This window comes from Thamnophis elegans, chromosome 4 (assembly GCF_009769535.1).
Source record: "Thamnophis elegans isolate rThaEle1 chromosome 4, rThaEle1.pri, whole genome shotgun sequence".
NCBI classification, from domain to species: domain Eukaryota; kingdom Metazoa; phylum Chordata; class Lepidosauria; order Squamata; family Colubridae; genus Thamnophis; species Thamnophis elegans.
The window spans coordinates 76,477,741-76,549,829 of record NC_045544.1 but is presented as its reverse complement, the minus strand read 5'-3'; the positions used below and the strand labels follow the sequence as shown (position 1 = coordinate 76,549,829).

The following is a 72,089-nucleotide window of genomic DNA, read 5'->3' as shown; positions in this document are numbered from 1 at the left end:
TATGGAACATTCTCCCTCCTGAAATCAGGACGGCCTTGACTCTGCTGGCTTTTTATAAGTGGTTAAAGATCTGGCTCTGTGGTCAGACCTGGGGCCCCTGGTAGTCCAGAGCCCTATTTCTCAGTTAGATTAGTGATCATGGTGTCTTGATGTATTTTTAGATACTGTATACTCTAAATTATTGGTTTTTTTAAAAAAATAGTAATAATAATAATTTTGTTCACTATCCAGAGTCACTAGTTGAGACAATACATAGTGTATTTGTGTGTGTGTGTGTGTGTGTGTGTGTGTGTGTGTGTGTGTGTGTGTGTGTGTATGCAAAGTTCTCTAAATTCTACAGACGAGGATTCACTTCCTTCCATGTACACCATCTCAAGTAACACTGGAGCCCAGGACAGAATTAAAGCTATCTTTGTTAGGATACTTAATGGGATATTTATCTCTTTTCATTCTCACTTTCTAAAGTTCTAGCAGCAAAGATCATAGCAACATACTGCTTTTATTCTTAGCCAAGAATATTTTGGGAGCTTTCAAATAAGATTCTGACTTCAAAACAAAATCAGAGATTGCTATGCATGCAAAACAACAGCCACTAACAATAGTGACAGAAAACTTTTTTAAAAAAAAAAAAACCTGGAAATAAAGAGGACACACTTCTTACAATTTGTGAAAGCTGTCTGAAAGAGCATTCCTGTAATTTTGTTGCTTTGGAACACTAACAATTTTTTCAGTGGGGATAGTGAATAAAGTAAGGAACACATATCATAGAACCAGTCATATCACAGCTAAGAGAGATTAATTGAGGAAGAATTATGTTACAAATACATCTGGGAAGCATGATGATCTCCATCTCAAATACAGTGGAGCTGAATAACAGGTGGAAGTATAGGCAATTAATTCACTGATCATTACTAATTGTATGAAAGTTAAAATCTGGACTAAATGTATTAGTTAGATAGGTCACAAAACACCTTAACACAACTGCTGAAGATAACAAATTAGTTAAACAGAAATGATGTAAGTAATAAAACTAAAGATCTCTCTCTATGCCAAAATCACTCTATCCCTTTTGTGGTTTAGAGTAACTTCCTTTAAGATTTCGGCCTCTGTCAAATGGATACCCATTAAGAATAAAAAACTGATCTTGGGGAAGTTATTCTTCTAAATGTCTATGGAGATTCTCAGTCATGTAGGTCATGGTTGTCACAAAGCTGATTTTTCAAGAGGCAACTGGACTTTCTGTTTTTTTCTTTAAAGACATTTTGCTTCTCATCCAAAAAGCTTCTTCAACTCTGACTGGATCCATTCCCCACCATCTTTTGTTGGGAACAATAGTTTGTCTCAGACCTCACTCCCCTGATTTTGGAAACCTTAACCCGTGGACTTCAACTAGTGTTTCAGCCTTTGGATTTGCATTCCTTGCTTTGTGTATTCTGGATCTGGATTTTGCAACCCCTGTGGACTTCATCTTTCTTCCTGTTTGGTGGCTTGGTTCTGCTGACTATTGGACTCAGCTGGTGGGACTGTGTTATGTTGACTGTGGGTGGCTGTTTTGTGGGGGAGAGTGGAATGGAGGTTTACCAACACCCCTGGAGGGCAGTCTGTTGTGATTTAGCAGGACAGGACTGGAGACTAAAACATATAAAGATCGGTTGCTGGAATTGGGTATGTCTAGTTTAATGAAAAGAAGGAGTAGGGGGTGACATGATAGCAGTGTTACACTATCTCAGGGGTTGCCACAAAAAAAGAGAGAGGCAAGCTATTCTCCAAAGCACCTGAAGGCAGGACAAGAAACAATGGGTGGAAACTAATCAAGGAGAGAAGCGACCTAGAACTAAGAAGAAATTTCCTGACAGAATTGTGCACATTGTGAATGCTCCAAACTGGAAGTTTTTAAGAGTAGATTGGACAACAATTTGTCTGGAATGGTATAGGGTTTGAGCAGGGGATTGGACTAGAAGACCTCAAAGGTCCCTTCCAACTCTATTATTCTATTCTAAATGCTTTGAAGGCAGTGCAATAAAAGTGTTTATTGGTTTCTTCAGAACAGATCATCTGTATGTCACTCAGAGTTGCAACAGAGTCAGGCTGTCTTATAAGTATAATAAAGAAACAAGTCAATTACTTGATTATGATTGGTTGGGCTTCAGGAGACTTTCACATTTAAGTGAAATGAATTTGAATCCTCAAATGCTGGTGGAAGATTTTAAAATATGCAGGTTTCAGTGGCCTTGCATTAAAACTTTTTTCTAGAACAAACTTCATTAAATTGGACACAAAGAAAACTGATTTTATTTAAAATCTTTTTAAAAGGCTTATAAAACAACTATTTATGTAGCCACTACACAAATATACAATATTTTGGCAACTATAGCTCATTAGAAGTAAACAAATAATATTATTAGCTATTAATTTTTCTACTATTTCTTTGCTTGAATTAAATCATCATTTCAACTTCAATAAAATAAAATGTAACATTATCAAATGCTTATTTTATCAGAAATTGCTTCCAGGTTGTTATTCAAGAGCAATGTTACTATTATATAAATAATTAAGATGAACAAGATTGGATCAAAAGCACCAGAAACCAGCTATAAATCAGCTAAAAACTGTTCCTGCATCTAAGGCTGAACAACCATAACAAAACTAATTCTAAATTTTCTAATATTGGTAATAAAAAAAAGTATTTCAGTTAGGAATGTCTATTAACTTAGAAGAGACTGATTCTTCTCTAATGAATGAAGAATATCATAAATTGCATTAATAAATATATAAACAATCTAAAATATTAATCATCAAATACATTTAATGTAGTAAGCATTCAGCCACTTGTTTTTCTGTAACCTGCGAAACAGGTTATAATTCTTTTTATTATGAACAGAGAATTAAGAGAGAGAGAAAGTGATTCTAATATGTATAGGAATACATAAAAGAAACCTTCAAAAATATCATTCTTTATTAAGATGGATGCTGTTAATAATACAGACACTAGAGGGAAACTCAAGATTGTCATATACTTTGGAGAAATGCCCATTTGCGAAAGTACCACTTTTAAACTCATCCAGCATTTCTCTGCAACCACTTTAATTTTGGCTTTGTTTAGATTTTCACTAAAATGTATACAAGAGACCCACACCAAAAAAAAGTCCAACTCCCTGAGTGGACAAGAGTCTAAGCTTTGGACACACTTTCCTGCTCCAACTTCTCAAGTTGTATACAGACACATCCCAAGCTCAAATTACTAATGAACTACAATTGCAATGAATTGGCCCAACTACGTAAGCATCAATGTCATGCTACAGATCAGCACTGATATTGTTGTTCTAATCTGCCCTTTTAAAAGAAAACTTTCTCAAGCATTTTTTTCTTTGCTATGATCAGTGAGCTTGGGGGTAAAACAACAAAGCAACAATTTTCATATTACTGCATGTAAGAAAGTAGCACCAGAATTCTCCACTGACTTACAGCAACGCCACATCAGATGCTCATAGATCTACCAGTGCTTTATACGTCTACACTGTTGTTGTGATAATAGGCAGCCATGAAAATGACTCGTTTGTTATTACTGTTTATTCGGTCATTTATTTAACAACATGTATAACCCACCCCAATCCCAAAGGACCACTGGATGGCTCGCTTCACTCAAGTTTTGAAAGCTCCCCAATTAAGCATTTTATTTGCAGGGTCTACTGAGATTTTAGTTCTGGATGAAGATTCTTCCTCTGGACACTGTTGTGTTAATAAAAGGCCAGTTTAGATAAGAGGCTCAGATTGAAACCATAAGTGATATAAGATGTCAGGGTGGGGGGATTGCACAATGTGCTATGATGTCACATCATACATGGTTTGAATTATATATTAAAAGAGAGAGGAGAGAAAGATACTGAGCAGCTGTTCTAAGCACTGCCCAACAGCAATACTGTTCCACCCAGCTATTACCTATTTAGGTCATAGGGGACCAGAGAACTTCCTGAAATGATATGCTGTTGTACCAAGCTAAGAGGGGCAAAGGAACTGAATGGCTAAAATTACATAACACCCAACAGTAGCAAAGGCATATCAAGGATACCTCTAGACCATAACTCTGAGTCTCTGAGCTCTGTCCAACTAAGACAGACTGGTTTCATCTTTCCACACCAGCATCTATCTCTATCTAATGTAGATTAAAATTCAGACTAATCAGTGTCAAATGCTGATTCAAAGCATGTACGTAAACCAAATATCAAATGCCAGAGCTAGAAAGGAAAATAGAAATGAGAATTAAGCAGATAGACAGTTAAATAAATTGTGGTGGAACAACTTCTGAGAATGACTATGTCTAAGCAATCAATTGCTTTTTCTTCTCTTGTTGCACCAACAATTTCTCAAATATCTTCTGATGGTACTTTTGGGAGAAATTAAATCCACCTGATGAAAAGGCCTGTAGTCTCTCAAATAGTAGAAAATCAAGGGGTTCTATAGATCACAGCAGATTTCACCTTTTAACCACAGTTTTCTGAGATATGGTAATAACCCTCAGTATCAACAAACATTTGTTGAGAAATAAGTAATTCAGAGTAAAGAGTACACAGATTGATTACAAATGAAGTAAACTGTCCTGGTTGATATAACTGTCAACATGAACCTTCACCTAAAATTTCTAACTCAACCAGCTTGAATCTTTATTGAAATCTCACATCCACCCATTAAGATTTTGTAAGATCAAAAACATCATTTCCCTTCTAATTTTCTTTTTACTCAGAGCTTTACCCTCTGAGAGGTCACCAAAAAGTCACCTGCTCTGTCCAATTTACAAGAATCCAAAAGATATTGAGGAATTAACACTGGATCTCTTCCAAGCTTACAAGTCAGGCTGGGAACCCGAAATCAAACTATTTAGAGCTGCCAAAGCGGGAAGTTAGAGGATAATAAGAAATCAGGAAAGGCAGCAATTATTAATGCAACTCATAATGTTCAATGATTTCTGAAAATTGAACAAAAAAGACTAACTGGTCCAGAGTTCACTGCTGCATTATTTTTTATGGCACCAACTTGTTTGCCTGAAAAGTGCTGGCCCCGTTATTAAACATGGCAAATAAAAAATGGATCTTTCAAAATAGACTGAAAACATTTTTCCTCCTGCAGATTAAAGAATGGGGAGTTAAAGTCACACATCTATTCCGAATGGGAAAAGGAAAAAAGAGGGGGGAAATTGGCTATACTGGAGATGAACAAAGACCTCCTACACAGCACAAAGGCCTGAACAGAAGATTAAAACCATCTGGCTAGAAATGTCATAGGACAGCCCTGCAGAAAATCCTTATTGTGGTCCTTTGCTGTTAGAATATGTGTTGAGTTTCTCACACTGGTGCTGGAAGTAAATGAAACGATGAGCAAGAACAGAGCATTTTCTCTAGAGTGTTATCCATCTGACAAAATCCCCAATAACTGCAAAATATATCAAACAAAATATAAGAAAAAACGCTGAGATTTATTCTGTACTTCATATGCATATTATTTCAAATATTACCTAGTTTCTGAAACTGAGGATAGATCTGCACTTTCTGCTTGGCTATCACCATTCCTCCTTGCCATGTGCAGAAACATATGACATTGCCTCCTCTCACTCCCAACCCATTGGAAATGCTTTTCATATCCACTCTTCTAGGTTCAATTCAAAAACTTCTCCAGCACATCCTAATAGCCACCCTATCTGCAACTGTGTCTGCCCTTTAAGATAGGCCAAATCAGAAAATCTTGGTTCTCTGTAGTAGGGTTGCCCAACCGCTAGACCACAGACCACTACTGGGCCGTGAGATATTCAAAACAGAACCATGGAAGGGGCAGGGGGGGAGTGGAGGGCATGTGTGCCCTCTGATCACGTAAATGGGGCTGCAATCATGCACACCAGTGGTGGGTTCCTACTGGTTTGGCTGAACCGGTAGTGGTATGGCAGCCTGGGTCACTAAAACCGAGAGTGACCCAGGCCTGCCCCACCCCTAAACTGGTTCCCTGGTGGCGCGCAGACAACCAAACCAGCAGTAAAGCTGGCTGGAACCCACCCTTGATGCACACATATGTCTTCCATTCACATGAATGAAGTTGCATGCATGCACGTGTGCTTGCTGGCCACTCAAGTGGAACCATCCCCTCCCCCCCACAGTCTGCAAAGCTTGGGGAATTCTGCTCTATAGATCCTGTTTCTTTATTGCTTTAACTACTGCTGCACTGAACCTACCGACGATACCGAAAGAGGGAAAAAGAAAGTTTTGTGTTAATATCAAAGAAGATAATGTAGAAAGTGGGCTCAGTAGGCTGAAAGCATCCATGCTTATGAACTTTCTTTTTGAAAACAGAAGAAATACATGGAAATTAGTGAGGAGGCAACAATCCCTAAAAGGAAAAGACAGTAGTAGTAGACCACTGCACACAGGACCGAAGGCATGTCTTTTCTACATGGACAGAAAGAACAAGAAGTAATGGATTTACCAACCAGGTGAAATTTTAACTGCAAGCCTAGTTCCCTTGCTATCCACTGCAACATAAACTGAGATTTCCAAATCTGGCTTAAGAAATTGCCTGAGCATCATGGAAAGCAAGTAGCTTAAGCTTTCCCTGAGTCCAAAATGCAGACAATGATACTAGCACTACAGAGTACTATCTGAACTTGCAATGCCCAGGTGAAATGTGGATCCCTAATCACAAAATGGAAAATACTACATATCCCAAACTGGTCAAACAACAACTAGCTAATAAATGAAGCGTCCCTGGACAACTTACAATATATATCATAAGGAGACATGTATATATAACAGTAATTGGAAGGGACTTGGAGGCCTACTAGTCCAGCTTCCTGCTGAAGCAGATCATATATCTTTCTGGACAAATACCTGTCCAGTGTCTTCTTAAAAACCTCCAGTGATGGAGTATTCACAACTTCTGAAGGCAAGCCATTCCACTGATTAATTGTTCTATCAGGAAATTTCTCTTTAGTTTCTACACTGGATCCCTCTTTGATACGTTTCCAATCATTACTTCTTGTCTGACCCTCAGTTGCTTTGGAGAACAGGTCAACCTCTCTTCACTGTAGCAGCCTCTCAAATATAGACAGACTGCTACAGTGGTGGGTTTCAAAGAAAATTAGAACCTCTTCTGTAGGTGTGGCCTGCTTTGTAAGAGTGGCTTGCCCCCCATGTGACTGGGTGGGAGTGGCTTGGAAGCCATGTGACCGAGTAGAAGTGGCTTAGCAGTCATGTGACTGGGTGGGCATGGGCAACTTGTAAAATGTAGTGAAACTCACTTAACAATGCTCTTGCTTAGCAACCAAAATGTTGGCTCAGGAACTCTGGCATTGAAGTGTGCAAGTCTTAAAGCTGTCAAGTTATAAGACCCTTGCACCCCTAACCCTTTAGAAAAAACCCCAGGGATGTTCAAACTTGACAGCTTTAAGACTTTAAGGTTTAGATAGGACTCTTAGAGGCGGGTAAGGCGATTGGTGAGCCAGCCAATCAGTGAGTAGTGGGCGGGACAAGCGTGGTGTGGACAGGTGGGGGGAGGGAGCTGTAACTGGTTCTAAACGGCACGGTAGATTTGTGGAACCTCTTCTATAGAACAGGTTAGAACTGGCAGGAACTTACCCCTGGACTGCTATCAAGTCACCCTCTTCATTAGACTAGATAAATCCAGTTCCTGCAACCATTCATTGTATTCTTCATCCTCCAGTTTCCTAATCATCTTTGTTGCTCTTCTCTTAGCTTTTTCTAGAATCTCACCTTCTTTTTTGCATCTTGGTGACCAAAACCAGATGCAAGTTTTCAAGTATGGTCTTACCAAGGCATTATAAAGTGGTACCGACACTTCATGTGATAAAAATAAATTTAACTTGGTGGGCGGGGCTGACGTCGCTACAACACGACATGCAATCTTGGAGCTCCAGGATTGCTGTTGATATCTCTGCTGCTGGACAGTCCTTTTGGACCTAAACTGCCCCGTAGAGATTGTGATAGAGAAGGGCACATCCTGCTGATCTCAGGGACATCTTCAGGAAAAGCTCTTTTTTCTGGCAAAAGAGAAGCAGCCATTGAAGCTGCAGAAGGTTGGGACAGCCCCTGAATGGAAGAAAAGCAGTAGAGAGTGTGTGTCAAAATGGTGAGATAAATTTTACTATTAGAGAAGAGAACACCCAAAAAGACTTAGAGTAAAATTAAAATTGAAGACAGAAGAGAGCAAGCGGTGAATTAAGCCTGAATTAAACTTAGAGTGTATCTTTTTTTTAAAAAATGCTTTTTTTAATGGATGGAACTTTTACAAATGCTTCTTACTTTTTAAATTGGATTGGTTTCTTTTTTCCCTCTTCTTCTATTTTTCCTCTTTTTTATATTTGTGAATTATGATCTTTTCTTTTCTTTTTACAATGCTCGGCTGGATTGTTTGTTTTCAAGCACTTTTTTTCCTTAAGCTTGAAATTTAAAGAGAGGGGTAGAGGCAGAGGAAAAAGAAGCAACACTGCCATCTAGAGACTGGAGGCTTGGAAACATTGTATTTTTTTATTTCCTTTGAACATCTGACTCATAGCTAATACTTCAAGGCTCCTGATTTTGTTTATTGAAAGGGATAGTGGGAAGAGTATGGATTGTTGATGCAGGTGCTCTTCTAGAGTACTTTCAATAGCTGGACTGGAGTGAAGAGAAAACCTTGACTTGAAATATTATAGTGAACTTGTTTGAAACTTAACAAAAAAGCTTTGGATATTTTAGTGGCAGTGTTTATAATCTGGAAGAATGGTGCAACATGAAGAAAAAGAATTAACATTGCAAATGATTATGTTTGAAATTTAAAAACTATAAATAAGTACAAAAAACATTGAAAAGAGGATGGAGAACATAGAACAAAAAACAAAAAAAGGGGGAAGAGTTGAGAATATTTATGAAATGATGATGAAATTTGAGGATAGAGTTCAAAAAATTGAAGAAAAATATGAACAAAGTGATAATAAAATTGTTGATATTGACAGCAAATCAAGCATGGTTGGAAACGACAGGAGTGGAATATTGAAAGGAGAGATTAACGAACTGGAACCCTATCCCAAACCTCAAAACATGGTAGAAGAAAAGGGAGAAAATTTGGTAGAAATAATGAGATATTCTGGCAGAAGCACTGGTGATAACTAAAGGCAAGTGGATGGAAGGAACAGATGGAGGGTTTCGAGTCTATACAAGATGCGCAAGGAACAATAAGGTGCCAAGATAAGTCCACATAAAACTTATCAAGAAAACAATCAGAATACAAATACCACAAATGGCAAGAGATATAGGACTGCACTACTACTGGAATGATACAGGATGAAGAAATGAAATGTTAGAATAAAAATTAAGTTAAACTTAGTTAAATTTAGAATATTATGTATAAAATAAAGTAATAATATAGCTAAATAAATGATTAATAATGATAATATGGCATATATATACACTAGATTGATAATATGAAATTTTATATAAATTGTAAGTGAGAATTCTGGAGAGGATGTTTAAAAGCTTTGTTATGAAAGATAAACAATTCTATATAGAATAGAATACAAAGATGTAATACTATTGGATGATTTTAGGATGATATAAATGCCATAATATAAATTTATCATAAATCTAGAATATTTTACATAAAATGGATGTAATAATAGCTATAGTCAAATGAATGTTTAATAACCATAACGATTATATACATATATATTAGAATGATGATATGAGTCTTTATATAAATTGCAAGTGAAGACTATTGTGAGAAAGCATAAAAGTTTTGTAACCAATCAACACACTGTAAATCATTGGAGAAGGATTTTTATTTTGTGTGTGTTTATGTCTGTATGTTTTATGTTTGTCTAAAAATAAAAACTTTTTTATAATATAAAAAAATTAACTTAAAGACCTCTTGCTTTTCATGTGGCAGCTTATAGCCCACTGAGCATGCTTCATTCCCAAATCTTTTTTATGGCTACTGGAGCGCCTAGAATATTTTATTAAATATTGGCAGTCTCCTCACCCCCTGCATGCACATCCAATAAGAAACAAATGGTACATTGTGTGCACACACAAAAATCAGATTATGCAACAAAATGTTTGGTCCTGTCCCTTCCAATTTACTTCACTGTGTCATCATTACACTCTTGGAGGTTGATTTAAAAAAAAACAGGAGCAAAAATCACTGTTCACAATTATTTTTGCTTCGTGTCTGTCCTGTTACAATTAAGATTTGGTAAAGAAAAAGGAAATTGCATGATTTTCAGTCTTTAAATCTGTACTAACATTTTTTTTCCTTTCTGAGTGTATACTTGAGCAGAAATCAATCATTTTAAACACGAACTTGGTTGCAAACTTCAATTATTTTCCCCAATGGAGCTGACTTGTTTAGTCTGAAAGAACCCTAATAAAATTATGATAACTAATTTACTATGAAAAATGATCAAATCCAGTGGAAAAAGCCGGGAACCCTGAAAATATAAACATGTTTTCAAGTGTATCTTCTCCACTTTGTCATCCTGGAACCTATTCTCCTGTTTCTTTATCCAGTATATCATCATTCACTGTTATTTGTATTTTTCCACTATTAATATTCATTGTGTGCTCTTTAGTTACTCTTCTAAATCAAACTGGCAGCAAACATTTTCTGTTACACATTCTAAATATATAATCAGGGTCACTTTTCTAACATTCTTTCTGTGTGAAACTATGCACATTAAATCAGTCTACAAACATTGTCTGTCCCTTTCTTTTTCTTAGCAGAGAAAGATAATATCTAGAAGGAAAATTTCAAGGTAGCTCTGCCTTTTTGTGCAGTGCATTCCTTAATTAGCATCCTCTTGGAATTCCAAGATCTGGGGAGAAATAAGGGAATAGCACATTGCCAAGAAGGTTGAACTTTCAAAATTTCTTAGACCAGTGAGTTTTTGATGCAAACCATGGAGTCTTTGCAGTCATTGTACTTGTATTTTTGTAACATACCAATGTGCTACAAATTGCACTCACAATTGCTGGAGGTCCAGGAGCTTCACCAAGGAATTTGGGGGCTTCTTTTCCTACTAACATGTCCTGTGCTATCAAAAGCCAAGAAGCATTTTTGTCCAGCAGGAACAGGGTGAGCACAAGCATCTTTATGTGTCCATCTTTTATTTCCATAGCCAAGATCAAAGGAGGAATGTTTTGTTCTCCTTTCTTTATCTTGGTGCCTTCACTATATTCCAGACATTTTCTCTCCCTTCTGATTTTCAAACTCATCCCCTGCACTTTCTAGACACATCTTAACTTCAGTTTCCATACCATTTGTTCTTGTCACTCTTTTTCCTTCTCTGGAAGAGTTTGAATTGGGCAGCCTTATAAATCCAATAAATAAATATATGTGCTATACTATACAGTACCAGAAGGGGTAAATTTCCAGTTGTAATTGGTTATGAGCTAACTGTAGAGCATTAAGTTTCTTTCATGTTATGCTTTATTTTTCTTTAAACTTTATTGCTAAATTGCTAAATAGAAAAAAAGATTCACTTTATCTAAATTATTGGTGGTACTTTTATTTTATTTATAATTGATCTAAAATCAAGAAAACAGAGAAAACAAGGATCCCCTTCTGCCTCTAAGCAGGAATATTTGCTGGAGTGGGAGGCTCTTTTCCTGTTTTAAAAGGATTAAAGAGGAAAAAAAGGAATATGAAAAAAGTCAAACTTAATTGTTTATTACAAATATTCCCATAATATAAAAGTGTTTAGAACAACAAGATAAAACCCTTGGATGTATTATTTCAATTAGAAATTTCTGGATTTGAATCAGAAATATGATACCTTAGTCTAAATAGTGGGATATTTTAAAAGTTTAGCTAATTTGGTGAAACTAGCACTAGCACTTAGATTTATATACTGCTTTACAGCTCTCTCTAAGCCGTTTACAGAGTCAGCATATTGCCCCCAACCATCTGGGTTCTCATTTTACCCACCTGGGAAGGATGGAAGGCTGAGTCAACTTGAGCTGCTGAGTACCGAACTGCCAAATTGTAGGCAGCCGGCTGTCAGCAGAAGTAGCCTGCAGTACTGCATTCTAACCACTGCGCCACCATGAACTGTTGATACACATGATTCTCAGGTTGAATAAGCTCCAGAGCAGTTTTTAAATAATGCAAGCTGAAGTGATCTGACTACGGGATATCTATCACCAAAATAGTTTTTAAACTACAATGCTTAACTAAATTAGTTAAGACAGTTTTTATCATTAGGACTTGTTTTTCTCTGGTATCCAACTAAAACCTTTTCAGGTATCCAACTAAAATAATTCTACCCTGTGCTATGACATCACAGGGTCGTGAAAAGCTATGAAAAGCTATGACAGCTTTTCAGATATTTTATATAATTGATTTTATTTTTAATTCTTTTGTTAAATGCCAATAGATTTCCATAATCTAGATCAAAATAAGGGAATCTGTGATCTTTCAAGTATTGGATTTCCATCAAACCTAGTCAATGTATCGCTTTTTGTCACAAAGAATAAAGCTTCAAGCTATAGCTGACTATAATTGTAATAGTCATTGCTCCCATTCCAAAGCTCCTTAACAAAAATAAAAACTGGTTTCCTGAACATTCATATTACAAAAACATTTTTTTTTCTCAGCAAAACAAGATTAGAACTCTCCTGGAAAGCCTTGAAAAAAAATATTAGGATATGGCATGTTTTGTATCCCGTTTCCAAAATGTTGAGTCATGGAATTTCTCCAGGATTCATCTTAAGGTTCCTATTTTAAGAAAAACAGGAGTTTTCACTGGCTCAATACCCTCAAGTCACGACTGATGGCGATAACTGTAGAAAACTGCACACATTTTTCTTCCTTCCAATGTACAAGGAATAATTCAAGCATTCTCTTTCTTCTCTTCTTCAGGGGAAGATTAAAGATATAATCTTTCCAAATTCAGAACTAGGAAAGGGGGATCTGAATACAATAAGCTTACATTTTAAAGGGCTTTTTGCTCAAGTTGGCATAGAGTTTTTACCCTGAGGACTAAATTACTTATACTTAACAATCAAAGAAAATCCACTCCAATCAGATAAGGAAAAATAAATAAAGTTTCAGGCTCTCTCCTGGTTCCAATTTGCTACAAGAACAGTTAATTTGCATTCAATTAAGTGTAATTCTATGCACAATCCCTTTTAATTATATCACCATTAAGAGGAAAGTGTAACAACAACCATGAAAAATGTATTAAACTAGGCTCATAAGTAGCTACTTGCCTTGTCAACAGTGGTGGAAATGAATTGTTGTCATACTGTAATACAAACTAATCTCTGCCATGAGTCAATTGCAAGATGATACTTGTGACTTCAAGCAACAGTGGTTTTACATAAGAGAAAACAAACTTTCTAAAGTGTAAAGAAAAAGGATGGGCCTAAGGGAAAATTTCCAATGGACCATTCAACTATGCTGGGCGGAATGTGCTGAACACCTGAAGAATAACACATTTTACCTCTGCTAAGATGATAAAAGGCAGGCTTATGCACACTTACCTGCAGAAATAAACAAGAGACACATTGAGACACACCTGTTAGTCCCCTAGATTGAAGGCAATCTGAGGTATCCAACATGGAGCAATGTTAATAGCTGAGCAAAGGAGCATGAGATAGCTCTCCCAGAGCTTCATCTGCAGGAAAACTAGATTTACTGGAAACACGAGATATTAACCCAGCTCTCTAACAGGAATTAAATCTAGATGAGAGTTGCTGCCTTACTATTCCCCATCTTTATTCAAATAATGGGTACATCTTGCTTCATTATCCAAATAATAAAAAAAACAGTATCATCACTGTTGTTCTATTGGTGATGGTGAGAGCTACTCATAAGCAAAACCAGTAATATTTCCCTTCCGGGACTTAATTTTAGACGAGAGGGCAGACCTGGCATGTATTACTGAAACCTGGCTGGGCCCGGAGGGAGGAGTCCCCCTCGTAGAGATGTGCCCAGAAGGATTTCAGGTGCTTCATCAGCCGAGAGCCCAGGGAAGGGGTGGGGGTGTGGCTATTGTTATCCGGGAGTCTTTAGCACCTCGTAGGATCCCTGCTCCGGAGCTTGTCGGGTGTGAGTCTCTGCTGGTAAAGTTGGACCTCAAGGGTCAAGTGGGTTTGCTGTTAACGTACCTGCCTCCCAACAGCGTTGCAGCAGCCCTCCCCTCGCTCCTCGAGTCGGTAGCCGAGCTAGCAATTGAGTTCCCCAGACTTATGGTCTTGGGAGATTTCAATTTGCCTTCGCTCGGTGAACACTCTGATGGGGCGTAGGAGTTCATGGCTTCCATGACAGCCATGGGCTTGACCCAGGTAATTCGGGGCCCAACCCACTCAGCGGGTCACATGCTCGACCTCGTATTCCTCTCGGAGCAGTGGACTTGTGATCTTGGTCTGAGGGGTAATGAGATCATACCCCTGTCGTGGTCAGACCACTGCCTACTGAGGCTTGACTTCCGGAGACCAAACCCCCACTGTAGGGAGGAGGAACCGACCAGGTGGTTCCGCCCCAGGCAACTTATGGACCCCTTGAGGTTCCAGACGGAGCTTGGGGTTATTCCCGATACTCTCGCCCACAATCCGGTGGAGACTCTGGTTGCTGCCTGGCACTCGGCAGCATCGGAGTCCCTTGACCGGATTGCGCCACTACGGCCGCTCCGAGGTGGTGGATCCCGGAGGCCTCCTTGGTTTACCGAGGAACTCCGGGAGATGAAACGCCGGAGGAGACGCCTAGAGCACCTATGGAGGTCCGATAAATCCGAATCGAACCGAGCACTCTTAACAACTTGCACCAAGGAATACATCAGGGCTCTTAGGACAACAAAAAGATCGTATATTGCCACCTTGGTTGCGTCCGCTGAGTCTCGTCCAGCCGCCCTGTTCAGGATAACCCGTTCCCTCCTAAATAGGAGGGATACGGGGGACCCCTTGCAGGGTAGGGCTGAAGATTATGTCCAGTTCTTAGCGGACAAAGTTGCTCGGTTTCAATCGGATTTGGACTCCACCCCTGCAGATCCAGCCGAGGCACAAGAGGATAATTCGACAGACCATCGCTGGGTTGAGTTTCAGGATGTTGCCCCCAGGGATGTGGACAAGGCCATGAGAGCTGTGAGTGCCTCCACCTGTGTACTGGACCCGTGTCCCTCCTGGCTGGTTGCCAACAGCGGAGAGGTGACACGGAGCTGGATCCAGGCGGTTGTCACCGCCTCCCTTCGGGAGGGGCTCTTCCCCTCCGCACTTAAAGCGGCGGTGGTGAGACCCCTCCTGAAGAAACCATCTTTGGATCCAGCCGTTCTTAACAATTATCGTCCAGTCTCCAACCTCCCCTTTGTTGGGAAGGTTGTTGAGAAGGTGGTGGCCTCCCAGCTTCAGCGGTCCTTGGAGGAAGCAAGTTACCTTGACCCATTCCAGTCCGGCTTCAGGCCTGGTTACAGCACAGAAACCACTTTGGTTGCATTGACCGATGATCTCTGGAGAGCCAGGGATGGAGGCCATGCCTCCATCTTGGTTCTCTTTGACCTCTTGGCGGCTTTCGATACCATCGACCATGGTATCCTTCTGCGACGACTGCGGGAGGTGGGGGTGGGAGGCACTGTTTTGCAGTGGTTCTCCTCCTACCTCTCGGACAGGTCGCAGTCGGTGTTGATTGGGGGGCAGAGATCGACCCCTAGGCCCCTAACATATGGGGTGCCGCAGGGGTCAGTCCTGTCCCCCCTACTATTTAACATCTACATGAAACCGTTGGGCGAGATCATTCGGAGGCACGGGATAAGATACCACCAATACGCGGACGATACGCAGTTGTATTTGTCCGCCCCGTGCCAACTCAGTGAAGCGGTGGACGTGATGAACCGGGGTCTTGAAGCCGTTAGGGACTGGATGAGGACTAACAAGCTTGTACTCAACCCGGAGAAGACTGAGTGGCTGTTGTGTTTCCCTCCCAATAATTTGGCTAGTGTTCCATCACTCAGGCTGGGGGGGCAAATATTATACCCCTCAGACAGGGTTCGCAACTTGGGAGTCCTCCTGGACCCACAGCTGACCTTCGATCACCATCTGTCGGCTGTGACCAGGGGGGCATTTGCCCAGGTTCGCCTGGTGCGCCAGTTGCGACCCTACCTGAACCGGGAGGCTCTCACAACAGTCACTCGTGCCCTTGTGACCTCTAGGCTGGAATACTGCAACGTGCTCTACATGGGGCTGCCCTTGAAGAGCATCCGGCGACTTCAGCTAGTCCAGAATGCGGCCGCGCGAGTGATTGTGGGTGCTCCTCGGTTCGCCCACATAACACCTATCCTCCGCGAGCTGCGCTGGCTACCTGTTGATCTCCGGGTGCGCTTCAAGGTGCTACTTACCACCCATAAAGCCCTTCATGGTAGTGGATCTGGGTACTTGAGAGACCGCCTCCTGCCAATTACCTCCTCACGACCGATTAGATCACACAGATTAGGCCTCCTCCGAGTTCCATCTGCCAGCCAGTGCCGACTGGCAACTACGCGGAGGAGAGCCTTTTCAGTAGTAGCTCCGACCCTTTGGAACGACCTCCCCATGGAGATTCGTACCCTCACCACCCTCCAGACCTTCCGCACAGCCCTTAAGATCTGGCTATCCCGCCAGGCCTGGGGTTAAAGATTGGGATCCGTCCCCACCCGAATGATGAATGAATGTTGCTTCTATTTTTAATTGTGTATTGTCTGTATATGTCATTACGTGTATCCCCTCCCTATAGGTTGTAAGCCGCCCTGAGTCCCCTCAGGGAAAAGGGCGGCCTATAAATAAAAGCAATCTAATCTAATCTAATCTATATTGTCTGTGTGACATGCTTTTCTTTTCTCTTTCCATTACTCTAAAAGGAATTACCTCTCCCTTCTTTACTGAATTACACATGAAGCTAAACTGTTTGCTCAGCTTGAATATTTATGATTAGGTACTGCATATAGAAATTCTCCCATATAGAAATCTAATGGTGTGCTTGTTTCCAAAAACTCCATCTATTCCAGTTTACCAGGAAAAGAGTTATATTTTGATATGAATTCCTAGAACACTGACTTTGTCATTTGGGCAGGTAAAATTTTAAGCTGTTTATATGAAGAGATACTCCTTTGGTTCAAACTCTAAACAGGAATCTTCAGAAATTACATTTCTAGGCTGCAGATGCATCTATCCTGATACAGTTGGAAAACTAAGGCCAAGAGTCAAAATCATTGTTAAAGAATTGTAGATAGATGGAGTAAAACCCATCCTCTGTATATATATTTCCAAATTGTCCAAATTGTTTCTGATCAAATATATTTTTAAAACATTACAAAAGGTGGTTTTCAAAAAGCAAATAGGGATAGATGTCCAGGTATTCAACTTGTTATCTAAATTTTTATGCTATTAGAATTGCAAAAATCCAGACTAGACTATTAGACTATTAAAGTTGCTGAGGCTGAATATATTGATCTAAAGCATCTTTTGGTTACAGATCACTTGACAGTGAAACACCAAGTAATTCTTCTTGCCAGTCTTGCCCCCACACATCATGCTAATATCCCTTAACATACTCCGCAAGCATTTCAGAGTTGGGATAGTCCTGAAGCTGTGCCTTGGGTTATCCAAAAATGGCAGACATGTGTCTAACCATTTCTGTGCTGGTGGGCTGGGCAACCACTATCTGTGCTGGAGGGCTATGCAACAAAGCAGGAAGGCCTCAGAGGGAGCATCAACTGAGATCCCTCTTTTCATAGACTGCTATGGAGATTAAGAACAAGATAATTAGTTAAGCAGCTGGAGAGGGAAGTCAGCATCACAAGGACCTGCCCTAGAAAAACCATTAGCAAACTGTTTTAGGGGGATGTGTGAATGAGCTCTTAAGTAGTATTTTTAGCATTTCCTAGGGTTACCAAATGTCCAGCAAAGGGAAATATGTCTTCCTTTTTTACCTTGTGTCCAGTATTGCCTGGCTTTTGGAGTACTGGGGGGCGGGGGGTTGACTGTTTTCCAACAAGTTATTCAAACTTTCATGTTATTGTGATTCTGTAAATTGTTTTCTTTCTCTCATCCATTGATAAGATTCAACAGTCTAGATTTGGTTATTTCCTGATTCTAGCAATCAGGTTTGATTCAGTCATTTCAAATCTCTGATCATTGAAGTCTGTAGATCACAATTGGTCGTGTTTCTATAGTAAAATTTGAAAACTGCATTGCTGATTGTATAGTATTACTAACGCGTTCTTGAAAATACTGGACAGATTTGTTGGGAAAATATCACCATTGAAAAAAAATTGCAATTTTTTCAAAGCTGGAAATAGTAATTTCACACACATGTAGGCCTAAGTACATTTTTTTGCAGTTTTTGTGATGAATTCCAAAAAAGTTTGCATTCTCCTTTGCCTGTCTAAATATCTGCTAACTGGCTTTTTCCTATCCCTCCTCAAAATTGTGTGGGAAAATAAAATTAGCGATGTTAAGAATTAAAACCGTTGATGCTTAACAAACAGCAGCATCTGGGTGTTTAAACTTGAGATCGTATTTACAAAATATGAAATCCACGCAGAAAAATCCACAAAATCCACGTGGGAAGTAAAATCCAAAAGCTGCCCCATCCTTCCTTCCAATGAGGGAAAGGGGGCTTCCTAACCCCATTGTTAGAGCAAACGCATTTCATGGATGAGATCCTGGTCTGTCGTATCGGAAAAGGCTAAACTTCCACAAACGTATTTCAAACCCCCAAAGAAAGCTTCCCGCCGGGTTTCTATGGAGATCCCCAGGTCATGGTTGTCCCAAAGGTGCTTTTTTCAAAAGGCAACTGGACTTTCTTTGTTTTTGCCTGAAGACATTTCGCTTCTCATCCAAGAAGCTGATGAGAAACATCTTCAAAGAGAAACAAAGTCCAGTTGCCTCTAAGAGAGGGGGGGGGACTTTAAGGCAGGGGTCCCCAAACTTGGCAACTTTAAGGCTTGTAGACTTCAATTCCCAGAATTCTCCAGCCAGCTGGCTAGAGAATTCTGGGAGTTGAAGTCCACAAGTCTTAAAGTCGCCAAATTTGAAGACCTTTGCTTTAAGGCTTCCCGCCGGTGTGAGCGAAACACCAGCCACGCTTTTCTACCCGGGAGAGTTCCGGGGGGGGGGGGGGGGCGGAGTCGGATACCGCCTTTGTCCAATCGGATAGGACTCTGAAAACGGAAGAGGAAGCGCCTCCGTACTTTAAAGATGGCGGCTCCCGTGGGGCTTCTCTCTCGGTTTACACCGCTTCTGCCTCGCTTGTTGGGGAACGCTTGGACCCGCCCTCCCTTTCGCGGACTCCGGCAGGGTGAGTGCTGATGTTTCCTTTCTACACGTAAAATGCTTCAAAACCAACGTCCGGGGTGCAGCGCTGGCCGAGGACGGAAGGGTTGAGCATCCGGGCGCCTTCCTCCAAGGTGAGGATGCCTGGCAGCCGCTGAAACAAAAGTGCAGTTTTTACGGTCTTAGAGCCCTTGGGTGGATTGGTCGATGCGCGTACTAGTAATCCCTGGGATGCACGGCTAATGCAAGGTAGAAAGCCAAGACTACCCTACCAAGTGCACAAATCTGTAAAATTCCTATGCCTGTACAGCTATTGGGGTTATCTTCACCATCTTTTTTCTTTTTCCTTCTCCTCCGGGGTCTGTATAGTCGGAGAATTCACCCTGTTGTAGCAAATGCATTTGAAACTACAGGTAGTCCTCTACTTACAACAGTTTGTTTAGTGACCATTCAAAGTTTCAGCAATGTTTAAACTTAACCGTTGCGGCATCCCCATGGTTACCTGATCAAAATTCAGATGTTTGGCAGTTGACTCATATTTATGACAATTGCAGTGTTCCAAGATCATAACATTGGCTCTGACAAGCAGAGTCAATGGGGAAACCAATTCACTTAACAACCTGTGTTACTTACTTAACAACTGTGACAAGAAAAGTTGTAATATGAGGCAAATCTCACTTAACAGATGTTTCACTTAGCAACAGAAATTTTGGGCTCAATTGTCATAAATCGAGAACTACCTGTAATTAAAATGTTCAGGTGTAAACATAGATGCAAATAATAGAGACAGTGCAATGGATTGGCCCTTGTGGATGATGATTGGGGGCGGGCAGCGCGTATAAGTTGGGGAAAGCTGCCATGGTAAGAATGTGGAATTAATAGTCTTTAAATAGTATCAAATGTCTAGATCAGTGTTAATTCAGATGTGGTGCTAGAATTCATTGGGTCCATTAAAAGGATCCAAGATTTTCTTAAGGGAGGGAGATTGTTTAATAGTAGACCATACGTTTGTTTGTTTGTATGTGTGTGTATATACAGAGAAAAAGAGAGAGAGAGAGAGAGAGGGAGGGGGAGAGAGAGAGAGAGAGAGAGAGAATCCCTGCTTCTCCAGATTAAGGCTAAAAAAAACATTTACTGCAACCCAGAAAACTGCTACCATTGAAAGACACACTGGGGTTCATGATCTGACTCAGCATAAGGATGTGCTTGTCCCATTTTCTTGTCCTACATATTTTCCATTGATTTAATATGTTTCATTTATTCCTATTAAGCATAGTGGGGTTTTTTGTGTTTTTTCTTTCCATATTATGATGTTGCACTGCACAACTTTAGCTTTTCGGTGTAAGAATGCAGTAAGTCTGTAATCTATGCAGGAATCCTGATATCATTGATTGCTGTGGAGCAGGGGTGGGTAATTAATTTTCCCAAGGGGCCACATGTGAAATTGAGGCAATTGTGGGGAGCCCCTGATGCTGCCTCACTCTCCACTGATGCCCTGCCACCAATGCCCCCCCCCCTGCCAATTACACCAACAGTGTGGGCTGGACAGGGACAGCCAAAGTACTCGATGTGACTTGCAGGCCATAAAATGCCCAGGTTTGCTCTAAAGGCTGGGGTTTTTTTAAGCTGCATCTCACATGTGAGATTTTATTTATTTTGTTCCATAGCTAAAGGGATTTGATTCATTTTCAAATTCTATCTTTTTCATGGCAGCTTCTCCCGTATCACATTGATTCGTTCCACTTTGATTTCTAGAGAGTTCCCCTGCAAATAGTAAGAGCCTTAGGCCTGTTATCTTTGCTTCTGTCATGTCCACATGTTTCATATATTCTCTTTGGCTGTTTCTCCCATTTTTATTGTGTTGTTTTGTTTTGATTGAGGATCTCATTAAGTCTAATTAACAATAATGTACCCGTGTCCCACTTCTTCTCAACCCATTTAATCCTCCTTTGTTTTACCATTGAATTCTCATTCATGCTTTTTATGTGATCAAAACCGTCTTAATGAACTTACTGCAGTATTCATTTTCTACCCAATCTGTTCTTTATCATACCGTCTCCTAAGCATTCTATTCTCCCTAGAGTCAGTATGTGTGTTTTCCCAACATACCAGCCTCTCAATTTCATATAACCAAGTGGGCAGGAGTTCACTCTTATATGCAGACATTTTTGTATCTTTTAACAGTGCTACTTTACAACAGCATTTTCACATCTTGAAATTACTCCATCTCTCCCCCTCCCCCGATTTTTAGTAAACTTTCTGCTACATCTTCTTGTTCACAGAATCTAGCTGACACTACTCACATCACAAAGTGTAATTGCTGAGTTCATAATAAAACCTACACTAGTTTGGGTAATGAAATGTCTGCAAGAAAACAATCAAGTTCAGGGAGCATCAAAGACCCTCAGTCAGTATAGTCTGTGGACAAAATGTACAGAGAAAAGAATCTGTTAGGGGAAACAATTGAACCCATCCTAGCTGAAAACAAGGGCAAGAAGAAATCCTTGCCATCAGCACATAAGGAAAACACTGGATACAGGAGAAGTTTCACCGTTCCCCTTTACTCCAGAATGCATGGCTTTAATTCTTTTCAACCGTGAAAGAGGTGGCCACCAACACTTGGGGCGGAGAGGGAGGTGGCCACCAACAGTTGGGGCAGAGAGGGAGATTTTTCAAAGAAACATTCCTGAAATTGAGCTGTTACCTTTTCTAAAGGAGACAGGAATACACACTCTGGGTACTTGAAACAATTAGACAAGAGCAGAAAAAGGCACACATAAAATGGATTATACTTAACCACCCAGCTTTTCATGTATTTAACTTCAGGATTTGAAATTCATTCATTGACTAGGGCAAAATAAATAACTTCCCATTTTTGTAGGTGATTAAATAACCATTTCTGAATTATGCAGCTATTAATGATTATTAATATTTTTTCACAATTTGTGAATATGCATCATAAAAGAAGAATCCTTTATAGTATGAAAAGTGCTGAACTATTAGGAAGTATTCTCTGAGATGTCAAAAAAGAGGATAAATTTTGCTGACCCCACAGCCATAATGATAAGAAGCTTTGACAAGAGACTGTACCTTGTGATGACTCTTCCATCACTTGTGTCATAGACACTTTTCAGCTTGTTTATTTCTCTCTGTTCCCCAGAATATCAAGTTGTTCCACTTAGTAAAGGATCATCCCCACATTCCCCAGAATGGCAAGCTATTTAGAAGATTACATGCTACCTATTATTTTCACCCTGAAAATACTTGGTAGGCTAATTGGTTCAGGTTATTTTCACATAATTATTGCTGATGATTACTGTATGTATAATGTTTCAGTAATCTGGAAAATAGGCAGACTTTCTTCCCTTTCATATATATTGAATTTGTTTTAGTTGCCCACTCTGGAGTGGAGTAATATTGGAAAACATATTTGGAGTATTGGATTTCATATTAACTTCTTCAAATATCATTTCATTTTCTAATACTATATTTATTACTAGATCACAGCAATTTTAAAATATTCTTCATCACCCCAGTTTTTTTACTGTATTTAAATATATCTAATATTTTCTTCACATTTTTGTGTTTGCAGTTGTAGAAACTACTGAAGGGAACGTCACAACGGTAAGCGTGCTGTATTTTCTGATTTGCAAATATTAACTTTTATAAACCATCAACTTTCAACTGAAAAATGGAACAGTAACCTTCAATGAATAATAAATATGCATTTAAATCTTGATATGGTTATGAACAAAGCTTACCTAACTCCTTATTTTAACCTTCTGAATATGTCCTCAGAACTTGTTATTATAATTCCTTGTTACTTCAGTAAAAACCACAGTTTTTTACAGGATAGGAATGTCTGCAAGTCTGAATAAAGATTATGAACTTCTAGGACCCTCTTTGTTTCTACTGAAACAGTATTGCTGTTGATTGAATGTACTCACAGGAAAAATAATACTCTGTGATGTTAAGAACATAACACAGATAACATTAAATGTGCTTTGCAAATGTTTATTTTTATTTCTCTTCTGGTTTATTACTGTAATCTGAAAATGTTTGCCTGGATAGTTTGCTTCTTTTCTTGGTGTCATAAATGTCAAGTTGAAAACAAAGGCAAAAAGAAAATTCTTTTGTGAGAAAAGTGCATTGCTTTCCCATCCAGCACTTAGCATCGTTTTGTGAAAACACTTGTGGTGAAGTCATGGTCATACACTTTAATTTTCAGGACCTTTCCAAAGTAATTATGCTTCATATGGAGTTGTTTAATAAAGGCTTTTGCTGTCTAAATTGCAATACAATTTTTTGGGCCAAGTGACACTAACATTCATCACTGGACATTTTTAAGAAGAGATTGAATAGTCACTTGTCTGAAATGGTATAGGGTCTCCTGCTTAAGCAGGGGGCCGGACTAGAAGACTCCTTCCAGTTCTATTCTGATTAATTGATTCATTTGAATATAGTTCTTGTGTACTAATAACCACATTAAATCAATTTGAGGCTTTAACCAATAACTCATTTTATTTACCCACTTTATGAATAAGTCATTTCGAGGTGACAGCCTTGTCTATGTATGTGTGGATTACAATTCCTATAACTCTATTTCTTTTTTTTTTTAATTAACAGTAGTAAATAATGTTCAAGAATGGTTTGCTGGTATCAAAAAAAGGTCAAGAACAAAATTTAAAGCACTTTCAGAAGACGAGTTTTATTTATCGAAATACCCTATTGGACCGAAGATAAAATAAAAATAAGGGATCTTAAACCCAACTTCTGCCTTTAAATCTTCCCCAGAAAATGATTAAATATCTTTTGCAGCAGATTTCCAAGTCAAATACTTCGTGATTATGTCCATGATAATTTGCAAATATGTCCTGAGACCTTCTTTTAGAATACGAATAGGAACCTAGTTGACAGAAAATGCCTTTTGTCAATTAAACTTTTTGTTAAAATACTACCTCAAAGAACATGTTATGAATTCCCATAACTTTAGATATTTTAAAATTAGTGGAGCAGCTTTGGGAAATGTGCAACATTCTAGTAATTCAAGAAGCAATTATGAGATAAGTTAGAGCATGATTAGGTGGGACTGTGGGCTCTATTGCTTTGAAGAGGAGTTAATTAACTAGACAGAATGTGTCTCCTTTCTAAGACAGGATCACTAGTATCTGTTTCTAGTATTCCAGAACAAAGTGATACTTGCAAACTGCTACTTAAAATTCAAAGTATTTTTTTCCCTTTTTTCAAGTTCATTCTCTGAAATGTAAGTTGGTAACAGCTAAGTCTAATTATCCTTTTCTGCAGTTCAATGTATTGATGTTGTATGTGCTGAATAAATTAATGTAGAAAATCAAACAGCAGTTTTTGAAACTTGGACTCAAAATTTCCCTCATCAGTTTGCTCTTAATATCTTAGATCGAAGGCAAAATGATAGACAATGTGGAAATCCCAAGCCCTCCAAATCCTTCTGGTAACTGTCCTATTTGTCGCTGGAACTTAAAACACAAGTACGATTATATGGTGAGTTTTTATTCTAATACTTGCTAAAATATAGCCATGCTGACATCCTCCTGCTGAAGATAAAGTTATATATATATAGCGAAATCCAGTTATTTCTAGATCATTCTCATAATTGTATGTCTGGTATTGTCTAATGAAATAATCAACTGTCTTAGAGGTCAACTCTTCTTTGCACAAAATGTCAGGATTGCTGAGAAGCAAAATTACATGTGTAGACTTTGTTACTGCTAAATTACATGCCAGCAAAACCTAATGCCTAGAACATTGTTTTTAGTTGAAAATAATAATTTACATTCTTAGAGGCATCACACAAAAGGAAAAGAAAAGAAAAACTAAATTAGCAAGCAAAATGCCAGCTTTTTTGTAATCATGGTAGTTGGCAGGAATTTTTCAGAGGGAGAGAATTGCAGTAAAGGATATGTTCATAATGTGTATATGTAGTATTCGCAATGTTAATATACCTCTAACTGTACTGTCCACACATCAGCATGTATAAGTTAAACTCTCTACTCAAGTTTGCTGGCAAAATGATCTCTTTCATAAATATAGTAACATGATATGACAGGAAAAGGTTTGCATCTTCTAGAATGGGAATCTAGGACATTTATAAAGTTATTTACATTAACTGACTTCCAACATCTTAAAACTGAAATCTACCCCAATCTTACCTAGAAAGACCAAGGAATAATAGTTTTTTAAATTTCTTCTTGGAACATTGCTGAACAATTATGTACGTAGCAGAATTAAAATCTGTTGATTGTTGGAGCTCCATTTATTTTCACATTGCTAACCAGCAATGTTGTTGAATGTAATATGACTTGTGCATGTTTTGGATTTCATACTGAACAAGCATTCTTGGAACTATATAATTTATTTCATGAAATCATTGATTTTGTGACTGATTACACATTTAAGAAAATGAAGTCCTAATTAGGATTGGAGGTGTACTATTTCCAGCAATTTTTGGTGAGTGGGCAATAAGGTTTCCAAGATAAATAAAAAGAAAGTAGTATTATAGGTCTACCCTTCTATTTTCCAGTGAATAAATCTTGGATCTAGACAATCTAGATCTTTCCAGCTGTAGTTAAAATTCTCAAGAGTAAAATACCATAAACTGTTGAAGACCCATATTAATCATGGACTGGATGAAGAAAAAGAAATTGACACTTAATCCAAACTAGACAGCTGTGTCCCTGGCTGATTAAAAGGCAGTTCAGGGAAAGTTACTAAATAGTTTTAGCAACATTGTTTAAGGAAGGCTGAATACAAATCTTTTTTTTTTTCAAATGTGCAGTGTCACTTTATTTAGTTTATAATCCATCCCATGATTCTGCAGCCTCAGTATCACAAAAAAAGATAACTGGATATTTTGGCAATGCAACTCTTTACAGTGCATGGGGAAGCATAGTTTCCAAGCAGCCAAGCATCAAGCTTTCCTAACAGCGAGTCTTATTCCAAAAGAGGAGAGATTATGCCCATCAAATAGGAGGAAAGAGAATTTGCAGCCATGCTTTTAACTCCACACAAATGTTATATCAGAAATCCTTCATTTTTATAATAGATAGTTGCTGCCCCAAACAACTTTGCAACATTTGTCCCCCCCCCCCCAGCCAAGTATATTGCACTTTTAAAAAAATAGCAAACTAGGCGACTGGCATAAAACATCAGATTGCAAAATAAAACTTGACTTCAAAATATTATAAATGGTCACACACACACCAGTTTTGAAATCCTGAATTTTTGAACAGTTATGGGCAGAAAACATTTCTTGCAAGACTCTCTTTCTCTGGGGCGCTGTTCACCTAGCACTGGAGATTTGAATACTTTGAAGTAAGTATTCCATAGCTATTTGTGTCAGCTTTTTAACGGAATACATACCTCCTCCATAATAGTTGTTGGATCATTGGAAATTCTTATGAAGGTGCTTTAATGCAAGGACAGGGAACATGTGATTTTCTGGCATAATCTAGCCTGCACATGAACAAGGAGAACCGCTTCTATTCCAGCTGCTTTCTCCTTCCTCCTTTGGCGAATGTGAGTGAGACCCTGCCCATGGGGCCCTTGAAACAGAGCTTCTGAAGTGATTTTTGAAGACCAAGTGATTTTTCCATTCAGAACCTGGCCCTGAACTCATTCTCTGCTTTGTCCTGCAATTAAAACCTCACCATCTTCTTCTTTTTTCCCTAAGTAACAGCACACCAGGAGACTTTAGACCATTTGAAAAGTTTATGGCTTTGAAAGAATTAAAAGGAGTTCATTATTTTTTGAAGATAAAAAAGAACTTTTGTTTTTATTGGAGTTTTTTAAGTTTAATAATATCCTAGTTACTTAATTATGTTTAGAAGGTTTTTTTTTTAAGATGGCTTGGTTTGAAACAGAGGTGGTTAGAATTGCCAAAAGATCACTACAATAAGCAGCAGCTCTTGTGCAACCCAAAATAATAGCATGGGATGAGAAGAGTGTGCTGGTTGTACAAACAAATCCCGAAGGTCGTTTAGTCAAATTATTAGCACTTGTCAGGAATCCAGGTGGCCTTGGGTATTGGTCCTGCCCACAATTGCAGCCAGATTTCTGCTTCCAGAGAATACATTGTTCATGATGGATTTTGTTTACCTAGCAGCAGAAATCAAATACTCTGTCCAGATGAAGGCAAAACTGTTATTTCCTCTTCTCTTGCTTGGAACACGATTAGTCTGACCATGAGTAAATGTCATCTCACTTTGGCAGTGGAGAATGGAGACTGGACTCCAGGCTTTGCGAGTTCCAAATTAATTCAATCCAAGTTGTTTTCATCAGATCCTACAGATTACAGGGGTGGGAATCTGGGTTCAGCCTCTCCCAGGAGCTGCCCAGTGATTAAAGTCAAGCTGTAGTTGCAGTCTTGGCTGCCCATTAGCACACAGTGTTAATTTCATGGAACATGACGGCAATGCTAATATCTGCCAGAATACTTTTTTTTCTTTTAACTCTTTTGCACTTGTTTCTCTGTTACCCTAAAACACTGTATCTTTGCATTGCCTTGTAGCATTTCTCTAAGTGAGAAATATTACATTGTTGGACTGGAGTCTGTGTACTAAAATGTTAAAAAGATTAAAAACTAACAAACTAATATAGAATAAAGGTAAGGGGGGGGGGGAGAAAGACAAAGCCAAAAGTGCAAAAGAAAGATGTATAAAAAAGCAGCTTCTGATTTTTTTTTACCACAGTTCTAAATATAAATGTGCATTTTACTTATACATACTCTATGGTTACCACATAGTAGTCTTTTTTGTAAACTGGTTTTTTCATTGAAATCCTAAATTCACTTGTTTGTGTTTTACGCACAAAGTTTATAAGAGTTTCTAGTCAATAATAAATAAGTATGGCTTCTCTCTGATCAAAGGGATCAGTTTGACCCTTTCAGCAAATTCCATCACCTTCACCATCCATTCCTCTATTGTGGGTGGTGTCCAACATTTCCTCCTTTTGCATATAATAATCTTTCTGCAGTTATCATGTACAAAGGACTTGAGGCTTCAGCTGAACCCTGGTAAGATAAAATGGCTGTGAGTTTAAGGAGCCTCAGGATCTGTATGTTTAGCAACCTTAGTTCTGGATGGGCTTTGCATTACCCCAGACAAGCTGTGTGTACGCAAGCTGGGCGTTCTCCTAATGTGATCCATGTGTACTATACATTTCAAATATTAGTTCATCTGAGGCAAAAAGGAGAGATTTAGCATTGCTCAAAGGTTATTTTTGGCTGAGTAAACTAATCTGGCCTGTGATTAGTTTACATTATTAATAATTCTCCTTGTAATTCTTCTAAATTGTGGCTGCTTGATTCCAAACTCAGTAATCATGACAAATAAGTAGGTAATAGATACATTTCCAGAACAGGTATCTGCTATGTTTGAATTTTATACTTCTTAGATACAGTGGAGAACAATCTTAGAACAGTATAGAGCGACGTTTTCATGTTAATGTGTTTTTTTAACTTTAGTATTAGATTACTCCATGTCTTGTCTTAGTTCTGTATAAATTTGTAATAGTAATTTAGTAACTTTAAATATTCTAGTTATACTTTCACCCAAGAACATCTAGAAATGCTTCTTGTGGCTTGCTTTGACTTACAATCATTGCCTGAGAACATTAGTTGAATGCCCAGGAATGCATTCCAAGACAGGTTGCAGTGTTGTATGCCTTCTCTTTCTGAAGAAAAACCTAGTGTAAAATCATATTTTTATTAGTTGGGAAAAATTAAAAGTATCTAGAAAATTAGAGCATTCTCAAGTTATTTTTTTTAATCAATTTTATCTCTATAAAGTTAAAACCTAAAAAGAAACAAAACACAAAGATATGTACACCATCAAAAAAAATAGGCAAAACAAAAGGTGTTAACAGAGGAAGAGAATGAAGATCACATAAAGTGTTGATACCACTTTATAATGCCTTGGTAAGGCCACACTTGGAATAGTGCATTCCGTTTTGGTCGCCACGACGTAAAAAAGATGTGGGACTGGAGGTTAAAACATGAAGAACAGTTTCAGGAACTGGGTATATCTAGTTTAATGAAAAGGAATAGAGGTGACATGATAGCAGTGTTCCAATATCTCAGGTTGCCACAAAGAAGAGGGAATCCATCTGTTCTTCAAAGGACAAGGAGCAATAGATGGAAACTAATCAAGGAGAGAAGCAACCTAGAACGAAGGAGAAATGTCCTGATGAATTAATCAGTGGAACAATTTGCCTCCAGAAGTTATAACTGTTCTAACACTGAAAGTTTTTAAGACAACCATTGGACAACCAATTGTCTGAAATGGTATAGGGTTTCCTGCTTAAGTAGGGGGTTGGACTAGAAGACCTCCAAGTTCCCTTCCAACTCAGTTATTCTGTTATAACAAGTGCTTAAAAATTAAGTGAAAAAATACATCAAAAAAAATAAAATATAGAGTATGTCATTACAATAGTAAACAATTATAAGTCTACATATAATTATCTAATGCAAACAGGCAAATGTATTCATTTTTAATGCACTTAGATAATGATCGTCCTTTTTGCTGAATTTTGTATAAATGAGTCTCATATTTTATTTATCCATACAAAATCTACATCTGTAGGCAATCTACTCATAAATAGCAAGGGTAAGCAGATCTTCAATCCTTTGAATAAATTGGTCGTATACTGTATTTATATTTCTAATGTTGCAATATCCATCTTTTAGCTGTTGTAAGGGCATGGAGAATCCATTTACGATATGCAGTTATCAAATTCTAGGCATGCAACTAGGCATGCAATTCAAGAGAATGTTATTAATCTAAAAATAATACAGTGAAAACTAAAGGTCTTGCTCATAGTAATACCCTTTAACTTTTGGCCATTCATGGCTTCATGTATCACCCTTTGCATTTCTAAGCACCATCAGGGAATAATTTACAAAATATTTGGTAGTGATGCACATGTGGTTTATGCAGAAACATTCAGATGGCTAATTTCATAATGCTTTTCGGAAGCTTTTGCGTCCCCATTACGTGCGAGCTTAACTGATAATGGTACTTCTGGATTTGTTTGTTTTGCTTCCTTAGGACGTCCTACTGCTAAGTCAGTTCATAACCTCTACAGGAGGGATGATATCTCGTAAGATCACGGGCCTTTGTGACGAAGAGCACAGAAAGATTGCAATGTGCGTGGAAATGGCTCACCGAGCAGGTAACTACTTTCAATTTCCTTGTTTCTCTTTTGTGTGTATAAGAACCAGCTGGGGAATAATGAATCCTAGTTTCTCTAAAACATCATTTTCAATGATATTTACTAACCATGCTTGCGCTGCTTGCAAACATCCCCGCAGCAAGTTTCAGGTTTACTGTTTACAGTTAAACTGTGATAGAACTTTGTAGTCTTTGTTGTGCTTTATGATACATTTAGCAATCCATAGCAAGATACATCAGCAAATGGGTTAACCCTGTGCAAAAGATCCCATTAATCCTGTTAGCTCCAGTGTTACAAAGCAAACTCAGGCAGAGCAGTTTCTGCTCTGATCTCTTTGGTCTTATTTCATTGTACAAAATATAAGGAAGCAAAAAGTTAGGGACTAAAGGTCAGCAATGTTTTAGGAATCAAGGTATGGAACTAAAAGTCAGCATAAAATATAATATTTTAATAATAAATGGAAGCTACAAATCTGGTGGATTGTAGCATGTATACCAAGATTCTGTGTAAAATCAAAGTGCTACAATGGGATCAACCTACTATCCCATATGATTTTAGACACTTTAAATAATCATTTGCAGCTGATTCGTATGCTTCGAAAATAAACAAGATAACAAGATTTCCATTTATTGGAGATGAATGGATAACTGTATTTGAGTTCGTAACATAACTTATATACTAGGATTGGATGCGTATTTAGGAAATTGCTTAATTTTTCTCCCTTTCTGTCTCTCCTCCCACCCCGACACTCCCCTTTTTAGGTTTGCTGCCAGATCATAAACCTAAACGTCCTGAAGGTTTTGTTTCCAAACCTAAGCTCAACAGGTCAGGTGCTCTTTGACTACTAAGTGGGTGAGGGAGGGGAAATTTTTAGAATCCTTAGAAGCAGGCCGAAATCAACAGTTCAGGTAGTCCTCAACCTATGATCACAGTCGAGCCCAAAATTTCCATCACTAAGCAAGGCAGTTGTTAGAGAAGAATTGCCCCATTCTACAACCTTTCTTGCCACCTTTGCTAAATGAATCATGGCAGTTGTTGAGTGGGACATTCAGTAATTAAACAAATTTGGCTTCCCCCATTGACTTTGCCTGTTGGAAACCAGGGGAAGATTATAAATGGTAGTCATGTGACTCCAGGGCAGTGCAAGTGTCATAAATATATGCCAGTTGCAAGCGTACAAAATTTGATCACCTGATCATGGGGATACTGCCATGGTCGTAAGTGTGAAAACCAAGTCATAAGTCACTTTTTTCAGTGCCATTGTTCCTTCAAATAGTTGCTAAATAAATGGTTGTAAGTTGAGGACTACCTGTATAGTTTCCGAAAAATATTAGTTAAATAAAAAAGGATCCAATGGGAGTACTAAAAATTGATAAAATAAAATGGGGGAATAAGATAATATGTGATTCAGATCCCAGTGGGATGTTCTTTCCAGTAGTATTTGAGCCTAAAGGGGTGAAGACAACAAATAGATCCATGATCCAGTTTGTGGACTATAACATCCCTCTAATTCAGGGGTGTCACATTCGTGGCCTATGGGCCAGATGCGTCACCTGCTGGCCACGCCCACCCCCATGCTAGTGAAGGGAGGAAAGTTGTGATACGTCACGTGGTGACATGATGTTGCGAGTTTGACACCCATGCTCTAATTTCAGTAGAAGCCTAATATATGGGTATCCCCACTGATCTTTTAGTTGATAAACTGTGTTTAGTTGGAAAATTTTCCTCCATATAATGAATCTGTAAAAGGAAAGAGCCACGTATCATACAAACCATCTTGTTCTTTTTTAGTCTTCATGCTTTCATTATTTTCCATTCCCCCACCCCCCCACCCCTTTAATTTTCTATTATCTTGTATACTTTTAATCATTTGGCAATTGTGAGCTACAGAATAGATAAGCAAGCTTATTAGCATCAATGGGTGACAAAAAGAACACGAAATGGCACTTATTCTGTCTCTCCCTTTTTATTTTAATATTTTTTTCTTTGCCTGCATTTCATAGTTTACCTAAATTTTGTTCCTTCTCTCTTCCAATCTTCCAGCCTTTTTTCTCCTCTCCATCCTGCTTTCACACCTAGTTCCTTAATGGGGAAACTTTACCCTCCTATTGCCTTTTTTTTTTTTTTTTGGGTGTGTGTGTTCTTTGCTGTCTGTTCAGAGGAGCTAATCCCTTATTTATGACCTTGATTTTTGTTCCCATGGAGATGTCAAAGCACTTTATGAAGGCAGGGGTTACCAAATGCCAGGGTCACTGTTCTTTAGGAAAAATCAGAAACTCTGAGGTTGCATCCTTGTCCTTTTCCAGGGATGTGGTGGTCATAGCTCAATCTCTTTTTCTGTTGATTGTATTCTGAATAAATTTTGGAAGTGCTTCTGTTATTTTTATTTCTTGGGCGGCCTTTATGTTTTTACAAGAATATATGGTATTTTTTCGTGCTATAAGACGCACTTCCCCCGCCCCCCCAAAAAGTGGGTGGAAATATCTGTGCGTCTTATAGAGCAAATATTACAGCAGGGATGCTGGCGGCAAATGCCGCCACCGGTCACTGCTATCACCATTCACCGCTGCCAGGGAACGCTGGAGTCTTCGCTGCCGAGCAGCTGATTTGCGGTTGAATGCCGCCCCCCCCCCCAGAATACCACCAATCAGCTGTTCTAGGTGGCGGGGATTGCTGCTACTGAATGACGATGAGCGGTGGCGATCCCCACCGCCTAGAACAGCTGTTTGCAGTATTCCGGAAGGCCGATGCAACTACCAATCAACTGCTCAGCAGCGAAGGCTCCAGCATTTCCCGGCGTAAGCAGCAGCTCAGTTCAGTTGACCAATGTGCTGGGGCTGAGATAATGTGCTAAAGCTGACCAGGCAGTTTGCTGCAAGGATGCTAGCCAGATGAATACCAGATGGATGCTGGGAGGCAGAGGCAGATTTTTTTTCTTGTTTTCCTCCTCTAAAGTTAATGCGCATTGTATGATCCGGTGCGTCTTCTAGTGCGAAAATTACAGTATTTTTAGGAACATGTTTTATGTGTGTAGACAATATTTGTATATGTATAGATCCTGTTTAAAACTTTAAAAAGAAACAGGATACCTACTACTCCCTAGGATTCCTTTTATCAAATCTTCTTTCTGGACTTTCATGAGATGATTTATTAACTCTAGCATTAACTTCACAGTCTGAATTCAGCCTACTTGATGAAGGCAGCAGTGATCAATTCTATTCCTTTCCCCGTGGAACAAAAATAGAATTTAAGCCAAACAATTTAACAAACTGCTGTATAGTTCCTAAAGAGAGATTTCATTTTGGTAGCTCTTATGTTTGTCTTTCCTTTGCTTTCCTAGTGTAGAGCTCACAGACCTGGAGGGTGGGTAAGGAAGCCAGGTTGGAATAACTTTGGTAACAGGATAAAACAAGGAATTGTATTTGAAAGTGATAGAGCATTAATGAAATGCAAGTTTTTGGAACAGTAAGTAGAACTAGTAGAACAGCTAGCTGTCCTTGCTGAGGCATTTTTAGGAACGCTTCTCCAACTCATTGGGATTTTGTCTCTGTTGACTGCAGAGAGAAAATGTTTCATTCTTGGACAATATCTCAACCAGGACAAGAAAGTTGTGGATTTGGCTGTGTGCCTACCCCCCACCTGTGCCTCCCACATTGATTTCTGGGACAGCCAGCAAGGCAGAGAAAGTGGATGTTTTTTAAACATTTATTTTTTCCACAACTCTTAGGGGTTAAGTTGTAACACACTGCTCAAACTGCCACATCCTATATTCAGAGCCGTCTCAGAAGAAGCAATGGTCTTCAAGGCACAGGACTCGTGTTTGGAAATTTGTTTCCAACTTTGTTATGATTGTGTTTAAGCATCTGTCTTTCTGCTCTCTGCTCCCACATGCACAATATACCTTTTAAGGTAATTGGAGGGAAAGTACATTGGTTCTTGACATGGTAAAACTGTGTAAATCAGAGCGCTAACATTTCATGGCCTCTCATTTAAAAATAATGGCAAGATGCATTTTATTTCAATTACATTTAGGAAGCATATTGTGAGCGAGGAATACATTATTCCCTGTATACATTTCTTCTTCCATTTCTTCATTTTTAAGAGAGAAAGGCATTGCTAAACTGAAATACTAGCAATGGTTGCAAGAATTAGTGGTCTAAAAATATTACAGAATATAATTGTTATTACTGTTACTACAGAACCAATTTTGATTTCCCAGCTTTTCTGCAACATGGCTGGACAGAGTCCTTCCCCCATGTAGGGATAGAGAGTTGGCAACAAGACAGGGTCACCCGGACAGACTCATAGCCAAGTAAAGATTTTAATCCAGTTCTCAACAGTAATAGCTGAACTCAAAACCCAGTGCCATACCAGCTATTTTCTCTCACCACAAGCTTTCAAAATGTTGAGCATTGCCCTCCCCTGAATAGGATGAAAACAAGAATTTTGTTCTAAAACTTTCCCCGAATTGAAGGACAGGTCATGCATACAGAGTGCGTGACTTCATGGGAAATTTTGCTTTACGTGTAATAATTAAATCTTTGCCTTAACCTGAAGGCCATTCTCTGTGCTCATTTCCCCTAGAAATTCTTCTCATTATTCCCATGAGCAAAGAGACAAGTAACCCTTTGAATATCTTGGCCCAGTGCCCTGCCTTGATGAAGGTGTAGAGTTCTGGCTCTCTCCACTGGTAGCAGATGAGAGGATGACTGCATGAAACCTTGTCTCAACACCCCTTGACTCCAGAATCTGAAAATCACACCACTGAAGTTTGACAGCAAATTGGCTAAATTTCAGATTTTAGCAGGGATTTTTCTATTTTTAATATCTTTTCTGGGATTTGGGGGGGGGGGGGGGGAGGGGTAGTTTGAAAAATATTAAATATATCAACTATCATCCAAGGCCCTGAAATTGCCATGTGCCGCAGGAGAGGCACAATTGGGGACTGCTTTCCAAGATTTAGAGGAATTCAGGTAGTCTTCACTTACCAATTACTATTGGTAATTACTAATTAAAGGTAAAAGTAAAAGTTTCCCCTGTCCAGACCATGGTGGCCAGCCTATGGCACTCAGAGCCCAGCTCCACCACACATGCGCATGTGCCTCCTGCTGGCGAGCCAGTCTTCAGGTCCCTGCCGCACATATGTGGGGGGCATGCGCAGGGGGGGTGCTAACATTGCATTTTGGGCTCTCAGGCACCCTGTCCCCCATTTTTGGCCTGGCAAGCCTCCTGCACTAACCTGGAAGCCAAAAAAAAGCAACAACAAAAAGGTTAGCCATCACTGTTATAAGATATACAAAGAGAAAGAGTTGTACATCAAAGTAGCAGAGCTTTCATCTCAGGTTCACATTCTTCTGCCTGTTGTTTTTCCAGCCACCCCTATCTTTTTCTGTCAGTGTCCCATATTTACTGTACAGGAGTTTTTCTGTGCCATCATTGCACTATTCTAGGAATGTGTGTGTGTGTGTGTGTGTACAATGTGTATATGTGTATGTGTACTTTTGAGAGCATGAAACATAATTTCATTTTTAACGTGTGCCAGTGTGCCCACAGTAAAAAATGACAGGTTTTTCTTTCTTTCTTTCTATTTATCTCTATCTATTTAGTTTTTCTTTAAAAGTAATTTAAGAACTTCATCTGTTCTCCCAGTTGTATAATTTTTAGATTTTATTATATGTCATATCATTTCCAACATCTGTTTCCTAAAGCTGCAATAAAATTATGTCTAGACTATATAGAGAAGATCAGCACCTGGTAAATTACATCATAAAAATAATATGGTAATTTGTGTATATGCTGTAATAGGGATGTTAATCTGAATCCATGCATTACAAATTCATGGTCTTATATGAAAATATAGTAAGGAAAGCTTATATAGTGAATACTTTACCTGAAGCTAATGAAAGATTTAATATGTTTTATTTTTACTACAAAGACTATTGAAAATTACATAGGAATCTAAACAATACTTAGTGAATTGTCCCTCATACCAGTTTTTAAGACATTAATGGCCATTATAAATAAGACTATAAGGAAAAGATCTGGACTTAATTTACACACTTTAATACTTTACATTTTATCTACTGCTTTTGGCTTTATTAAGCCTAAGGTAGCATCCAGCATGTTCGTCTCTATTCTTATCTGCTCTTCAGATTTCAGTCTAGACTTGACTGCTGTTCTGAAATTTTGCCATTTTCATAAGCAAACTTGGTTCAGTTCACTTTTTGCAAGATAATAGATCAGGTTTCGAATGGGGAGGGGGAGTTCGGTTCTAATCTTTAGTAAAGCAGACAGAGACAAACAAAAGTTATAACTACAGTCTACACAATACAATTTAGAAAGGCCTCCTGGAATTGGCATATATTCCATACTTCACACTGCCATTTTAAATATCTGTAAAATTAGATTGGCAGATTATGATGTATTTAAGTGAAGCCTGTAGAAACTCCTGTAGTTTCTCTATGAAGTTTAATTTATAAAGAAATTTTAGGCTTTGATTTGTCCTGTGTAATGAAATATTTTGGTGGGGGATATCTTTGGGTTAGTTTCTAGTGACTGCCTGGACCAGTCCCTGCAATTTTCTTGGCAAGATTTCAGAAGTGGTTTGCCATTGTTTTCTTCCTAGGGCTGAGAGGATTGACTGGCCCAAAGTGACCCATTGATTTTGGGCCGACTAGAACTCAGTGTCTTCTGGTTCCTAGCCTGATGCCTTAACTGCTCTTCCAGGCTCGCTCCCTAATAAAATCTACTGAGCCATTAACTATTATTAACTCCAACTGTTTTTTCCCAAATGATTCTCAACAGGTTTCTCTTTTTTATATCTAGAATGAAGCATGAGTTCAGTTGTGCTAAATGTATTATGTGAATTAAAAAATCAAACTTTACTAATATTTTCAACATGAACAATATTTCTTCAATTCCTTGATGTCTATTTTTTTTACATTTCTGAACTTTGTAGCTATTACAATGTGCTTACATCTTAAGCTATTAGTTATTTGACAGCACCAGAGAGCAAAACCTTCTATGGAATCTTTCATTTTGAAAAGGGTTGGAGCAATAGGAACATATTTATATGCTCAAAACTGCTTGAGGCTATTGGGATTTTATTATCATTTTGCACATCCTAAATGGGCAAAGACGCAAATCAGTTTTACACAGCTCCATCAAAAGCCCTTAACATTCGTGTATGCATATTATTCCTCACCAGAGATGCATATGTGCAATTTTATTGATAACTTCCTTGTCTGCACTGTTGAATTTATAAAGAGGGTTTTGTTAAACTAAATTGAAAATTCTGCTGGGGGAAAAAAACCTTGAGAGCAAAATGCTATGACGATTCTATGTATTTCTGGTTAATCTTGCCTTCAGAAGCTAGTGGATACAGTATAACCAATCCACTTTCCTTAGCTCCTTGGTTCTCATAGGAAAAAAATTCTTTGAATCCTATTGCACAAGCAACTTAACTCATTCCTTTTTCCTTTCTCTCATTTATTTAGTTTCTATTATGTTTTAATGTTTTTTCTTTGTTTTATATATTTTTATATTACAAGCAATAAAAATCACTTTTAAAAAGAACTTCACTGCACTTTCTTATCAGAATGTGTGAAAAAGAATGGTCCTGCCAATTCTTATTCTCTTGTATTAAGAAAATTTAACCAAGTTTTTTTTAACAAAACAGACATTAATTCCTTTGGCAATTCAAATTCTTCTCAACTTTAATAGAGCTGTCTTGTGAACACAGCCAAGATTCACCAGATAACCGTTTGAAAAGGATGAAATAGAAATAAGATTGAAGTTGGCCAGGGAATAACCTGATACACAGATGTTGCCAGTCAGAATTGGACCTTGCTGAAGGAGCAGTACATGCCTGGTTTTATTTTGGAATGATGAAATTGTGGAATGAATGAATGAGAAATTAATGGCCATTGACTGAATTTCAGAACAATACCTAATAGGAAATGGAAACAGAACAGAGTTTCTTATTTCTTGCCTGATTCCTAATCTAAAGCAGCATGAGGCAGGAGCATTATAATTAAGTACTCCCGCTATTGAAACTGAAGAGGTAGAGCCCACAGTTAAGATCCTTAGATCATTTCACAGAGGCACACGGGGCCCTAGTTGCCATTTCTGTGCTAATAAAAATCAAATGAGGATGCCTTTTATAAGTATTGCATTTTAAACATAAGTATTTATTGCAGTTTAAACATTTTAAACTGTGATTTTGACAGTTTTATTCATGGCATGGTTTTCTGCTTCTCTTTACAGGTACCATACCAGATATCCTATCGAATGTGTGAAACCCATTTACAAGAAGGGGCGAAAATGGTGCAAAGTTCCTATGCCTATATCTCATCCACTACTTAAAGATAATATTACTTATGGATCAAAGCCCCTTCGTTTTAACCACTGAAGGAGAGTGCAGCTTTAGTTGACAGTAGATGACACTCATTCAAACCATCCTGTGTGCATTATAGATATTTTGTAGAGTCTGGAAGAAACAAAATGGTTGCAGTTGGTGTTGTTGTTTTGCTGGAGCCTGGGAGGGCTAGATGAACAACCAATTTGTCGCCTCTATGGAGGCATATCTCATTTTTGTGTATATTCCAATTAAACACTTGAGATGAATTTTTTGTGATCAGTTTTTTCCAGTTATTTCAATACCTTTACAATTTGCATCCTATACTACCCTAAACAATTGCTGAAGAATATGTAAGATTTGGAAGAGTTCTTTTTAAAAAATCATACAGTCCAGATCCCTGCCCAGTACAAGGAATACCAGTGCTAAAATATCTCCAGAAAATGTCCACTATCTCCTTAAGTAGCCTATTGTTGAATAGTGTAGCATTACATTTTCCTGTCCAATCACAAACTGCTTCCTTGTAATTTAAGTAATTGTTTTTCACCTCATCTAAGATTTTCCTTCCTTACAGTTTATTATCTGGTTACTCTCCTCTGGACACACACTACTTTGTCATTCCTAAAATACACATCAAAAATTGGGTGCAATATCCTCAGTATGGCCTGACAAAGCTATTTTGACTCTCTATACTTTTGTGGATGCAGCTAAGGATTGCATTTCAGGTTTTTTTGTAACGCTTCTGCAGGATTCTGATTCTTCTTGCATATACCCCTGCCCCATCTGCTTTTCTACCCTCAACTCTATGTCCAGATCTTTGATTTGTTGTGTGCGTGCGTGCACTATTATAAATGTCTATAAAGATCCTATTATCCAGTCATGGTTGTCCCAAAGGTTTTTCCTTGAAGACATTTCATTTCTCATCCAAGAAGCTTCTTCAGTTCTGACTGAATGGTGGAGGATGGTAGGATTTATATTCCTTGCAGTTGTCTGGTCATTGGCACTCTTTCTGAGAGTCATTGGGGCCACCTGGAGGTTTATCGTTGCCCTCAAGGTCACCTGAATAGTGCAAGTGGGTGTGAGAAGATTCAACTACTCTCAGAAACTCTACATGTTTTTAAAATATGGATCACAAAGAAGTAGCCTGATTTCACACTGATTTATTTAATCAAAAATATAGACATTATAAATACAAAATAATTGCAACATTAGGACATAACTTCCTTAATTTTCTTGTGTTTGTGAACTTCACAACATGAAGGGTAAGTCTATGTTCTTCTCTCCATGGCCAAAATAAATATAACCATGCTGTTTAGTATTAGGAATATGGTAGAATGTGAGTCCAGGCCAGAGTAGACTTCGCAGCACTACTACTCTGCCTCCTCTCTCTACTTGGATGCTCCAAGACCCTATGGAAAAAACAAATATTTACAAATATCACCATATACAATGAGATCACAGATTCTTTAACAGAAAAACAGCAATAGAGGAATTGGGAGCAGCAAACACGTATACTTTGTTCCACACAATCTATGTACAGTAATTTATTGGGAAACTGCAGTAATCTTTCCTGTATAAAATGCAACATCTGCAACAACGTTATTCCTATGCATTGTTCACATATTGGAAATGGAGAAAAATACAATATTCCTGGGAGTCATCTTAATCCTCATGCAGTTCTTCCTATTAGATTTAAGCCTTTAAAAATACCTACCAGTATTATGTATATATGAACAACTGTGAACAATAATGTTCATCTATAGTATAGCCTTTATTGTCATTGTACATCATGTATGCAACAAAATCTATCTCCTAAAATAAATTATCTACAAATGTCTACTCTACTCCAACAATAATAATTTGCTTCTTTATGGATATTTTGCAGGATATATTGCAAAGGATATATTGTTTCACTGTGAAAAATTAGTTATCTTCTCCTTTTCTAATAACGGCAATCCCTTCTTAAATTTATAGCAAGGTGTAAGGAAGAGAGAAGTGGTCTTTTCCCCCTAAAGCAAGAATTCATATGTATGGAATATCATACTACTGTGTTTTGAACTGTGATAAGGTATTCTAAGGGTAAAATTAGTGCTTTGGTTCCCGGAAAGTAAAATTAAGAAAAAGAAACAGCAGAGAGAGAGTCACAATGCCTCCATTAGTTTACAGAGCAATTCATTTTCCTTGGTGTCTTGTGGTTCCAACTTTGAAGAAAAGGAGTATAAGGTAGTAAAAGGATTAGTTTCAATGTTAATTTATGCTTTGGTGATGCCAAGAATATTAAAGTATAATTCAAACCAAAACTGGGTTCTGAACTAATAATCAGAGAACTATGGGAGTGAAAAAGGGGTACTTTTTGGATATGCTTCATCCAAAGAAACTTGCCAAAATTAGAGAATGTTTCCAATAAATATTAAATAGAAAGATTCACAGAGGGAAATATTCAGTAGTTCCTAGGAAAAGGACTATGGATATCTTAATACAATATTATTCTTGTGGCAAATTCTTTGTGCTGTCTGAATTCCATATCAAAATGAGTGTTCAAGAATCTATATTAGATACCACAATACTGAATACATAAACAATACTGATCACTATACTGTAACTCTGGTGTTAAGATAATCATTTACTCAATGGTGCTCTTTTGAATACTTCAGTGACACACACTATTATTTTCTGAAAGTTGAGCTGACCAGTCCCTCCAATTCAACCTACAATAATGATCTGTGCCTTCCCCCCACCCTATTTAATTTCCATCGCATACTCGCCTTGGGATATCCTCTTTGGGACTGCCATTAAAGGACATTCACAAATTACAGCTGGTGAATAGAGCAGCTGCTTCCTTTATAAGAAGAAAACTACATAACAAGCATAACTTTTTACCCGATTCCTGCCAAACAACTGTCAGATCCACTGTTTCTCCTTTGTTAAACTTGAAGCAGCAAAATCAAAGCCTCACCTAATCCAAGACTGAGCATTACCTTTTTTTTCTTAACAATCAACACAAACAAATCACACAATCAAGTTCAAGGCGGAATTTAATGAAATTTTAACTAAGTATTTTATCAAATAAGGAGATGTGGTTTCTTTAAAGGTTCCTTTAAAAGATCAGTCATTCAATTTAAATTCAAATTGTCTACAGAGACATAGGTATTTTTCATAGGTGCTTTCGAGTTGATTGTTGCCAGCATCTAACCATGATCAGGAAGCAAATGACAAGAAGCATTAAAGGAGGAAAAACTTTTTCATAACATTGATAAACCATGACTGAAAACAAAAGAAATACTAGAGATCTATGAAGGCTGTAAATCTTGCTAAAAACCAACCTGGTTTTTGCCACATAGAATACTCTAGGGCAGTGCTCCCCAACCTTGGTGATTTTAAGTCCTGTGGACTTCAACTCCCAGAATCCCCCAGCCAGCTGGCTGGGGAATTCTGGGAGTTGAAGCCCACGGGACTTAAAATCACCAAGGTTGAGAAACACTGCCCTAGGATAAAGGGCTGTTATTGTTGCTGCTCTTTTATCCAACTGTTTTGTTTCAGTGTAGGTAAGCCATCCAAATGTCAAATTTTACACATGAAGAATAAAGAATCATACTATTCATTTTATAGTTTCTTCAATACTCATAAATTCTCATAGGGAGAGAAAATCCTTTAAAATGTGTTGAATTATGAGCATGATTACTTTGTGTTGGGCATGGGAGGTACTATTTTGAGGTGATCCTCCTCCTTTCTCTGTGATTGATTCCAGGAGATGTTAGTGGGGAAGGGGAGATCAAGCCATAGGCCCCTGCAGTACAGGGTGCCTCAGAGCTTGGGTCTCTCCCCTCTCCTCTTAACATCTGCATGAAGCCGCTGATAAACTGTCTTTGGCTCAATCTAGACAAGATGGAATGGCTCTAAGGTTTTGGTCCCCCAAAGGCTGCTGATTTGTCATCTTTGACTCTGAGTGGGGTTTCACAGATGCACTGATCTGCAGGTCTTCTATGCCAACTGTGCCTTTTCCTCAACTGGGAGGCCCTGCTCGTGGTCACTCATGCCTTAGTCACCTCCCAATTGGATTATTGCAATGTGTTTTATATGGGCTTTCCTTGAAGATCACTCGGGAATTGTAAGTGGTCCAGAATGCAACAGCACACATAGTATTAGGTGCCCATTGGTTCATCCATGTTACACCTCTATTTGCAAAAGCTGAACTTGCCGCCAGTTTTCTTCTTTAGGATACTGGTTATCACCTTTAAAGGACCTGGTTATTTGCAGGGCTACCTTTTCCTAAGAATATCTGTCCATCCCACTACAACTGATAGGGATGAGAGAAAGTGACTGGCTCAAGATCACCCCGCTAGCTTTGTGCCTAAGATGAGACTAGAATTCACAGTCTCCCAGTTTCTAGCCTGATGCCTTAACCACTACAACAAACTTGCTTTCCTTGTACTGTGGCAAATATTAATGCCTGCTAATCTCTTTTAATTACTAGCTTAGTTAATTAGACAATTCTGATATGCTTATAAGTAAAACGGGCAGTTCCTACCTCAATTGTCAGTACTGAAGTTTTTATCTTTGGTGGATAAAGGAAAGCAGCAGTAAATAGACAAATCTTCAAGTAGCTGATGGGACCCCCAGCTGCATTATGTCAGCTATGATGAAGATCAAATGTATAATATATTCATGGAAGAGGCTTTGCAGAATTACTTCTTAAACATTTTTTTAAAATAATAAAGAAAATTTGCTTTTCAAGCTGCACTTGGCAGAGATACCCAAACCTAATGTTGCCTCACTTAAAAAAAAATGGCCTGACTGAGCTCCAAAAGGGGAAAGCGGTGTGGGAGGAAAGAGCCTGGGAAAATTATCCTTTGGATGAAGATTGTGAACTTCCGATTCCCTTCTGGAGCAGGCTAGTCTTCACCCTGCCAAATATGGGTGGGAATGCTAGGGAGGTGCCTACAATTTTTCAAACAAGACATTGCTTGGAATGTTTTTTTGCTCAACCAACCACTGTCTTTTTGATGTACCATCTGTCAGAAACTATCTACCTCCCTCTCGGCTTCTGCTTTTTGTCTAGTCTATCACCAAATTCGTATTTCACCCTCATGTCTGCCTGATCTCCAGCCTGAAATATCTACTGTAAGTTAGTTATCGAGATTATTTTAAAAACTAATGTTAAATTGGGAAGCACTTGAAACAACAGAGAGCTGATCTACTCCAAACCCATTCTTCCATAACACTTCTGCTTTGGATATATTTCAAAGTTTATGTTCTGGTGCGGTGCTTGGCGGGAAAGTAAGTAAGTCATCATTTAGTAAAATTTGATGGTCCCAAAAGGTAGTATCAGGATAATAAAAACAAGAACACCTGACTCAGAAGTTATTATAATTAAGAGAGTAGCAGAATTATATAAACACACATTTATGATGCATATAAAATTGGCTAAGTTCATAAAAATTTGGTCATCACTTCACAGATGTTAGAATTTCAACAGAACTACATTAGTTTATTTTGGTAGCGTTCATCTGTGAAGTTCCATTTAGATTTTATACTGTTTGTATCTTTCCCTATATATCTAGCATAGCAGTAGCACTTAGACTTATATACCGTTCATAGTGTTTTACAGCCCTCTCTAAGCAGTTTACAGAGTCAGCATATTGCTCCCAACAATTTGGATCTTCATTTTACCAACCTCAGAAGGATGGAAAGCTGAGTCAACCTTGAGGCAGTCAGGATTGAACTGCTGGCAGCTCTGCATTCTAACCACTCCACCACCACGGCTCTATAGATATCATTATAGTGTCAAATATAGTATCAATATTATACAACTAGTATAGTTTTCCCAAAGCTTATGCACTTTGTACAGATTTATCTGGAAGGGCAATCCATACTATCCATTTAATGGTGTTTAATATGATGCATTATTAACATCATTTTCCCACAGAAGAGGGAAAATGGCATTTAGAAAATCCCTGCAAACATGGTTCTTCCAGTACATTTGGTGATCCCAGGAAAAGGGGAGCCCACAAGATTGTTAACATTGGATGTAGGGTATTCTCCATATTATATTTATATTTGTGCTTAACTGCTTTGTTTTAATTGGCTGTCTTATTGTATGCCACCCAGAGTCACATTTGTGAGATGGGTATATAAGTCTGATAAATAATATCATATAATTAAAATTATGTATGCCTTTCAAAACATATCTGAACATATTTTTACATTTGATTATCAGTAGTGAAATGAAAAGCTTAATTTAATAATCACATTCTTAAAAGTCACTTCATATAACAGCAAAAATCTCATTTTCTATTATAATTCTTTGTTAAAAACAAGCTACTTAAATCTATTTTGTATTCATTGTGCATATCACCATGGACCACTAAATAAACTAGTATCAATCTATAAAAATGCTTCCAAGAGAAGTTCTTGGATAAATATTTCAGCCTCTTAACTGCCATGATAGGAAAGCATTCATCTAATAACTTTTTTAATCTATGAAGATCTACTGTGAACTTTTCTCTAAATTATTCCCAAGGGACAAATTGTGCTTGTCCTTGAGAAGTGATAAATCATAGTCAGTACCTATCCTTGTACTCACAACATGAACTGTAGCAGGACTGAAAATGCAGTCCTGAGATGTAGCACTTATGGAGAAGGGACTTGATGGATAAGTACTGAACTTCAACAGCTAGCAGAATATCCCTCTCCAGCTTCTAGTGTTAATATCAGAAAAGAGGAATGAGCCACAAAAGTACTGCATGCTTTCATTATCAAAATGGACAGTTGACTAAAATCATATTTTCCCATTTACATAACAGTAGTAACTGCTGTATGGCAAAGGTAGTTCCCAATATTTCTTGCTAAAACATATTCAATTTGGAGCTTAAGTCTGAGCCTTATCACATCCTATCCTGTAAATTTTTAGATAATGAATACAGCCTAGTTGTGCATATTTTGCAAGTCTTTTAAAAGGTTCATGACTTACAAACTATGAACCCTGAGTTACAATTTTGTGACTGTTTATCTAATTCGCGGGGACGACATAACAACATTATTAAAAGACGGAGTCTTGGAGCAGTCTGTGCTAATAAAACAGTACAGATTCTAGTCTATTAATTCTTCCGTTCACGTCCAAGTATATTATTTTTAAAAAGTATTCAGAACAAAAAGTTTTCCAAGTAATCACTAAGATTCCAGTCATAAGTTCTGAGGGCCCTTAAATTACATGGAACCTTTCTTCTTAGTTATATGCTTCTGCAGGATTTTAATAGAGACAGCAAAGGCAGTTGCTATAGAAACAACTTTGGAACATGCTAGGCAGCACGTAGCATCTACCTGAAAAGCCCCTGGATTAATATATCATCTTCACAGTTCTTCAAATCCTATTGATCAAGCAGAAGATAGTGGAAATAGTCTTTTGCCTCATTCTTCATATCAAATGAAATTGGGCCTCTTTTAAACATTATTGTTAGTTTCCAAACTGAAGTAAATTTTTCAAATTTGTACCCTTGGTTAGAAGATTCATCAGATGATCAAAGAAACAATGACTTGCTTTGTTGCAGCGTTATGATTCTTCTACTTTTTCTGGTTTTTAGATATTCTTTTCTTTTACAATAATAGTTATTTCAGCAACAATAATAATAGAGGGCTTTTTGTATTTTTGGCGTTTCTTAAATCAAGTTAAAATATTTATCTTTTACAAATGTTATAGCCACCTCATGTCGTGATTTGATTATTGGTTTTGACTTAAGAAAAACAGTAATTGGCTGTTCCATTATGATTAAAAGACTGTTCTGAATAGTCTATCCCAAACTAAAATAAGATACTCTAAGAGTGTATCAGTCTGGCAAATATTTTACCCCATCAAATAATCTGCTAACTGTCCAATAAAAAGGAATATTCTAATCTACAAAAATCATTGACTAACTTGGATAGTTTTCCACTTCTCTGCTTTTCATATGCTAAATCTTGTAACTAATTAAAGACATCTAAGTTTCTCTATCATTGGTTTGAATCTAAGCCTCACATTATGGCATATTACATAATATGTTGTCAATTTCTAAATGGATCCACATATACAAAAAACAAAATAAATATATTGATAATAAATATAGAAACCGTGTCATAAATTACTATAACAGATAATAATAGGTATATTGATAGTAGGTTTTAAATTAATGCCCTTCTGAACAGGTTTGTTTTTAAAGCATTCCTAAAGATCAGTCATGGTGGAGTTATTCTGATGTCTGGTTGATATACAGGATAAGACCCCCGGATGACAAAAGTTTCTTGCATTCCTCAAGATCCGAGATATGAAAGTAACTCTACACATCTCTGCATAAAACTCATGCATTAGAAAAGTAGGATTTATTTGAAGTGGATGATCTGAGGATTCCCAGATGCCAATCGATGTCAAAACCAAAGTGGTATTTGCATTATATTAAAGTTTGTTATCCTTCTTTCTGACTGCTATTCATCCTTTTCCATTTCTGATAGCCTTACATTCCAATAAATCTATACTACTATACCTGTACATAGAGATCTTGCTAATGTGGGGCCAGAGGCCATGTCTGTGAGTAGATGATGGGCCCATCTCTCTCCTCTTCTCTCTCTCCCTCCCTCCCTCCCTCCTTCTCACCTTCTATCCAGTAGTGGGTTGCAGGCAGTACGCCTGGTAGAGGCGTACCGGAGCCTGCCCGGAGCACCATATACCATTCCAATACAGTGCTCCGGAGGGCCCACCCAACCAGCCATGCTCTTTACCTGTCTTTAAACCCTTTGGCACTTCCGCACACACGCATGGTACGTACAGCATCTGTGTGATGCTCCGCCAAGCAGCTGGAGCATCGTGGAGGCTTGCAGAGGCGTCACTGGATGGTAAGACGCATGCGTGCGCTGGGCGCATGTGCGCCTGTGCCACACGTGTTCATGTGGAGGATGCAGGGCCCAGTTGCAACCATACCGGTTGCAACAGGATCCAGAATCCACCATTGCCTCCCTCCCTCCCGCCCTCTCTCCCTTCCTCCCGGAGAAAGAGATGAGTAACCAAAGGTATGTTATAAAATACATACATGTATTTACAGTGTAAGCATACTCTTAACATGATCCAAATCATTACAATTTATTAAAATAATACAGGTCTATATCAAGCCTGAGACAAAGTTACAAACTTGAATTCTTTTTAAGGACTACAATGGACCAGGTAGATATGCTATTTCTTTTTGGAACTATGAGCCAGATGATTTAGGGTAGCAATAAAGATCCACCCTTTGGGTCATAGGTTGCTGAACTTTTTGTTCTTTTCATCCCTTATCTGCTTTTTTTCCCAAACCATGAATATACAGCAATAAATAGGCTTCGCTATATTACTTTCAACTATAAGAAAATGAATGGAAATGTTTCCTTCCTATTTGAAATAAATCACAGCTCCCCATGTCATCTAAAAAAAAGAGAACTAATCTATTTAAATTAGGTATAGATTCTCAGCAATTCTAGGATTACATGATGTAATCCTTTTAAGAAAAAAACCTGCAAATTATCAGTTCAAACAATGTCCATTTTATGGCAGCCTGTTGCTTGGATATTTAATGGGAATTTCATTACAGCTCTCTATATCATGTATATAAACTTGATCTTAATCTCTCTTTTATTACACCAAATATTGTGGTAGCCTTTTTCTTTTAAAGAATCTCTAAATCTGGGATGATAAGGTATTGGTTCTTTCATTTCTATTACATCATATCAGAAAATATAATAAATTGTAAACATGAATTTCAGATATGACTTACTACCAGAACATTTATTTTCACAGCAATCCTCTTATAGCTATTCTTGAAATTTTGTGAATATACTGCCAAGACTAAAAGCAAGACCATTGAATAACTATGTCATAATGGGGTTTTTAAAATTCTCATTTAAAAAAATGAGTGAATGCTATTTTTGTTTGTCCTGCTCAATAAAACATATGGATAAAATTGGTCTTGAATGCCTTCCATATAAAAATAATTCACTGAGTCATATTAAGTCTTTCTTTAGCATTACATCCCATATACTTTTCTCCATCTCTGTTTTTAATGTTAGTTATTATCTCTATTAGGTGGTATAATAATAAATAATAAATTACTTTTTAAAAAAATAAAAAGATCACACAGAAACCAGCTAATAACTATACTTGATATATTTTTAAATAATCAAGCTAACATTGCCCTAAATACAAAGGTGATCAATCTGTGTCCTCCAAATGTTACTGAACTATTTTGTCCATCATCTCTAGTTAGCAAACCAATATTGAATGATGATGGAGTCATTTTTCAGTACATCTGCTTATAACATCAATTTGAAACAGAAACAATGGCAAATGTTAGATTTACCTAATGTTTGAAGAGACACTTCAACTGTATAACAACATTGAAAGAAAAGGTGAATCAGGAATCATGGTATATATCTGGCAGAGGGTCAGTTAAATCCCTTTAGTTAAAATATGAAAAATAATCTGCAACTATATTCTTGAAATGCTAAAATGCTGTGTCTGTGTCCTCAAATATTCAATAGTACAGGGAAAATATGGGTGGTTGAAAAAATGAAAAGCAGTAATTCCGAATGATTCTGTTCATGTTACTATGTTCCATAAGGATTGATTCCAAGAAAAAAAAACATACTTCCAGGGAACACCCTATGATCAGTGTAGGAATAGCAAAATGTCAGATAAAATTCTTGGCATGAAGAGGCTGAGTGTGCGGCCTTTGATAAGAAAAATCATGGGAGATCTTGATCTGAACACATAAAATGGTGGTACTAAAGAAATCTACTGAAAAGGCCAATATGCCTTTTTGAAAATTGTGTGAGCTCCAGCGGAGCTGACAGTCTCCTCTCCATATCCATAGTTCAAGAGGTCAATATATACCACACACAGTCTGGTTCCTCTGTCTTCACCTCACTAAAAGAGTCCAAAACTTTCTCATATTACTTCATTAGGGTTTGTTCCTGCAGTGCTATTGAGCCTGGCACCACAGCGCCCCCTACTGGAGTTGGTTGGCATAGCACCCCAAAGTTTAAACAGTTTGAAGACAAGGAAAGACAAAGTCCATTTACCTGCTATCTTGGCTGGCAGCCAGATTATTATATCCCTCCAGTCTGGGGAATAATTTATTTTTTCAACCGTCAAATGAGTTTGCTACTTCAGCAACTCATATCCATGGATCCTGGCATTGCTTCATGGATTTTTCTTTTTTGTTGAGCGTTGTACCATTTCCAAGTTTGGAAAGTAGAGATTCTGAATGCTGCCCTTCTCTACTGACAAATGCACCAGACTCACTTTTCCTTTGACTCTGTTCCACTCCATCTTTCCAGATTCATTCCCTTCCCAGTCCTATTATTTTCCCCAACACCATTATTTCACCCACATCCATTAACCGCCCTTTTAGTTTCATAAAACAGCTTGAAAGGGTCTTGTCCCCATGTGGCTTTTGGCAGACTCAAAAGTAAAGTGCTTTGGCTCCCATCTTTCACAGGACTGTGGAGGTGCTGCTTAGTGTTAAACTATGAAGGGGGAAGGCTCGGGTCACATCTGTGAAACGTTAGGGGAGAGAGGAGGACGAGGAAAGTAGGTGGCCAGCACAGCACAGCACTTTGTTGGGTTTTGCAAGGCCACTTGGGAGATAGGCGGCCATTTGTCTTGGAACCACTTCCATCCTATCCCGATAACAAGCTGCCTTGCCGTCTGCTTGCTGGCTAAGGGGCCGTAAATACCTTGGCAGACTTAGGCCTCTTGAAGGGCTGGAGACAGAGCTTGATAGGGGATTAATCACTTTAGGAGGGGGGCTTTGAAGGGGAATTAATTAGCTGTGCTAATGCTTAGAGATAAAGCAGGTTCATGTTTTTCAGCCTCAGTCCTCCCAGTACTTGTAGCTTTTTCAAGACCCAGAAAAACAATATCACAAAGACTGCAAATATTTGGAGAAATTCCACCAACAGTCCATTCATTGCTAGATACATGAATGTAAATTAATTTATCTGTTTATTATTTTCTCTGTTTCTATAGCCACCTATCTCAAATTTATTATTTTGGGTAGCTATCAGCATGGGGTGGGGGTAGGGGTGGAGAAGTTAAATAATAAATACAAGAACAGACATGTAATCAGCAGCCAAAAGATTACAAGTGAAAAAACAAAAATACTAATGATAAACAAACACAGCCATTGCACAGGCTTACCACACATTCAGATCCTCAGGCCCAGTGATGAAACCATGCCTTTAAAGGCCTTTACAAAAGGCCAATGGGATTGGGCCCATTCTAATTTCTGGAGGGAATGATGTTTCAAAGGGCGAGCACTATGACAGAAAGACCCTCTTCCTGAGCCCATGCCAGATAATCCTTGGCCCCTCCTGTCAGTAATTCAATATTATACAATTCAGCTAACTCTCAGTGGCCTGGAAAAAAAGATTAATGCCAATCTGAAACCAGAATTCAGTTTTAGTAATGAGCTACAGTATGTCCATCATCTTTACCTAGTGTGGAAAAAGCTGGCATATGCACAAGTCACATGTAGTTCAAAGAGACTATTATTAAAATATAGTACTGTATTGAACTACTGCCACATGTATGTTAGGAAGATCTATATCCCGAGACTAATTCTAAAAGCATGCCAACTTACTGTAATTATAGACAAAATCCAGGTCAGCAATTTGTACAATACAAAATTACACCATATGTTTAGCATCGAGAAGTGATTCTCACATCTGCTACATTTGAGAAACAAAACATCCATAGGAAGCCTACATTTGCTGAATCTGCTTCTCATATTTCAGATTTCACAGCTCTGTAGTGAGACATGTTTACATTCTCCCAGACACAAGAGTCATCATTCCATGATCATTTCTGTGCGATTTTTTTCCTGTATCTTCCTGCAAAAGCTTTCTTTGAGGAAAATAAAGAGAAGAAAAATTTGCTTTCACACAATTTGCCTTTTTTAAAAAAAAAATAGTTCTTTCCCCAGCAATCTGAATATATCTTTGATTATGTATTTATGGTAACATGAATGAATGTTATATAATTTTACAAACTCCAGGCTATATAGCAACATCATCTATACAGAACAATATGAATGATGGAAGTCTTGCTTCAAGCCATATAGATTGCTGTGGAAATATTTTCCTTTTTCACCCCAACATTTTGCTTCCAAAATCTGTATACTTCATCATCAACTAAACAATGACTGGGTCATGTAAAACGCAATTCCTGTTATGTCATAAGATATGCACAAGCAAATAAACTATATTATGATTTAATGTGATGAGCTTTATACTGAATGGAAGATTATATTGGATTGCAATGGATTGGATTGGATTAGTTTTTTGTAGAATCATAGGACTGGCAGGGACCTCAGAGGTCTTCTAGTCCAGCCCCCTGCCCCAGGCAGGAATCTTTATTCCATCCCAGAGAAATTGTTATCCAATCTTTTCTTGAAACCACAACTGATGGAGCATCCACAACTCCAGAAGTTCCTCTGTTCCATTAAATAATTGTTCTCACTGTCAGGGAGTTTCTCCTTAGTTCCAAGTTGTATCTCTAACTTCCACCCACTGCTTCTTGCCCTGCCATCAGGTGCTTTGGAGAATAAATCAACCCACTCTTCTCTGTGACAGCCTTTCAAATATTGGAAGACAGCTATCATGTCACTACTACGCATTTTCTTTGTTAGGCTAAACATATCTAATTGCCTTAGCTGTTCATCATTCAGTTTAGCCTCCAGACCTCTTCTCATCTTTGTTGCTCTTCTCTAAACTCTTTCTGAGGTCTCAGCATCTTTCTATCACAGGGACCAGAACTGGATGCAGAATTCTAAGTGTGGCCTTACTAATGGAGTATTGAGTGGTTCTATCAATTCTCATGTTCCTGATGCTCTCTCTCTGTATTGAAGCAGCTTAGGACTGCATTGAATTTTCTGGCAGCTGCAGCACACTGCTGGCTCATATGTAAGTGGTGGTGCACTAGGACACCTAGATCCCTCTTACAGTTATTACTGTTGGGCCAGCTGCTGCCTCTTCTGTGCATTTGGTTTTTCCTGCCCAAGTGCACAAATTTGCTTTTCTCACCGCTGAACTTTATCTTGTTGGATAAAGTCCAATGTTCAAGTCTGTCAAAATCCTTCTGAATCTTAAGCCTGTCTTCCAAAGGTGCAGTTCAGTGGTGAGAAAAGTCACTTTTCCCCCCTCATCAATGAACTAATTCTTGTTGGATAAGGCCCAACACTCAAGTTGGTCAAGATCCTTCTGAAGCTTGAGTCTGTTTTCCAAAGGGTTAGCAATTCCCCCTAGTTTGGTATCATCTGCAAACTTGATGAATACCCCTTCAATCTCCTCATCTAGGTTTATGAAGATGTTGAAGAGCATTGGGTCCAGGACAGAACCTTGAGATATTCCACTGCATGCTTCCTTCCATGTAGATGCAGTTCCATTGAGGATCATATGCTGCAGTTGGTCAGCCAACTGCAAATCCATCTGCTGGTAGTACTGTCCATCCCATATCATATCATATTTCATAACATAGTGTATTACATTACATTACATAATTCACTATACTAATCCCTGCTCATGAGGCAGACAAGTTTGTGATAATAAAAAGAATGGTGGGATGAAAGAATCACTATGGTCAAGAAAGGTAGGGGACAATCTAAATATTTTAAAAGAGACAATGATTCACTGATATGATAACTTTTATTTCTCTTTCTGCTTTTTTGCAATGATATTCTAAAGGCAGAAATCTATCCCTTAAAAGTATTTTAAAATTTAAAATTGTCCCTAATTTCAATTTACCAATTTCAGCTCATAAACAAACAACCTGAAATAAAAACAATGGTTTCAAACATACTTTGAGATGGCATAATTGTGCTAAATCTAATGCAGTTGCCAAGTAAAAAGAATGAAACAAAAATTCAGATACAAGGCAAAATCTTTGCTACAAATCAGTTCCTACCCTAAACCTAGTTTTCATAATTCCACTCTGTGAGCATCTTGCTTTAACATCTTATTAAATACAAGTCAAGGAAGCAGAAGAAATGGCATCAGTTAAATAACCATGGATATACATTGCCTTAGGAGCTAAACATTTTGCATACCATAACAAGTGTATGGTCACCATTCTGCACAGCTCAGACTGCTGCAGATTACTATGTAGCTTAAGTGCAATAGTTCATCAAAGAAAAGTTTGAACCAAACCTCCCCAAGATAGAAGGTTAGAGTTAACAAGGCCACATTTAGATAAGACAAAGCAAGAGTGGATGGAAGGGGCATGTAAAATGCTCATAAAAGCTCCTCTATCACTGAGAGTCTTATCTCACACAGCAGGACATCGGCTGCTACAAACCCTTCCTAATTAGGAGGAAACAGAAGAGTTTAAACAGCTCAGGGTGTTGACACATGAAGCAGACAAAACTGCCCACTGAAAAGATGTGACAGGCTTTGTATGGCTCTTGTTTAAAAAAGCACAACACCGAAAAATTATTTTGTTATTATATAAAAAAGGAATGTGGCAGTTCCATTTAAATTCAATCCTTAAGCAGATTCTCTCCGGTTTTCTATAAAATTGGTACTGTATCTAATTTTCCTAAGATTATACCTGATTTTTCAAGGTGCATATTTTTGTACACTACTAACCATAACATATGCGGGCAGTCCTCGACTTACAACAGTTCATTTAATGACTGTTCAAAGTTACGACACTAAAAAAGGGAGTCATGACCATTTTTCACACAACATTGCAGGGCCCCCATGGTCATGTGATCAAAATTCAGTTGCTTGGCAACTGACTCCTATTTATGACCACCCCAGTGTTTTGGAGCCATGCAATCACTTTTTGTGACTTTCTGAGAAGCAATGTCAATGGGTAAGTCAATTCACTTAACAACTGCATTACTCACTTAACAACTGCTGTGATTCACTTAACAAATCAAGCAAAATATGTAAAATGGGACAACACTCATTTAACAAATGTCTCACTTAGCAACATGAATGTTGGGCTCAATTGTGGTTGTAAGTTGAAGAGTACCTGTACTTTATGGACCCAGCTTTCCACTTTTTCAAGTTACAAATTATTTCAAAAATGACAATATAAGCCCATTGATGTCCTGATGGTTTTCACTTCATCAAATCATTTCATTTAAAAAAGAAATTGTGTTGATTTTTTACATCCTTAATGAAGACTGGTGCAGAATTTTAGTTTTTGCATGTGTTACATGTCTGTGGAATCTGATTTACTGGTTATTATTTAATTGTCTTATTTAGGAAAAATGTATGCCAGAGCTGAATGGCTGCATGCATTTATCTTAGGACTACAGAAAGCATTTGAAAAAGGTATTTCGCAAAACATACTGGCACTTTATAGCACCTTTTCTCAAAGTGCTAAAACAGACATGTCCTGTGAAAGGCTCAGTAATTTCAGAAACTTTGCTAGTAAAAGTGTTGTCTGTGTGTACAGATGAATATTAAGACAACTGGTGAATCTTCTGAAGCTGCTTTAACAATTCAAAGAGAGTCTTCCACAAAGCATGCAGGCTCTTCTGCAAAGTTTCGTATAGCATAAAATATATTATTTGATTTTGTTTTCTATTTTGAGAATTGCTGTAATGAAAAACAGTTATGCCTCTTCAAAATAAACTCATATATTCAGAGAGGTGAATAAATTTTAAAAATGGAAACATCATACACAAATTCCCACTCAATTAAGCTCGAGTCAAAGAATTAATTCATTTATATGCATCTCTATCATCTTTCCCAATTTCAGTTTAAGGATAAGAGAAATGAAGGTTAATCCAAAAGCGGAATGGTTAAAACATGCTGAGTGAAACATATGAAATTAACAATTGTTTCTTTTACACAACAAAAGCCAAATACTTCTTCTTTACTAGGCCCTAAATGCCACCCTCTGCCTTTTTCATTTTGCATGTGGGATAGTACTTTTTCCTACCTTTAGGGATATCATGTTCAAGAGAATCCAAAAAGTCAATGGCTGGATCCAAGTCAGCTTTTTCCAGCAGAGTTTTATTCTTCAATTTTACAGGCTCAGTAAAATGGAAATAGGAGCTTAACTTTTTTGCTTCTGTCAGGGACAAACCTGTTGATGAAAGTGAAAAAAGAAAATCAGAACTGCTCAGTAGCCTCTTTTAATATATTACCATTCTTCAATTAATGAGAGTTCACTTTCTTAATTGAACTATGAACAATTTAGACATGTTATTTATTTGACTGATTGATATCCCACCTTTACTTGTACACCTGAAGATAATATACATAAGGTTTCTACCTCTTATTTTTTTTACATATTCCCGTTAGGTTTATGTCAGTACAGCAAATGTGAACATTCAGCTAAGCCCATATGTTGCTAGATGGAAAATAGTACTCATCAGCATAGGATAGCTCATGACAGATGAGACTATATTCTGCAAAGAGAGGGAGCTTACTGCCCTCCAGATGTTTGGAACAAATTCCATGGTTCTTCTCATCAGCTGGAGCTATGTAGTACAAAATATCCAAAAAGTGCTGCATACATACCCCTGCTTTATACTCTTGTATACAAGAAACTTCAGTGTTTCCCTATGCACTATTGTAACCTAGTCAGCATGGTAACAGCACTTCTTAGAATAGCTAGAATGTCTTGAGCAAAAATATGAACTTGGAGAAGGATGCCTTTTCCCCCTTATTTTACAGCTACGGTTGCCAGATAATAAACTAGGAGTTCAAACGGCGTCCCTCCCCCACCCCCTTTTCCTCACAGCAGCACTTACAACACTGGGGTGAAAGAGGAGCTTCCATCTAGATCGCTTCATATTTTTTGTGTATTTGCACAATACATAGACTCTGCAACTGAGATGGTGAAAAAGCCTGAGCATTTGTGTTTGTGTGTGCGTTTGTGTGCATTTTGCAAGAACAAAGAAAATGGTCCTGCATGCCTTCAAACTGTTAAATGAGAAGGTCAACGTGGCTTAAAGAAGAAAGTGCCCTTTCCCCATGAGGGTTCCATACAACAGCCACCAAGATTTCGAACCAATAAATATGTTAGACATGAACTTATAAATCATGAAGCAGAAGTTGGAAACTAACTGCATGGGTTGATATTCACATCTTTCCACTTTGCTCTGGTGCACTAAAAGTGAAGAACTATGTGGAAAAACTCTAAAAGCTAACTTTTCTATTTCTATTATGCAGTACATACAGCAAAAAATTGAGCAGCAGCAATAACTTACCCTCTCCTATTCTGAAATTTTTATGTGTGCTTTACACACATCCTGCTTCCTTATATGCACAACACATAACTTGTGCATCTGCCATGCACACTGTCATATATGAGTTGTGACTGATTGTTGAGCAGAATTACAAAACCTAATTTTGTAATGTAATTATAGTCATTTTAGAGTTCAAAGACAACAGAGCTGTCCTCGCACAACTTTACCTTCAAAGCTCCTGTTCACATGCACAGGTCCAAGTGGAGATTTTACATATGCGCCCCGTGGAACAATACCCACTTCTTGATCTATCTGATGTATTATGGATACCAGGCGCATCTCCTCCTTGACCAAGGGCTATAAGAAAAAGCAAATTAAAATCTATTTCCTATATGTCATAAGAATGAGACTTGGGACAGAATAATATTCCTTCCATCTAATATTCTAATGCTTAGAATCACTGGAGATCAGACAGCATAAAACTTTAATAAATTGTTATTACTACTACATTAATGAAAAAATTAGAGTAATCATATTAATTCCTTTATATAATTAGTATATTTCTCTCTTGATGAACTTTGAGGTAAATATATTCAGATATATTGATTGTATTTAATATGTTTTCATTTAAAAAAAAATGGTGAAGAGGAAGTAACTCTGTTTCTGCTTAAAGGCCTTGCTTCTATTAAAAATGGAAAGGAAAATACAATTATGGAGAATTATGAACAAAAATATTCTCTGAGATTACAAACAGTACTTAGTATTAGCAAAGTCAATAGGGAGGCCATATTCACAGAGCAACAACTGCAGTGATTCACTTAATAGCTATGGCAAGAAAGGTTGTAAAATGAGACAAAATTCACTTAACAACTGTTTCTCTTAGAAATTTGGGGCTTAATTGTGGTCCTAAATTGAGGATTACCTGTAAAATCCCGCAGCCTTGGGATCAGCCTATATAAAAGATCAATTTTCTATAAGAACATGACTAGGTTTTTTTTAATGTAGAGAAAGTAGGGACCAATAGAAGCAAACTTGGCAGGAATAGGAGATTCAAAGGCCTGGTTAACTGTTGGTCTTCATTTAAACTGATCTTGGTTTAATCTGATGAATGTGACTCATTTCTCCATATATTTTGTTTATACTTGATTTTATATTAATTATGACTACCTACTTCTAAAAATGTAGTCTGTATTGAGTTATTATTAGTGCTTTTTTAATAGAAAAGTAGACAAAAATGAAGTAAATAAATATGCACAGGAATTCCTGATACTGATGTAAAAAAATACGCCCTATATTTATACTCTGCACTAAGGAGTTCTAAAGCAAATATAAAAATTAACTATTTTACATTTAAATTTTATTTTCCTTTTATATGAAATACAAATGTAGAATACAATGCTAACCCAAATATTTAAAAATATTTTAAAGAAAGACAAATCAAATTAAGATTGCAGGCTAATTTTTTTCCTAACTACTCATTTCTGAATATTTCAGGAGAGGATGAAAGGACCTTTATTTTAAGGGGAATTCCAGAGCCAAGACCTAGTCATTAAAATACTTTTTCTATTATCCCAATTACCATAAATATAATGATGATTTGCCTGACTCATGTGTACCTTACTTACAGCATAGGTAACTGCAATGTGTTGTGTTTATAACAATCCTAGGAAAGCATTGAGAAATTAATATTCAGACTAATGGTAGTATATCATATACCTCATAATCTGTATTTTTCTTCAGTACTTTTCCATTCATGTTATGTAACTGTAAGCTCAGTGAACAAGATTTTAAGATTTTTACTTAGTTATCTAGTATTCATCATTACGTTTTAAGCCGGGAGGGGGGGGGGGGAGAGAAACTATGAGCTAAAGTCAGCTTGAACATGTTTGTATTGAAAGTGTCAAGTTTCCATTCACATTCACTCCTTTCAGCATGTTTTCCCATATCTGATTAATATCTTAGTGACTATTAAGAATAACTTCCTGGGAGGAGCTTACTGGTGGAAGCAGCAAAAAATCAGCTGCCTCCGAATTCCTGGCTACGTACCTGATTAGAGGATCTTCCATCTGACGTCTTATCAGGTTTTCTTATCCTTCAGGCAAGAGGGAAAGAAGAAACTGTTTTGCTGGCAAATGCTCTTCGATTTTTGCAGCTTTTGTGCTTGCAAGGAAAGGGGGGCTAGCCCAAGGCAGAACGGCTGTCCGTGCTGGGAACTTCAAACTGCCTTGTGCAGGACAAAGTAGGTCTCTCCCACTCTGCTCTAAGTTTTGTTTGATTTAATCTTATCACGAGCTGAATCCGTTTACTGCGAGGACAATAATTGCTTATCAACATTTTAGCTTCTTCTCTTTTTCTCCTCCGAAAAATTATTTACTCAGAGGCTTTTAAAATGGCGCCGAGCAGGCTGGTTTCTCCGGTAATAACGAACACTTTTTGCTAATTCTCACAAGACTTCAAAAGAATTCAAAACAAAAGAGATTGCTTATCACATGTTTTGGTTTCACAATAGAAGAATTTTACTCCTTCATTAACTTTGCTTATTTGGAAGTTAAATGGTGATGAATCTGTTGAACGGTCTTGTTACAATGTTTACTCACTGAAACTTTTGCCAAGCCTTAAACTTCAAAATAAAAGCCTCTTTACTTAAAGCTGCATATTTAGGCAATAGAGTTTTATTAACTGCAGGCAGACAAATTTTGAAATGGCCTCAAAACCAAATATTAACTTGAAGTCGTCACCCTCTACTTCCAGGGGCACATCCTCAGTGCCTGGCACAAAGCTGCAGCCTCCGCTTCCTACACCCCCTGCTGGGGATGTGTTAACGAAAGAATTTTTTCTGAGTAATCTAAGCGAGGCTCTTAATGCACAGACAATTAAAATGGAAGATAAATTTAGAGATAATAGAGAGGAGAGAAAAGAGGAAATAAAAGAAATGAAAGAAGAAATTAAAAGTGAAATTAAAAGTGAAATAAAAGGACTTAAACAGGAGTTGTATGAGAAATTTGAGGCTAAGGTTGATAAAATTAGAGACGACATGCTGAGTCTTGTAACTGTATTAACAGAACATATTTCTGGAGTGGAAGATACTCTAGAGGTTCTTAATGATGCCAATGCTAACTTGACATTGAAAACAGAGGTGGTGGAACAAAAAGTGGAAAATGCTGAAAAAGAAATTATTATGATACAGTACCGACAAATGGAGTTCGCATTAAGAGTAAGGGGGCTGCGTGAGGAGAAACAGGAGAACCTGAAACAGACCCTATCGGAAGCTTTTGACCGCCTGATGGGAAGACCAGGGACCAACCAAGGCTGGCAAATTGACAAAGCTTACCGCGTTAACTCCTGGCTGGCAAAGCAGAAGCAGCTTCCTCAAGACATCGTTATATATTTTACTACAAGAGAGTTCAGAAATATGGTACTGCAAGCGTCTTATAACACTAAGCTTCAAATTGGCGGTCAAGACCTGGCTGTTTTGAAAGAGATACCACCTCAAATGTTAAGAGCCAGAAGAGACTACGCTTTTTTGGTCGAAGAACTCAGAAATCGTCAGATACAGTATAGATGGGATGCACCATTTGGCATCATATTTACATTTGATAAGCAAAGGTACCGCCTCAACTCTGTATGGAAAGCCCGAGATTTTTATTATAATATATTGAAGGCCGGACACCCTGCACCATCTGGACCTAGAGAAAGACCACAAGAAGGACAGGATAGACAGCAAACTACATAACCACCAGACAAGATGGAGCATCTCTCTTCTCTAGAAGTGCAAGGTGCTATGGAACCAAGACCTAGCCGCATGACTACTAGACGTATGGAGAAACAAGCTAAGAGGCAACAGCATCAACAATCATCGGCCATCGATCAAGGAACTACAACAACAAATCTGGAAGCAGTGGGAGGAGCTAGACCTAAGGTTAAACAGGCCGTGCAGGAAGCTCTAAAAATGCTTCAACCAACCAAAGATGACAACTAAGATTTTAACATGGAATGTCAACGGACTGAACTCTCCACAGAAGAGGAAGAAAATATTTCATTATCTTAAACAGTTTAAGAACGATGTAATTTGTTTGCAAGAAACTCATATCAAGTCAACTGATCAAAAATATTTGATCAACTCAAAACTTGGTCAACATTTTGCAGCTTCTGCTATGGAAAAGAAGAATGGTATAGTTGTATACTTAAGAAAAGATATGAAAGCTGAATTAATAGAAGCAGATCCCTTCGGAAGATATATTGCTTTAGACTTAATCTTAGAAGGGAAAAAGACATTACTTTTGGGAATTTATGCTCCCAATCAACAGCAAGATAGATTCTATAGAAATCTTCATGCTAAATTAGTACAGTGGGACTATAGTTCCTGTATACTATTGGGTGACTGGAATGGAGTGATAGACACTAAGAGAGATAAGAAGATTTCCCGCCTAAATACCAAGATGCGAGCAAAGTTACCCAAATCTTTCTTTGACATTATGGATGATTTTGAATTGAGAGATATCTGGCGAGAAAGAAATGCAGAGGAATATGACTTCACTTTCTTCTCGGACAGGCATCAATCCCTTTCAAGGATCGATTTTATTCTAACCACTAATGATTTGCTTTCTAGGGTCAAGAAAACAAAGATTGCAGCTAGAGTCCTTTCGGACCATAACCCAGTTTGGATGGAGTTGGGAAGGGTAGTGCAGGCAAGAAGGTTTTGGAGACTGAATGAAAATTTATTTAGATATGAAAACTATATTAATGACTGTAAAAAATTACTATCTGAATATTTTGTTTTGAATATGAATAAGGGTACATCTATGGAATTTGTATGGGATGCAAGCAAAGCGTATATGAGAGGAGTTTTGATGAATATAAATAAAATACATAGAAATAAGCAAGGGCTAAAACGAACAGAACTGGAAGAGGAAATTAAGAGAAAAGAGCTGGAGTTAACAAGGAAACCAGACGATACAAAGGTTAAGGAAGCTATTAACATATTAAAATCTCAATTTGACATGTTGATCTCTGACCAGGTAGCTACTAATTTATTATATGCAAAACACAATACTTTTTGTAATGCAAACAAACCTGGCAGATGGTTAGCTTATCAGATTAGGAAAAAAAGGAAAACTCGAAATATATCTAAACTGATTTACAGAGGGAAGGAGGTGTTCCAACAGGAAGAGATTCAAAAGGCTTTCTGGGAATTTTTTACAGAACTGTATAAAGGGGATAAAATTAATGGTTTAGACATAGACAAATATTTAGACAAGGAGAAAATACCTTCAGTTAGAGAAGAACACAGGCAAAAATTGAATCAACCAATAACCTCGGGGGAAATCCTGCAGGTAATTAAGCAATTAAAGCCAGGGAAAGCACCAGGTACAGATGGCTTGACAGCGGTTTACTACAAAAACTTACAGTTAGAAATGGTAGAACCTCTTAGAGAATTATTTAATATGATTCAAACGGAAGGTAAAGTCCCTCCATCTTGGAAGACAGCGTTTATATCTTTGATACCCAAAGAAGATCAAGATACTACTCAACCCAAAAATTATAGACCCATTTCATTACTGAATGTAGATTATAAAATTTTTACTAAAATATTAGCAAATAGGTTAATGTTGGTCATTCAACAATTGATACATACGGACCAAACAGGTTTTATACAAGGGAGACAGATGAAAAGTAATGTCAGATTAATTATTAATGCATTAGAATATTTGGGAAAGAACAACCAGATCCCTGCTGCGTTTATATTTTTGGATGCTGAGAAGGCCTTTGATCGAGTTAACTGGCAATTTCTGCTGAAGATATTGCAAAAAATGCAGATAGGAGATAATTTTTTACAGTCAATTAAAGCAATATACCAACAGCAAACAGCACAAATCATAGTCAATGGAAGTTTAACAGACTCTTTTCAAATTGGAAAAGGTACAAGACAGGGTTGTCCTTTGTCCCCATTATTGTTTATTATAACTTTGGAAGTATTGTTGAATAAAATACGGGGCTTGGATGGTTTAAAAGGGATCAAGATTAGGCAGCAAGAATATAGAGTCCGCGCTTTTGCGGATGATTTGGTCATAATATTGGAACAACCGCAGGAATCCAGTATGGTTTTAATGAATACGATTAATCAATATGGTCAAGTGTCTGGCTTTAAAATAAACTTAGGAAAAACCAAAATATTAGCTATAAATATGAATATTAAACAAAAGGAAGAATTAGGAGTGATGCTAGGATGTGAGGTAGTTAAAAAAGTCAAATATCTTGGAGTTAACATTTTAACTTCAAATGGGAAATTATATAAGCATAATTATGAACCACTTTGGCATAGCATACAGACAGAGATGAAAAAATGGGAGAAATTGCACTTATCTTTGCTGGGCAGGATAGCGGCAGTGAAAATGAACATTTTACCAAAATTTTTATTTCTTTTCCAAATGTTACCTATACTTAAAAAAGATGCGAACCTTTTAGAATGGCAGAAGGGTATCAACAAATTTGTGTGGGCAGGAAAGAAGCCGAGGGTAAAGATGAAAATAATGCAAGATGTACGCGAGAGAGGAGGATTGAAACTACCTAATTTAAAACTATATTATGATGCAGTGGCATTATCTGTAATTAGTGATTGGATTCATTTAACCAATGATAGAATATTGAACATTGAGGGACACGATCTGGTATTTGGTTGGCATGCTTACCTGTTATTCAACAAAAAATTGGATAAGAACTTTAAAAGTCATATTTTGAGAAATGCTTTATTGCGGGTTTGGAAGAAATACCAATATAAATTAAATGACAAGATACCCATGTGAGCAATTCCTAGACATGCAATTGAAAATATGAATACAGCACAAAAACAGGACAGATTTACTTACAGACAGCTTCTTACCTCGGAAAGGGGGGTATTACAATTAAAATCTTTAGAGGTATTAAAAGAGGAGAAGGTAGTTCAAACATGGTTCCAGTATGGGCAATTACAGGCTAGGTGGAAAATAGATCAAAAAATTGGCTTTATTCAAGTTGAGGATAATCTGTTTAAACAAATAAGAGATCAAAGCTTAATGCATATAAAGAGGATATATAATGTATTAATACAGATGGATTCGGAAACAGAATTAGTTAAAGATTGTATGATAAAATGGGCTCAAAATATTGAGGAACCAATAATGTTGGATACATGGGAAAGAATTTGGGTAAGAAATGTGAAATTTACACAAGCTCAAAATCTGAGAGAAAATTTTTACAAGATGTTTTATAGATGGCATTTAGATCCTAAAAAGTTGGCTTCTATGTATCCGAATGTACAGCCTAAATGTTGGAGGTGTGGTTCTCTCGATGCTACATATTATCATATATGGTGGACCTGCCAAAAGGTTAAGGCATTTTGGATAAAAATATGGTGGGTCATGCAAAATGTTTTTAAAAAAAGGATAAAGTTTATTCCTCAGTTATTTTTACTAGGTATATGTACTGATTTTACAGTGGTAGAGACCAATTTGATTCTGCACCTGATAACTGCAGCAAGACTGTTGGTGGCGCAATATTGGAAGAAGGAAGACTTGCCTACAATCCAAGAATGGACATTGAAAGTAACAAACTTAGCTGAAATGGCTAAAATATCGGCATATCTCAAAGATCATTCAAATGAGAGATATAAACGAGACTGGAAAAAATGGATTGACTATATACAAAATAAATACGGGACTAAGAAATTCCAGTTAGCCTATGCTTAAGATCAGAAATGATTTAAACTGTTAAAAGTTAGTTCAGTAAGAAGAAGCTAAGTTCAATCTAGAATGTCATTAATTTCTTTATTTCTTTTTTCTCAATAGATTTTAGACTGTGTTAGTTAAAAATCCATACCGTGTACGGGTTCTGGGAAGTCGGGGGGGGAAGGAGGAGGGGGGATGGGGGGGTGGAGGGAGGGAGGGGTACACACAACAAAAAAAATTGTATTTCAATGTCTTAATGATTGATAAATGATGACATATTTGTGTTTGTTTTTTTTTAAAGAAAAATAAAAAAGTTCTCTTAAAAAAAAAAAAAAGAATAACTCAGGGTGGGGAAGAAATTCTACACTGCCAAACGATGTGAGGACTGGAGTTTAAAACCTCTTGCAGCCTTAAAACAACCACATTCAGGATTTTTTTTCCCAATGCAAAGAAAATCAATAAGGAATAATTATTTCATTGCTGCTCCAAAAATACAAGTCTCATTTTCCCTACTCAGCAATCAAAATGTATCTTTCTTTCTGAGAACTTTGAAGAAAATATTGTCTTTGCTGCTGATCTGAGGTGAAAAACCTGTGCCTGGAGAGAAAAAGAATCTACAGTAGTAAATTGTAGAATTTCCATGTAGAAAACTTACATGGGCCAGAGATTCCCCAGTCCAGAACAAAATAATTGCATATTTTGATCTCCATCCCTTCTATTTGTAAGAATAGCTATGGTATTCATCGAGTCAGAAACTTAATTCTCAAGTCTTGTGGACAACACCCACTTGTGTTTAGTATTAGTCATTCTGGAGTAAACATCAACATGAAATTGCTAACAATGGAAAAAAACCAAGAACAAATGTACTTCCCATTATTTTAGTAATCATCTTTTTGTGCAATTCTATCCTAAATAATTAGCCAAAATAGCAGACTGCTATTTGTTGTTTCATCACTATGAAGTTTACAATACATATGAACCATCTGAAGAATACTGTATTAACAACAATCCAAGATTTAACAACTGTCGGTAAGACAAAAAAAACCAGTCTAAACATCTGGCTGACTATATGTCAACCATGCTAGTAAACCAACTATTATTATAATATATCTTTAGCAATTTAGAAATCATACAAATAAAGGATTTCTCTCATTTTGTGAAAAGGAGGGACATGTTCTGCCTATCATCTTTTTCTTTCTCCAAAAACAGCACATCATTTAGAACAGGGTGGTGTTTGTTTGTTTGCTTGTTTGTTTGTTTGTTATTCTATTCTGCAAAATTACTTCTGACAAATGTGGGGGGGGGAGTCTAAAATACCCAAATTCTGAGTGTGCCTACCAATGCCTGCTCTTAATTTCTTCCATCTGTAACTGTGTAAAGAATAATCAGCTGAGAAAAATAAAGAGGAAGCAGCAGACAGAACACTCCAAGTTCTCAAACACTTAGGTGGGTTTTCATTCTAATCAGCTCTTTTAAAGCCAGCAGCACCCAAGCATTCAATTATGGAAGACCTATCTTGAATTTCCCGCTCCCAATTAATAGATTTGCAGTTTTTACATTTTCTTTATGCATGTGTTGGTTTTTGAGATTGGAGGGAAGGAAACAAATGGTTAGCAGGTTAGAACTTATAATTTAAAGGTAGTTTTCTTCCTTTGGGATTTGAAGAAAGGATCAAGAGAATGTCTTTCTATTTTTAAATTAAACAAAAAATTAAACATTGGAAATGGGTAAGGAAGATAGGCAAAATATTATTAAAGATTAGTTTCTCTGGATTTCCCTATGCTTTTCTATATATATCCTCCCATTTTTTTAAAATAAGCTCTGGAGTCATCTCAAGCTTTAAGGTGGCCCTTGGACCTCTCTGTACCCCTCCCTTAAGGTTACTGTGGGAGAAAAGAATGGACGGAAAATTTAATCTGTTGGCTAAACCTATGATACTGGTTTAATTTACAGGATGTTGATTCCTGTCTCAGTGTCACTGAAACCAAATTCAAAATTAACATTTAATCTATAGCAAAATAAATGTAAAACATAGACAGCAATATTAAGTACTGTAGTTCATTATTGAGACAGTGACAAATATCTGAAAAGTCAATGGGAATCCCACTTCTCTAACCAGGTTAGAAAAAAGGATGAGACAGAAATGCACCAAAAGCAAATAATCATGAAGAAAAGAAAATTATAACATTTTTTTTAAGAAAACATACAAACAACAATAAAGAATATTCATAGACAATTATGTACAAATGTCAAACCATCACTCACTGACTTACTCCAATTTCTTCTTCATATGGTCTTTCACCTTCTTCTTTTTTCTCAGGGGATTCATACTCGTAAGACGGATCCCCTTGGAAACGTCCCTTTAATCCTGCACACAGTGCAATAATTTCCTCTGAGGCGGGTGGCAGAAGACTCCAATCCACACAGTTCAAGCTATCCACCCCACAAAAAAAAACCAAATAGGTTTAGTGTTACTAAACAAGTTTTTTTTTAAAAAAATCAGAACCTTTTCTTTATAGACATTTATGGGGTCTATCAAAAATCCCATTAAAATTGTCAAAGGAACAACTGACAAGCAGAGTTGCAGTGGAGAATAGGACATCAGAAAGGACTTGGAATAGCATGAATGGCTCACAGATTGAATTTTAAACCAAGCAATCCCAATTGCAACTGTAATGGTGCCATGAATCAAGTAGGTGCATATTCTCATACACCACACTCTTCATCATTTGCCATAAGAAGTATATTACGCTAATATTGTATTAGACCTTATGGTAGTTGTAGGGATTACAACTTCTTAGTATAAATTATGTCCCGTATGAGTATTTATTTTATTAACATGATCTCAATCATGTTCAATAATCACATAAAATATGTCTCAATCATATTCAATAATCACATAAAATCATTAAGATCAAAACTGTAACATTGAAAAGAACATTAAAGCTTTGTATGGAAACATTAATTTTATTTTAAATACTCCTCAAGTATTTATTTCTATATCTCTACCAATTCAATGAAGCTTTTATTTGGCTTTATTTATATAACACATTAACAAAATCAATCTTATTTTACTAAAACCAACATTGCTAATTATTTTTGTTCTCTTTTTATAATCCACAAAGGTTCTTCCACAGAAATACCATATTGTCATTTCCTGTTAATTTGTTTAGTTCAATAGCTTTTCTTCTGTTCCAAGATTATGCAGACCTTAAGATTTCAACATTATGTAAGCCTCTCTCTCCCCATCTTCTGCCTCACTTTCTTTTTTATAGTACCTTTTTAGACCTGACTAAATTATTGGGGGGGGGGGGGTGAAATGATTATGCAAGCATAAACACGTGGTAACTTACAAAGCACCCATTTAACCGTGGAAGAAAGATACAGACAGAGTGCTTCTTTGTATGGATTCCCACCCATTGCAAAACCCCAATCTGGGAAGATTTGCAGGATGCTTATATTTTGCCTGCTTAAAAAATGAAGTGTTGACAAATTATGATTGTCACAATTTTGTTCATATTTGTCTGGTCTTAAAAAATAAATCATTCCTGATCATGGATTTTATATTTTTTGGCAGAATCCAATTCCTGGGCTGAGAAACCTGTATTGTCATTTCACATTGCAGAGTGAATTGTATTGCTCTGCTGAGCCCATATTAACAGTCATTTAAATAGTTTGATTATTTGTAAAATGGTACCGATTCCTCCAAGATCAATAATAAAAACTGCAAATGCAATCCTGCCCCTGAAGAGGAGTTGAGTTTTGCACATAGGCATCATTAAAAAAGAAAGCTATTAATGCTAAATAGTTCCTTTTTAAATCATTTTAATTTAATTTTGTTTTATTTTTTTGTCCACTGGTTTCAGCTTTTTAGGATAGCAGGAGCTCCAGAAGTACATTATTGTCCCTATCAGCTAAAGGTACTCCTGGACTTACGACCACACTTGAACCCCAAATTTATGTTGCTAAAGTGAGACTATTTTAAAGTGAATTTTGTCCCATTTTATGACCTTTGTTGTCATAGTTGTTAGTGAATCACTTCAATTGTTAAATTAGTGACACGCTTGTTAAGTAAATCTGGTTTCCCCGCTGATTTCGCTTGTCAGAAGGTCACAAAAGGTGCTCAAATGACCCTGGGACACTGCAACCATCATAAATATGAGTCAGTTGCCAAGTATCTGAATTGTGATCACATGATCATGGGAATGCTGCAACGGCCATAAGTGTGAAGAATGGTCATAGGTTTTCAGTGCCATTGTAACTTTGAACAGTCACTAAGTGAACTGTTATAAGCTGAGGATTACCTGTACTTGGCAATATTCTCTCCACCTGACAAGGCTCCTCTACCTGTTGGATAACCAGAACGTAAGAAATTCAACAGGTTCTGCTTCTTCTATCAAGGAATCAGCCTCTTGGAAACTCAGTACAAGTAGTCCTAGACTTCATTTAGTAACTATTCAAAGTTACAACAGCACGGGAAAAAAGTGACATGACCCTTTTTCACACTTATGACTGTTGCAGCATCTCCAGGAACAGGATTTACATTTGGATGCTTGACAGCTGACTTTTTGCAATGACGATTTGCAGTGTTCCAGAGTCATGTGATCACTTTCTGCAACCTTCTGACAAGCAAAGTCAACGGGGAGACGAGATCCACCTAATAGTGTTACTAATTTAACAACTGCAGTGGTTCACTTAACACAGAAAGGTCATAAAATGGGGCAATACTAATTTCTCACTCAGCAACATACATTTTGGGCTCAACTGTGGTCCTAATAAAGGAGAATATTTCTAATTCATGGTCACAATGAGGGGTCTTTGGTGCTCTCTGAGTTTGCTTGTTTTCTTGCAGATGTTTCATTACCTTAACTAGGTAACATCATCAGTGTTAGTAAGGAGTGCTGTTTGCTCTCAGTTCACCAGAATATAGTGTATTGCCTGTCTGTGTAGTTGGGGGCGGTCTTAAGAGATTCTTTATGTTTACTGATGGCTCTTTGGCAGTTCCTGATTAGGGTATTGCTAACTTGATTATTAGTTAATTTCAGACCAACAATCAAGTTAGCAATACCTAGTCAATTTGACTACCTTAATCAAGAAACAGCCAAATAAGCCATTAGTAAATAGCCCATCAGGACATGATAGCTTAGTGGCTAAGACCCTGACCTTGTTGATCAGAAAGGTCAGCAGTTCGGCGGTTCAAATCCCTAGCACCAAGTAACGGAGTGAGCTCCCGTTACTTGTCCCAGCTTCTGCCAACCTAGCAATTCCAAAGCATGTAAAAATGCAAGTAGAAAAATAGGGACCACCTTTGGTGGGCTTTTCGTGTGCCTTCGGTGTTTAGTCATGCTGGCCACATGACCATGGAAACATCATCAGACAGCGCTGATGAGCACCACCCCCTAGAGTCAGGAACAACCAGCACATATATGTGAGGGGGCCCTTTACCTTTAAACAGCCCAACCAAAGAATCCCTAAGACCACTCCCAAGCACACAGACAGGCAAGACACCAGAATATAAACTGACAGCAAACTTCATTCCTTCACTCCTTACAAGCACTGATGATGTTACCAAGTTAGGATAATGAAACGTCTGCAAGAAAACAAGCAATCTCAGAGATCCCTCCATTGGGGTCGTAAGTCGAGGACTACCTGTACAGTGTTCAAGCGCGGGGAGCCTAAACCCAACCCACTAGATCTCCACCAGATCCCCTGCTGTAGATCACCCTCGAGGTGGACAGGCATAGGGGTCTCCCAGCCGCAGCCGGCGCCCACCTGTAGAGGCGGCTTCTCAGCCCTGCCCTGTCTGGTCCCAAGCCCTCGGCGATGTAGTAGGCTCCTCGGATGCCTTGGATGCGGCCCCAGAGGCGGACCTGCTCGAAACGGTAGTCCCTGCGCACCAGCAGGAGGGAGTTCCTCAAGGCGGCTCGCTTTTCCGGGCTCAAGCATACCCCGCTGCTGGCCACCAGGTCCAGCGCGTAAGGCAGCGTCTCAGCATCCATCGCTGGCAGGCCGCAGGCTACCGACAAGGCCGGTTATGAGCGTCTCGTTGCCGAGCAACGGTGTCCAGGGCGCCGCCGCGTTTCTCCCGATTATCGCGAGATATGAGCCCTGCCTGCGTTCCGGGATGTGCTCGAGCCTTTTTCTGCCTTACTACGCGGGTCTTTGAATTACCCACCAAGAGGAGGCTTCGTGCGTATAGTTTGCTGCAGGAGTTGATGCAACTTTTTCCTTCCTCCCCTTCCAGAAAGGGGAACAGGGTGGCTTGGGGCTCTTAATTCATTTTACCTTATTGTGCTTTTATTTTTATTCTTCTTCTCTTCCTTCCTAGTATCTATTTCTTTCCTAGTACCTATCTCTTTCCACTTATGACTATAACCATGTTGCTTGTATCTTTAAAATTTATATTGTTTCATTGGTTTCCTAGTATAATTTGATTGCTTATTAGTAACCTATGACTATCACTGTGCTGTATCTTATGATTCTTGGTGAATGTATTCTATTTTTCTTTATGTAAACTGAGACCATATGCACCAAAGACAAATTCCTTGTGTATCCAATTGCACTTGGCCAATAAAGAATTCTATTCTATTCTTTTCTATTCTAAAAGTGATGAAAATCATGATGTTACCTGGCTTGAAGTGTTTTGGGAAAACATAAAAAATGTAATCTTTTCAACCCATATGAAGAAACTCTGGACACAGGCACACTTATGGAAAAATGTGTACACAAAACAGAGATTTTATTGGCCAGGGGAGAGGCCCTGCCCAGAAGAAACTCCTTGCTATTTCCTCCTAAAAATAGAAATGCAACCTAAATGAGAATCTTTTTCTATATTACATAACTTTGAATCTCCAAACTTGGGAGAAGAACTTGAACAAATTTGTTCTTACATACGTTGCTTTGCACTAAATTATTATGCTATCAATTTAATTCCCACAGTGCTCTCCAGAAATGCTAGCAAGATGATACACTGTAGAAAAAGTATTTGTATTTTGCCTTTATTATTTTACAAATAATTCTAGGCAATGATCATAAATCATTGAAAAGGTTAACAAAACCTAGCTAAAAGGCAACAGTTGGAGAACCTTGCCTACCATGTTATAAATCCAAGTAGGTGGTAGGATTGTGTTATTGGAATAAACTTGCCAGATGATGACTACAACACAGTTAACTTGGTAGGAAGAATTGTGTATTTGTTGGTGAACTTTGTAATTCTCCTTCCATTTAAACTGTATAGTTGCAGTTATAAAAGTCTATTTTTCCTGGCATAATGTTGAAGCCTTATAGATTCCCATACATTATGTCTTAGCTGCTGAAATGAGGACCCAGACTGTGGGGGTGATATGTT

The 72,089-nt window shown here is 37.7% G+C and overlaps 2 protein-coding genes across 2 annotated transcripts; one reads left to right on the top strand and one right to left on the bottom strand.

Annotated features, from left to right (window-relative positions):
• Nucleotides 1–19,157: 19,157 nt before the first annotated feature.
• Nucleotides 19,158–39,105, top strand: MRPS18A (mitochondrial ribosomal protein S18A). Its single transcript, XM_032216483.1, has 6 exons — nt 19,158–19,299; nt 22,867–22,898; nt 24,690–24,794; nt 30,356–30,479; nt 31,241–31,304; nt 38,745–39,105. The coding sequence occupies exons 1-6, from the start codon at nt 19,200–19,202 to the stop codon at nt 38,887–38,889; spliced, it is 570 nt and encodes a 189-aa protein (XP_032072374.1). The 5' UTR covers nt 19,158–19,199; the 3' UTR covers nt 38,890–39,105.
• A 745-nt stretch (nt 39,106–39,850) lies between these two features.
• Nucleotides 39,851–70,826, bottom strand: RSPH9 (radial spoke head component 9). Its single transcript, XM_032216901.1, has 5 exons — nt 70,514–70,826; nt 67,015–67,174; nt 57,266–57,395; nt 55,784–55,930; nt 39,851–40,244 (listed from the first exon to the last, which is right to left on the bottom strand). The coding sequence occupies exons 1-5, from the start codon at nt 70,738–70,740 to the stop codon at nt 40,084–40,086; spliced, it is 825 nt and encodes a 274-aa protein (XP_032072792.1). The 5' UTR covers nt 70,741–70,826; the 3' UTR covers nt 39,851–40,083.
• Nucleotides 70,827–72,089: the final 1,263 nt, after the last annotated feature.

What these genes read in the sequence shown, in the direction of transcription:
- MRPS18A (XM_032216483.1), top strand. Translation starts at nt 19,200, where the DNA reads ATGGCGGCTCCCGTGGGGCTTCTCTCTCGGTTTACACCGCTTCTGCCT. An exon ending in CTTTCGCGGACTCCGGCAGG is followed by an intron (nt 19,300 to 22,866) that starts GTGAGTGCTGAT and finishes TTGTGTTTGCAG; the next exon opens with TTGTAGAAACTACTGAAGGG. An exon ending in TCCAAACCTAAGCTCAACAG is followed by an intron (nt 31,305 to 38,744) that starts GTCAGGTGCTCT and finishes TTCTCTTTACAG; the next exon opens with GTACCATACCAGATATCCTA.
- RSPH9 (XM_032216901.1), bottom strand. Translation starts at nt 70,740, where the DNA reads ATGGATGCTGAGACGCTGCCTTACGCGCTGGACCTGGTGGCCAGCAGC. An exon ending in CTGAGAAGCCGCCTCTACAG is followed by an intron (nt 67,175 to 70,513) that starts GTGGGCGCCGGC and finishes TGGGGTGGATAG; the next exon opens with CTTGAACTGTGTGGATTGGA. An exon ending in CATATGAAGAAGAAATTGGA is followed by an intron (nt 57,396 to 67,014) that starts GTAAGTCAGTGA and finishes TTTTTCTTATAG; the next exon opens with CCCTTGGTCAAGGAGGAGAT.